Source organism: Sciurus carolinensis, chromosome X (assembly GCF_902686445.1).
Source record: "Sciurus carolinensis chromosome X, mSciCar1.2, whole genome shotgun sequence".
NCBI lineage: Eukaryota > Metazoa > Chordata > Mammalia > Rodentia > Sciuridae > Sciurus > Sciurus carolinensis.
The window spans coordinates 100,088,070-100,157,629 of NC_062232.1; the positions used below are offsets into that span (position 1 = coordinate 100,088,070).

The window sequence follows — 69,560 nt, forward strand, 5'->3', positions numbered from 1 at the left end:
GGGTGCCAGCACTGGGTTGAAAACACTTAGATCTTTTTTTTTTTTAACTCTTTCTGTTGATGTCCTTTTATCCTTGCACACCAGAGGCAGTGCCTTTTGGCTCCTGACTGTTCAGATTCCTTATTATGCAACTGAAAAAATGTATATACAGAATTACTTTCATATATTTTACCCCTGACAGACCAACTTTAACTGTAAAATTGTATAATTATCCAGAAAACCATTTAAAGGCCAGATAATGAGTGATACATGTTTCTCTGAAACAGGCCCTTACCTATAGGTCTCCCATTCAGCCAAGATTTTTTTAAGAGACTACTAGTAAGATCAGTATAATATGACCCATATTCTAAAGGTCCAGTAACAGATATGAAAAACAGACAAACAAGAAAGAACTATCCAAACCAGGGCTGATAGACTCTTCAGAACCTTTAAAATGGAAAAACTTACATATATAAATTTGTCCTTAGCTTGGACAGTGAAGGACACAGGGCGGGTGGAGGAGTGGGAGCCTCTGCAGCTGGCTCAGACTCTTTTTTTTTTTTTTTCCTCCTTATTGCTGGCATCATTCCCAGAATCAGAAGTTCGGGAGTGTTGGCCTTGAGGGGGCCAAAAGCTTGAGTCAGAATACTGAAGCATTTTGGGGACCAAATGAAACAACAGTATTTTATCATCCTTTGAGGTTTTTTTTTTTTTCAATCTCCCCTTTTTAAAAAATTCTATGTAGAACATACATGAAAGTAGAATTTCAACCCTTAATCATCTTGCTTTTAGTGAAAACCAGAAACAAAAGAATCTTAAACTTTCCATTGACCAAGAGTTTTTAAAAAAACAACATATTTATGATATTTATCACATTTATGTTTAATTTGATTTACCTATTTTTTTTAACTTGGGTTACTCATGAAAACCAAGTTTAGTTATCCTTGTTTTGAAGGAAAATTCTAGAACCAATGGACATTAATTATATTTTAAACAATTTATGCAAAAGAACACCCCTCATCGTCTGATGAACTGGGGAAAAAACATGTGGATCAGTGATTTTAGAGACGTCTTTATTTTTATCTCTAATCATTTCAAGTCACATGAACTTAATTTTTTTAGTGTATTTGAGAGTTAACCCTTGAACAATTGGCCTCTGAATAAAGACAGCAGAAAAAAAAGCAGAGGGCAATAAATTTCAGTTAGACAAAACTAATTGGTTCAGGAAAAAAGATAAATTCATCATAAAAATAAAACATTTGAGCTCATAAAAAGATAAAGACTAAAAAATGACATGGCTGTAATTACATATGGAACAACTTCCACAAGTATTTTCACACTCACACACACACTCTGGAATTTTGAAACACTGTCTCCCCGCTTTCAGACCAACACAGACACTTAAGAGTTAAAGCATTTCCTCCCCCACCTTTTCCTTCGAGGTTCCCTACACTGTTGGTGCCCTCACAGGTGGCTGCAGGAGGTGATCAGTCTCCCCTTCTGCCCTTATGGGCAGGCCTGTCTATGGTCCTGTGTCCCTGGACCTTACCATTTCCTGTAGACTACACAGGGGTTTTGTCCTACTCTTCAGTGAGTCCAGGGTGCCAAAAGCCACTTGGGAGGCGTAGGCCCAACAGGTGAAGGAATTCCCAGGTGGCACCGTCCCGTTCTGTCTGAGGGGCACTGCAGACTCTGGTGTGGACACCAGCTACACCGGTAGCCCAAATCCAGTACAGTTGTTGCTTCTCGGCCAGTGCACGAAAATGTTGTGGAAACGACAAGACGGAACTCAGAAAGTAGAAGAAACCAAACTTTATTTTATGACAGTGGGCCCAGAGGAGATTAGCACTCCAAAATTCTGAGCCCTGATCCACAGTGTCTCACAATATTTATAGGTTATTTGATGTCATCTTAGACCCATCCCATCATTGGGGCTTTTTCTTCTTTTTTTAAAAAAAATCCTAATCTATGCAGCTGAAGGCCTGCACAGGTCTCTAACATGAAGCATGCTCACAGAACAGATAAGAAGAAACAACTCTTTTCACAGACATCCATTACATTTCAGGAGGGGAGTAGTCAGACTCTTAGGAAGGTTATTGACAATGCAAGAGGTAGGGACCCGTGGTTAACTAGGCTTCCTGGAGAAAGACTGAGAGAGGGAAGGGGAACTGACCCCTTCCCCAGGCACTGGACTCTTACCATAAGGTTTTTGTAATTTCATTTCACAACCAGGTCTGGTTTTGCCATCACACTTAAGATATAATGTTCTTTGTCTTCTATATAAGCAGTCTTTTAGGATTTTTTTGGCCAAGAACTACCTTAAAATATCATCTATGGGGCTGGGGATATAGCTCATTTGGTAGAGTGCTTGCCTCGCATGCATAAGGCCCTGGGTTCAATCCCAAGCACCATAAAAAAAAAGTTAACTATGCTTAATTTCCATGAAAAATCTAAATATAACTATTAAAAATCAGTAAATTAAATAAATATATAGCATAAGCATTTATAAAAAATTCATTCCATTTTTAAAAAAACCTTTGTTTTGCTATCAAAGTCCTTTAATAAAGGCTTTCTAAAGGGAATTAATGGTTACCAAATATGTTTATTTGGCATAATGCCAACAGTCTATAATTAAAAACTGAAAGATCTCACATGCTCCTTTGTACAAGGTGAGCTACTGCCATTTTTCCTGTCTTTTGCCCAGGATTGGTTTCTTTAAAATGAAACCTTTTAAGCCAGCCATCATTGCATACCTGTAATCCCAGCAACCCAGGAGATTGAGGCAAGAGGATCACAAGTTCAAGGACAGTGTGGGCAATTTCCTGAGGTCCTCAGCAATTTACCAAAACTCTGACTCAGAGTTTAAAAATTTTAAAAAAAAGGACTTGGGGTGTAGCTCGGTGGTAAAGTACCCCTAGGTTTGTTAGGTAATAGTAATGAACTGTGGAATGCATACTGAGGTCAAAGGTTTACTTTAATCTACTCTTAAAGTTTTCTTTTTTACTGACAAGGCAGATGAGTAAATAACTTATAGCAGATAACCAGAAGAAAAACATTGGTACACAGACCTTGAGGGTAAGCAAATAGAAACAAAAAGAGCCAATTGTGGGCTAGTAGATGAAATGTATCAAGAAAGGATTAATTCTTGACAAGGATTAATTCGAGAATTTAAGAATTCTTGGCAGGGTTCACTGAGGTCAGGATAAAACTCAGTTATGGTGCCAAGTATCTCCTATCTCAGAAGGGGGAATTGTTTAGTAGCACAGACACCCTAAGGTAAATTCTGACCTACTGCTGACCCCAGTGCTCAAATTAACATAGAATTGACTTATAGATGGAGCCCTCCTGAATTGAATGACCACCATGACAGTTCTGGAGAGGACCAACTAAGGTCAAAACTCCACCGCAGGACACTGAAGGAGGAATTGAGCACTTGGTTGGCAAAGAGTGCAGAAGATGGTCTCCAGTTCTCAAACATCATCCTTTGATGTTCTCTGCCCAGATGGCAGTCCCACTGTCTCCCTTGAGAGTGCTCTCTGCTTGAGCCTTACTTTCACCCTACTCTAACTTCACTTCCATTTCACCTTCACTTATAATAAAGTTCTCTTGTATGACATTCAGTGTCTGACTTGAAATTTTCTTTCATCAGAATATAGAACCAAGATTTAGAGCTTCAGCTCCCTACTCTCCTGTGACAGGTTCAATCCCTAGTACCTCCACCAAATGTAGCTTTTTATTTTTTATTTTTTGGTACTAGGGATTAAACCCAGGGACGCTTAGCCACTGAGCCACATCCCCACCCCTTTTATATCTTACTGAGAGACAGGGTCTACATGAGTTGCTTAGGGGATCCTTAAGTTGCTGAGGCTGGGTTTGAACTCCTGATCATCCTGCCTCAGCCTCCCTAATTTAAATCATTTTTACAAGGAAACCTTAATCCAGAGCTAGAAATCTTAGGCTTTTCACATCTTAAAAATGTTGTGTTTTCTTTTGATAAATATGTAATGCTATTACATTCATGGTTTGTCTAAAATATTGTTTGATAGATTTCAAAATTTTCAAGTAAGACTATACACTAAAATGGCTAGACTGAGTTTAAATTAGTTCTAAATTTTCCTAGTGGAGTGTTATTTAAAACATATTGTTAGAATTCTTAAACTTAAGAAATTCAATTCTATTTGGTATTTCTTTCCTTGATTCAGGCCAGAAGTAAGCCAAAGGAAATAATAGGTGATTTAAAATGCTGATAACCTATGTGTACTTTCTGTTTATTTTGACCAGACGTCTCCATAAACAGATACAATTGCCACAAGGCATTTATCCTTCTTGGCCATGAGATAAAACATCAACTATAAACAAATTTCTATTAGAACTTACTTGACTATGACCTATCTCAAAGTGCCTCAAAGTTCTCTAAAAGGTTTTTGTGTCCTTGCTACTTAGCATAATAATGAAGTAATAATAACAAATTTTAAGTTCTTAAGTACACCTATATAACTTGAGATCTTAGGAATGTTGTATTTGTTTTAATTTTTTTTTTAGTTGTAGATGGACACAATACATTTATTTATTTATTTATTTATTTATTTTATGTGGTGCTGAGGATTGAACCCAGTGCCAGGCAAACAAGCCCTCTACCACTGAGCCACAACCCCAGCCCCATTAGGGATGTTCTTTCAAGGATTTTCTTCATAAAGGATTTCTTTTCTTGGGGTCTAATTTTTTAAAAGTATATTCCACTGAAAATTACATAAATATGAGGCCACATTCAGGATGGCTTTTGAATACTGCAATTCATGTTTGTTTTCTGTTAAGTTCACGTACTCAAACCTCTGTCTGTGCCTTAGACTGGCATGTGCTGAAATTCTTTTCTGTCATTTACACCAAGAATGCCACTGGTCATGAGTCAAATTTCTCCTCCTCTGTGGGAACTCCTTGGACCCTTCTTTGGAGACATCTCTGGTAACAGGACCTTGAGGCACCACTGAGACGGAGCTGTTGATTAAGAAAAGATTTCTTTTCTTTTTTTCTCTCTCTCTTCTTCTTTTTTCTTTTTTCTTTTTTGTGCTCAGGGGTGCTTTACACTGAGCTACATTCCCAACCCTTTTCGTTTTTTTATTTTGAAGCAGAATCTCGTGATTTTTCTTAAGAGTCTCACTAAGTTGCTAAGGCTGGCCTCCAAATTGTGATCTTCCTGCCTCTCAACCTCCCAAGTTGTTGGGATTACAGGTAACCGGGATTATGTGCACCACCCTGCCCACCTTGATGGACTGATTTCTAAGTATTTTCTTAAACTCCTGTCCCTCTGCTCACGTCTGCTACCTAACAATTCAATAACCTAAATATTAAATAAAGTTCTAAATTTTTGACTGTTGTATTCTTTATATTGGATATGAGAAAATTCGATTTTCAGTAAGTTTTTAGATAATAGCTTTTAAAACTAGTTTACCTCTTTTAAATTTATTTTCACAACTGTCTTGTTAAAAAAGGTTCATGTTGATATACAGGCTCTAAATTTGTGATTGTTAAAAATAAAGCTAATTAGCTTTCAGTAAAAATAGATTAAAAGCCTATTTACAATTCTCTATAAACTAACATCAGTCCCTAATGAGTTTAATTTACACCTGTAATCCCAGCAGCTCAGGAGGCTGAGGCATGAGGATTCCAAGTTCGAAGTCAGCCTCAGCAATTTAGTGAGGCCCTGAGTAACTTAGAGAGACCCTGTGTTAAAATAAAATGTGCTGGGATATGGCCCAGTGGTTAAATGCCCTGGGTTCAATCCCTGGTAACAATCAAACAAAAAATGTTTATATGGTGTTACTTATAGAATAACTTAGGTAATTTCCACTTACTGGTTTATTATTTTCTATACAAACTGCCTGGGTTTTATTAATAGCAAGGTGCTTCATTCCTTCTTGAGCTGTTAAATGAATTTTGTACTATGTCTGATGTCAAAAGTCTAGTAATGCTTAAATTCTAAAGAAAACAAAAGTAACTTTTAAAATATATTTGTAAGTAGGATCCAGTTTGACAATGACTGATCTGCTCTTAGTAAAGTTGACAGAGAACTGGCTTAAAGGACAAAGATTTTTATGTTTTAAAATCTATATCCCCTGGGCTGGGGATATAGCTCAGTTGGTAAAGTGCTTGCCTAGCATGCACAAGGCCCTGGGTTCAATCCCCAGCACCACCAAAAAAAAAAAAAAAAAAAAAAACTTCTCCATTCTAAAGACAATTTCCTGTATTTTCTGCTGATTTAATTTATTTATTTTTGTACCAGGGATTGAGCCCAGGGGCACTTTACCACTGAGTCCCACCCCCAGCCCTTTTAAATATTTTATTTAGAGTCAGGGTCTCACTGAGTTGCTGAGGCTGGATTTGAACTTGTGATCCTCTTGCTTCAACTTCCTGAGGTACTGGGATTACAGGTGTGTACCTCCATGGCCTGGCTCTACTATATCTTTTTGTACCCACGTGCCTCAGTCAGTAAGCTTTTGTTGGTTGCAGCGTGTAAAAGGGCAGCACATCAAGCAATGTAGGGAGGGCCATGATGGCTGACCTGCCCCCTGTGCTATAGAGTCTCAAAATCTGGGGAGGCAGATCAGTCCACCCAGGAGTAAAATGCTGCCCAGTATGGTGGAAGACAGCCTCCAACCACCACTTATTTACTCTGACCCAGGGCAAGTTAGTTGAGATCATGCCTCAGGAACCACGCCTGTAGCATGAGAATCACAATGGTGCTTGAACTGCATTGTTCTGATGTTTAAATAAAGTAATACAAGACCTATGCTGACGGTTCAGACAATTCAAGCCGATGCTGGAGTTAAGGGGTTAAGACTGAGTGGAGTCCGCCTGAGTGTGGGTTTGTACTTGATTGATGATGAGCATAGCCTCTGCTCCTCAATGGTTGAGAGAGTCTGTGGAGTGGTACATAGCTATGCTTGCTTTTGATGGTGACATCATGTGGGTGCTCACAGTGGAGCAGGGTCTGGCTTATCCATCCACAACCATCCTCTGAGGAGAGGCCATCATTCTCTTTAGTTTCTAAGAAAATAGAGACTCCGAGAGGTTCGATAACTTTTCCAAGGTCACAGAGCCCAAAAGAAGAGACTGTTCTTAGCAGTCCATGGAAGAAGCAGTTTTGTTTTCTGTTTCTGTTTTTTGGTAGTGAAATTTCCCTCATAGATCACAAGATAGGTCTGATTTTGTAAAACAAGCAGGCTGTGCATGGCATCCCAGTTAAAAGGTGATAGTATGAATAACCCCATGACCAAATAAAATGCTTGCCTTGGGGAACCCCTACACAGCCAGCATGGCTAGGACAGTGAATGCATGTAAGTGTGACCTTGAGAGGAAACTGGACAGGGAATCTGAAGAGAATTCTATAATGGGTTGGAAGTATAGTTTAAAAGTTAGTTTGGGGACTGGGGTTGTGGCTCAGTGGTAGAGCACTTACCTAGCACATGTGAGGCATTGGGTTTGATTCTCAGCACCACATAAAAATAAATAAATAAATAAATGAATGAATAAAGTTTAAAAAAAAAGCAGGCTATAAGCTCACAAAATTTGTGTGATCTATAAAACGAGAAGCATCCTGTTTTTTTTTTTAAGTTAGGTTAGAGTGAATTCATGAAGGAATTAGAATGTCAGCATTCGGAATTATGGGAAACTAATGGTTTTGGATAGAGAGTGACTTAATGAAAGCAGTACCTTAGAATGTGGAGTAGAGGGGGAGAGTCTATAGGCCAGATCTTGGCTCAGTTCATTGCGGTTACTTGAGGAGGGCACATGGTTCAGACCTGGAGTCTTTTACTTGGGGGCCAAGGATAATTATGAGTCTTTTTGAGAGCATAAAGTTCTAGGTATATACTATCATGAGGGTATACAACCATCATTAGATAATTGAAGCTGTCTGCAATGATCACCCTCCTTCCCCACTCCAACAAAATAGTGAAGACCAAGGATTCCAATAAAAAAGCCAGGCTGTGGAGTTAGAACACTTGAATCTGATTTCAGGGAAAAGCCTTGTTCTGCTTTCCTCCTCAGAGAAAGAGCTTGAGCCCATTTTCTCTCCAGGTTACACTGAACAAACCTCATCTTCTTTATGAGCCTCAGTTTCTCCCAATGGTAAAATGTGGTAACAACTATTATTAGTATTTGTTAAAACAATCATTTTATAGAATTATTGTGATGCTTGAATCAGATAAGATAGATATATTGTGAACTTTAAAAAATATATAAGGGTGGAGAGCTATGGGATGTAGAAAAGTTGGTAAAGCACTTGCCTAGGATGAGCAAGGCCCTGGGTTAAATCTCCAGCACCACAGTATATATAAAATTTGTGTTATGGGTTTGACTTTTTTCCTTTCAAAAATATCCTTCACCAGGAAAACTTTCACAGAAGGAGCAAAAATAGTGTAATGAACCTATAAAACCCATTATCCAGATTCAAGAGTGTGTTAGTTTCTCATTGCTGTGACCAAAAAATATGACAAGAACAACTTAGAGGAGGAAAAGTTTTATTTTGGACTCACGGTTTCGGAGACCTCTATGCATAGTCAGACTACTCCATTGCTCTGGACCCAAGATGAGGTAGAACATCATGGCAGAGGAAAGCTGCTGAGCTCATGGCAGTCAGGAAGGAGAGAGAGAGAGAGAGAGAGAGAGAGAGAGAGAAAACAAAAGATACAATCCAGGGGCACTCCTCTAGTGACCTATTTCCTCCAGCCACACCCCACCTGCCTACAGTTAGCACCCAGTAGACCATTCAAATTATGAATTCATCAAATACCTTAACCCAATGAAGAGATTACAGCCCCCAAGATCTAATCATTGCCTAAAAGCCCCATGTCTGAACCTTGCTGTATTGGGGACCATGCATGAGTTTTTTGGGGGACACCAAAAGTCCAAATCATAACAGTTTCCAGGACTTTGCATGACTCTTAATCAACCTTTCTTCCAATGCACTTTGCTCTTATTGAGGTAATTAAAAAGAAACCAAAGGTAACATGCCTTTTATGGCCTAGATCAAGTATGTGTACTTTCTAAAATCGATAGACATACATACAAGGCGTACATACAACAATAATTCTCTGGGATCCTCACCCTGCCACCTGTATTCAGACTTGGCTCTGATTACCTCAAAAATGTCTTTTTAGCATACTACAGTGATGCAACCACATCAATGTTCATAGCTGCTCAATTCACAATAGCCAGATTGTGGAACCAACCTAGATGTCCTTCAATTGATGAATGGATAAAGAAACTGTGAGATATATATATATATATATATATATATACATATATATATATATATATATATATACACAATGGAATATTACTCCACCATAAAGAATAATAAAATTATGGCATTTGCAGACAAATGAATGAAATTGGAGAATCTCATGCTAGGTAAGATAAGCCAATCTCAAAAAACCAAAGGCCAAATGATCTCGCTGATAAGTGGATGATGATACATAATGGGGGGTGGGAGGGGGGTAAGAATGGAGGAAGGAGGAACTGTATAGAGGGAAAAGAGGGGTGGGGGAGGAGTGGGGGGAAGAAAAAAACAACAGAATGAATCAAACACCATTACCCTATGTAAATGTATAAGAGTTCTTGAATAAAACTTGGGAACCAAAAAAAAACAAAATGTCTTTTTACTGTTGATTTTTTTTGAAAATGTTTTTCTATGTCTACACTGACAAAATGAGAGGAAAACTCATGGTGTCCATCTGCATATCTCATACTAGGTAAAAAGGATAGAAGAGAGGGAAAGATAACCCCAAGATATCTATTGCTCCTGGGGATTTTATGCAGAAACAAAAGCAATTCATTTTTGTATTCACCACCCTGTCTTATAACATTATAGCCCCTACAAGATTACTTCATGTACACATTAAATCCCAATTTAGAGTTTGGGACAATGCATCAAGGGTAAAATTCTGTAATTTACAATTCTTCATTAGTGTGTGTGTGGTGCTGAGGATTCAACCCAGGTCTTCTTCACACATACTAAGCTACACCTCCAACTCTATTCTTTATATTTTGCGTAAGTTCTTTGGCCATTAATATCAGAAGCTTTAGAATCAGTGCTGTTTGTGACTACGTGCAGTGATGCAGGAATCAGACACCACCTCTAAGGATAGCTTAAAGATAGCTCTAAGGGTACTCTGGTCTCAAGCCTCAAAATGCCTGTTTCCTGTATCTACATTCTCTATAGCAATCCTTCAGAGGGAAACTTTACATGACCTTCTTGATCCTTGATATGATCAGGAAGAGTCATTTGTTTTAGTCCACTTGATGGTGAAATAAAAATACAATGTTCTAATTATTGTTGACTTTTTTGGGGTGGGGTTACTGGAGATTGAACCCAGGGGTGCTTTACCACTGAGCTACATCCCCAGACCTATTTATTTTGAGACAGGGTCTTGCTGAGTTGCTGAGGTTGGCCTCAAACTTACAATGCTACCTCAGCCTCCCCAGTTGCTGGGCTTCTAGGAGTGTGTCATAACACCTGGCTACAAAACACTTCTTAAAGGAAGAAATTTAGAGCCCTTAATCTGTCCTGGATCTCTTTATACGGCAATAAATAAAATGTATTCCTAAGCAAGAGTTCAGAAAGATATTTCTAGAAAAAAGGAGGAGTAGTGGGAAAGGGGAGGATACAGGAAACTGGATCACAGCATCAGCTCAGGACAGGGGACAAATGTACTTCCATAGAGGATCGGTAGCAAGAAACACTGAGGTTGTATTTTCCACAATGATTAGGGGAAAATAAAAGACTCCCTCCAGTTTAGATAATCTGGGATGCTCTAAACGCTGCAATTTTCTACTCTTGCATTCTGACATAGATACGTTACTAAACGTCTAGAGGCTGTGGACTTTCTTCAGGGTCATTTTTTTCAAGTGTATAGATAGGAGCTGTTGGCCGCTCTGGAAAACCTGGCCCCAAGCTTTGGTTCCTGGAGACCTGGGAAACATGGCAGGCTTTGACTTCAACCTCTGCAAACATGTGGAGCCATGGCCTTCTAGATAATCCTAGATAATCTTGCATGTAGTCACGAACAGTAGTGACTCTATAAACTTCTGGTATTAATGGCTCCTGGATGTGGAGGGTTAGGCCAAGACATATTCTCCAAACATTTCTCCAAGGCCTCTGGAGCTAGTGTCATATCTTTCTCTTCCCTGCAAATTCGTTTGCACAATTCAGCACAGCCCCTTCCTAGGAAAGATACCTCAGAAAGGTGGAATTAAACAGGTAAGCTGCGATTTGGAGGCCCGAATTCTGCACTCACATAGGCCCACCTAAGCGTCCTTCTGGCAAGTATGTCCTGCTCATTCCAACTCCAAGCCCCCAGTGGCTTCTACACCACAGCACCACATCACAGGTGATGAGGAACAGCACTGTCTGTGACTGGTTACACTGTAACCAGATCTTGGCGCCAAAAGAGAACCCTTGCAGCCTCGGGTCACAGCTCTAGTTTTGCTCAGGCAAACGCAGGGGGCATCAGCTCAGAATCTTCATTAGCCCACAGCTTCATCCACAGTACCCAGAGTATGGATCCTCCTCAGGGCTGCAGCCATGATGCCAGTGGCTTGCTCAGCCCAGTTGTTGAGGAGGATGGGGAAGAACAGCTTGGTCTGTTCCTGGATGGGATGAGTGCTTTAGTGATCTCGGGGAAGCAAACATTTCCTGGGAAAGGCGAGTGGATGGATTTGGTCCCCCAACCCACACCCCACCCCGCCCTCTTATTGCACCTCGTCTTCCCAAATACCCTGGGCCTCAACACCTTGATCTTTCACTTTTTCTTTGTTTCTTCCTTTCCAGGTAGGGAGCCAGTGGCAACCATCATTGCTGTAGAGGAAAGAGAAGAGGAAGAAGGTGTACAGAGTGAGCCTGAGCCAGAAGCAGAAGCAGGAGAGGAAGGAGAAGAGGAGGAAGGAGAGGATGAAGATGAAGAAGATGATGATGAAGAGGAGGAGGAGGAAGGAGAAGAAGAAGAGGAAGGAGAAGAACAGGAAGGAGAAGAACAGGAAGGACAAGAGGAAGGAGAAGAACAGGAAGGAGAAGAGGAGGAAGGAGAAGAACAGGAAGGAGAAGAAGAGGAGGGAGAAGAGGAGGAAGGAGAAGAACAGGAAGAAGAAGAAGAGGAAGGAGTAGAGGAAGGAGAAGAACAGGAAGGAGAAGAGGAAGGAGAAGAAGAGCAAGAAGAAGAACAGGAAGGAGAAGAAGAGGAAGGAGAAGAAGGCCACATTGACATCGGTGCTCAGGGCCCAATAGACGACTGGAACCTTGAGGGTGATGGTGCCTGCGGTGGTGGCGAGGAGTACCAGCAGCAGCAGGAGGGAACCCCTGAGGGTGACGGGAGTGTAGTGCCTGAAGACAGGCAGCCACCCCCAAATCACATCCGGTTCACTCAGGGGCAGTTGCAGGAATTAGAGAGCATTTTCCAGTGCAATCAATACCCCACCGGCCCAGCACGGTAAGCAGATTGTCCTGCTGGGTGCCATTTGCTGGGAGCACGTTCTTTGGCTCTCTCCTGGGTCCCTCTCTTCTCTTCCTGAAATAAAAGCCCTCTCCTTGCTGTCCAACCCTTTCTCCTGCATTTGGGTTCTAGGGTGGGAGTGTGGTTATGCCAACTGGGAATATTTTCACGCAGTATTTAAATGAATCAAGCTGGATTCATTTAAACACTGGCAGCACCAGTGTTTAGAAATAAGGTTGTATTAGAACCAGTGTGAAGTATCTGAGGCATATTTGAACAAGTTCAGGATGGAATCTTGCTTTTATTTAAAAATTTGTTAATCTGTTTATTGTGGATTTTTTGGCATTAATTTTTATATTTTTAAATACATTGGAACATTATTTCTCATGATTACTGTTTTTTTGGCCTCCTGGTAAAGTTTGCATCTGAGAGAAGACTGTCCCTAAAGCAAGCCTCAGGGTGGATATTACAGAATAGCACACATGGGGTGGGGGGAGGTTTGATGGGACAAACATTTAAAAACGAACATGAAATGTACTTTGCATATTTTTTTCATCCACTTTGCCAGATGTTTAATATTTGCAATGTTTTCTCCTCAGAAAGGAGATTGCAAGACAGATGGGTGTGACTGAAGCCAGAGTACAGGTCAGTAAATGTGAAAAAAGCAGTTTGGGCCTGCACCGAGGCCCAAGCCTATAATCCCAGTGACTGAGAGAATCACAAGTTCTGGGTCAGCCTCAGCAATGTAGGAAGACCCTGTCTCTAAATAAAAAATAAAAAGGGCTGGGGATGTGACTCACTGGTAAAAAGCACTCCTGGGTCCAGTCCTCAGTACCAATAAATAAATAAATTGGCATGTAGCTTCATGGTAGAGTGCTTCTCTCGAATGTGTGAGGTCTTGGGGATCCCCAGCACTGTAAAACAAAACAAAACAAAAAACCCCAGCAGTTTGACAGAGTAGCCATCAAGAACAACCTGCTTCAGAGTTTGAACACATTGGTCGTGAACAGTGTCATGTTGGTGTATTTTGTTACCTCCTCTATGTTTGGGAAATGAGGTTTGAACTTTGGGGATTTTCTGGGTGGAAAATGAAATAAGAAAGCACCAGCATAAGGAAATTTCCATCTCCAGAGGGAACATGACTTCCTAAAGGAAAAAAAAGTACTGAAGTATTTTTTTGTTCCTTACATACATATATCTTAGTATAAATTATAAATGCATTCTAAATTAGAAGCATACTTATATAGTATATGTACATAAAATATAAATCATACATATGTACATAATAAAGTTCAATTCCTTCTAACACTGATTTCCTTTATGTAGCACTTCTGAATGGAATCATATTGAGGTTAATTCTGACATGTGACTTATTCCAGTTAGTGTACCAAGGAACTCCATGATATCAAATTGTTTAAAACCAAGCATAGGCTTTTTGCTTAAGGAGTAAATTTATAAATATTTAGACACTGGAGTAAGGGAATAATTCACAGCCAGAACACAGCAGATGAGTAACTAATGTGTGTTTAGATAAACCGAGACTGATAGGAACTGGGAGAGCATAAAGTCCAAATGCCTGGTCCTCCTCCTGTTTTCTTTTAATGGTTATTATTGGTGCACTACAATTATTTGTAATAGCAGGTATTCATTGTGGCATTTGAGCAATCTCATTCCCTAGTACCTCCCCTTTCCCTTTCCTCCTCCCTCCCGGGGTCCCCTTCCTCTAGCTCTACTCTACTTTCTCCTGTCCAGCATTTTTTTAAGTGGATTCCATGTGGTGTATATAGACATAGCCTAATTGGGTCGATTTTGTTCCTTAGTACCTCCTCTTGCCTTCCTCTCCACATCTCTACTGAACTCCCTCTGCTTTTGTAAAATCCCTTCTTTGTTCCTTCTCTTTTCTCCCTAGCTTCTGCATTTGAGAGAAAATATTTGACCTTTGACTTTCTGAGTCTGGCTGATTTCACTTAATAGTTTCCAGTTCCATCCATTTTCCTGTAAAAGCCATAATTTCATTTTTTCTTTATGGCTGAGTAATATTCCATTGTGTATATATGCCACATTTTCTTTTTCTTTCTTTTTTTTTTTTTTGGTACTGGGGATCGAACTCAGGGCCTTGTGCTTGCAAGGCAAGCACTCTACCAGCTGAGCTATCTTCCCAACCCGCCACATTTTCTTTATCCACTCATTTGTTGATGGACACCTAAGCTGGCTCCATAACTTGGCTATTGTGAATTGTGCTGCTATAAACATTGGTATGCATGTATCCCTGTAGTATGCTGATTTTAGCCCTTTTGGATAAATACCAAAGAGTGGGATATCTGGGTCATAAGGTAGTTCTGTTCCTAGTCTTTTGCAGAATCTCCATACTGATTTCCATTGTGGTTGTACTAATTTGTAGTTCCACCAACAATGTATGAGTGTACCTTTTCTACCACATCCTGGTCCACCACATCCTCATCAGCATTATTTGGTATTTGTATTCTTGATGATCAGCATTCTTATTGGAGTGAGATGAAGTCTCAGTGGAGGGAGGTTGCTTTTTAAAAAAAATTATTTGCACCTGGATGGAATGTAGTTTTGACTTGCCTTTCCCTGATTTCTAAGGAGGTTGAACATTTCCTTATCTATTTGCTGACCATTTGTAGTTCTTTCGAGAAATGTCTGTTTAGTTCATTTGCCCGTTTACTGATTGGTCCTGCTGCTGTTTTTAAGTACTTGGTAAAATCATACAGAGAGTGGCAGCCCTACATTTTAATTTTCTGGAATATTTTGATGTGTCAGTCTGAAAACATTACTAACATAGTAGGTTGTGTGTTAAGGTAAAGATGGGAAGATGTACAATCTTTGGAAATGTGTCCAAACAACAGACAAACAACTAAATAAAAGAATAATTTTGGACAAATTTCCACTGACCTAAGAAAGGTAGAAGTGCTAGACAACTATTAGAAACAGATGTATGCCTTGGAGAAACTGCACATTCAACTTTTTTTTTGAACCTACCAAATACATTAGTGACTCTTTTTTTTTCTTTTTTTTTTTTTTGCGGTGCTGAGGATTGAACCCAGGGCCTTGTGCTTGTGAGGCAAGCACTCTACCAACTGAGCCATCTCCCCAGCCCCACGAGTAACTCTTGTTGAGCAATTTCTAACACCTATATTTTTTCCTTCCTTTTTGTGGTACTATTATGAAGAAATTTGTTGATAGTGGGGACTGGTTGTCAGTTCAGGCTAGATTCTTACCTGTGATAACATGAAATACTTTCTCATTTGCTCAGACAGTGACAACTAATTTGCATGTCACTGGATTGAAAGGTGATGATTTGGAGGCCATAGAAAACTGTAAGTTGTCTCAAAGGAATATTGGGAAAAGAGAAAAAGAAAGAAAGAAAGATCAGGATGGTATTATGAGCTTTGCTCATGAGAGTATGTGTGGTGATGGGAAGGCGTTGCATCTCAGGTGTGTAGAAAAGCAGCCCCACAAAGCAGGCCACTGAGCACCGGCATCCTAATGCCACAGGCCAGGCTCACAGTCTGGCCTGATTCTGGTTAGAGGACAAGACCTCTACTTTCTCAGTCATGTAACACAAGCTGGGGGAAAAGAAAAAGTGAAGATTTGGTGAGCCGCCTTCCCCTTCTCTGAGTTTACTTAGTGTTCTCTCGATGGGGTTTTGAAGGCATAATAACCCACATGCCACAAATAAGGAAAAAGACAATGCTCTCATCTATTGTCACCCCTTTTGACATGAATATTTCCAAAAAGCTCTTAATAGACATTTTGTAAAGATAGTAAGAGCTGTTTTATGAAGCCAACATTGGGAATAGGGACCTAAATGTGAGCCCATACCATATTTAGCCCACTTTTGGCACTGGTTATGTTTATGAACCTTTGGCCACTGGTGCATTCGAATCTCCCCAAACAAGCACTATTTTATTAGATTTTTCAATGTGTATATTCAAAAGGAGAACTCCAGAGAGGAAGATGGGAGGGGCAAATGAAGCATCAAACAGGAAGAAGAGGTTGTTTTTTCTGTTGTTGTTGTTTTGATACTGGGGATTAAACTCAGAGCTCCATTCCCAGCCCTTTTTATTTTTTATTTTGAGACAGAGCCTCGCTGAGTTGCTGAGGCTAGCCTCAAACTTGCTATCCTCCTGCCTGAGCCTCCTGAGTCACTGAGTTTACAGGCATGTACCACCACACCCAGCAAGAAGATATCCTTTCTCTCATAAGATTGTAGCTTGGGGACTTCCAAAAGGAAAATAAAATGGAAACCTCATTAACTAGGATACTGAGAGGATAGTGCAGTTTAATTGACAGATTTTGCTTTTGGTCTTTAAATAGTTAGCAGGTAATCTTTTTTTGATACCTTCCCTACATTATCATTGACTATCTTCAAAAATGCCTATTTGGATTTTTCTGCTTTAAGATTGAGGATAAGATTAGAAGATCCTACATGAGTAGTAGGGCTAGTTGACTGAAGGTGTCTAACCATGCTGAGCAAACATGTCTGCCATCTCAGAACAGGAGAATCTAGGGAGCTCAGAATCACCAGATCCCAGAAGAGTCTGGAGGGTAGGATGGGTATTAACAGTGTCTCTTCTACAAACTCTTGGCTGGGCAAAGGGTGAATTTGGACTGACTTAGTCTAAATATTCATTACTCCTAAAGTTTAGAATATCAAAACAGAGTCTAGGGCCTCTCCCATCCCAGCAAGGCAGGCTATACATTTCCTGGGGCCATAAGACCAGGCTTCTCTCAGTATCATCTTTTTGATTTTCAAGAAGTTTCATAGAATGAATGACCCCATAGTCGCCCTAGGACACCTTTTGTTTAAAAATCCTACTGAGGTGGGTGCGTTGGCACATGTCTGTAATCCTGGCAACTTGGGAGGCTGAGGCAGGAGGATTACAATTTTGAGGCCTGACTCAGCAACTTAGACCCTGTCTCAAAAAATATTTTTAAGGGGCTAGAGATGCAGCTTAATGGTACTGGGTTCCATGTCCTGTATCCCCCCAAATCCTATTGATTATTTCTTTACACGGAAGATGTGCTTTTCCTCAAAGTGGGGGTCATTACCCCTGGTATGACTCTAAAAGGCACACCCTTTTCATCAAGTGCAGCTCAGCTTCTCTACAACCAGGGTGACACTTAACTAGTGAGTAGGGGTGGTGGCAGCTGGATAGTGGATGGTTAACCATCAGGGAACAGATAGAGCAATCATAGCAATAGCTGCAGGGACCAAGTCCAATTCATCAGCTATAAGTGCACAGTATTAAAGGAAGGAGGAGAGAGTCAAAGCAATAAGCCAAGCCAGAGCTTGGCATGTAGTTGGAGCTCACTAGGAGAGAGTTGTGGTGTTAACTTTCCTAAGATATTTAGCCATAAGGAAGTAGCTTCTGATGCAGTTGAAAATGATAAGGACATATGGAGTCAAGTGTTGTGTCGTTTTGCCTATGATGACATTAAGTGCTCGTTATACTAAATCAATCCTTTTCTCTCTCTCTCTCTCTTTCTCTCTCTCTCTCTCTCTCTCTCTCTCTCTCTCTCTCTCTCTCTCTCTCTCTCTCTTTTTCTCGTTTAAGGTTTGGTTCAAGAACAGGAGAGCCAGGTGGAGGAGACGTCATAGGACACCAAGATTCAGAAATGTGCCCTTCATATGCCCAGGCCACCCTGTCACTGTAATCACCAGTGGCCCCTATAATACCATGTTTGTTCTGAAGCCTGATGGGACGTGGGTTCGTCTGGAGCCACTGCCGCTCTGGCCACCTCTGTTTCCCCTGCCACCCTTGATGCCTGTGCCGCCCATGATGCACCTGCCTCCTCTTATTCACCTGCCACATCTGATTCACCTGCCACCGCCCATGCCACCCTATCCTCATCTGTTCTTGCCTCCTGTGCCTTTGTTTGTTCCGCCTTTGCCTCCCTTTGGCCTGGCTTCATTTAACTTGGTCTCTGTTGTCTTTGCCAACAATTCATTTGTAGTCCCCATTTACTAAGGGGATCTATGTGACCTGTATTTTCCAAAGCACTTTGTGACCAGATACAAATTTTTCATAGCATGCCATCAAGAACAATTTGCCAAATGCCTGTCAGATGTGTTAAATAAGTTTAAATTCATTGACCCATTTAGCACATGTTTTTGCATTTCAATAAAGATATGAGACTATGTTTGTTTGTTTTGTGTGTCACTTGGGATTAGATGGAAAGTGTCATTCAAACCAAAGGTGAGGAGGCTTCTGTTCACATGCAGTGGGATCACCATTGGACTGTGCAACCATACAAGCTTCCCAAGTGTCCTTGGAAGGTTTACAAAGACACACACATCTTCTTCCATTACCCTCCACCACTCCATACTCACCCCATCCTACCCCATGGAGGCCACATGCATGTATAAGATGTGGGGAGCATGGGTCCCTCAAGAAGAATAGGATTTCAGGGCAGAGCCAAGATCCATTCATGCTGATGAGCTCAGGCCCAACAGACTCTAGGGGAAGCTGTCTAGGGGCTACTCCTGGGGCTTTAGAGCCAGGCACTTACCCTGTGCCCTCCAAATTCTATTCACTGCTCTCCTCTTTTTGTGGAGGAGACATGGGAATTGAATCCATGCTTGCAGGAGGGTCCTGCCTCTTTAAAGGAAACAAAAGGATACTTCATCCAGGTAAGGTTGGGGCTTTTTTCTCTTTCCTGTCCATTACCCCCAAGACAGGAAGCACTTAATATTACACCTTACCCAACTCAGAAGTTGACTATAACACCTTCAAATGCTTTCTCTCACTTTAAACATCTTTTCAAGAACCCTAGTTCTAGCTAATTAAACCCTGAAAGGGGACCTCTTGGTTCAGTGCTGTTGGAAGTAAGGAGATGGTCCCTGGGAAATGATGGAATAATCCTTTCACTTAAATGAAGCATCTAGACCTTGGCTTTGTTTATGCTATCTTCATGCAAAACTGCCAAGGTGGAAAACAACCAAAACAAAATGAAAGTATTGAGAAGGAAACCAATCCCACTTTTGAAAATCATTAAGTTCTCTTTAGCAATGCCAGGCTTCGTAAAGATAGTTTTCCATTCAAAGTGCAAATGGAATTTATGACACTGAATTATGCACTTTATAATGGTTGTAATAGCAAAACTTGTTAATTATGTTTTACCACAGCAAAAGAAAAGAAAAACATACCACTAAAATTTAAAAAGAAATTAATTGGGAACACTATGGCCATAGTGTAAAGTGATTGCCATGTCTTCAGATAAGGAGCCATGGATCTTCCAGAATTTACTCTCATGGGAATTAATCATAGGCCATTTTCACAATGCTTATGTTTCCAGTCTGAAGGAAAGTTCTGGTGGGAATGCACGTATTTTTTGCTTACCTGTCACTGTTCTTCATTGCTTTTTTTTCTCCTACCTTTATAATTGTGGGCATCAAGAGTCAGCAAAGCAATTGCTTATAATGTGCAACATTTGCAGATAGGAATTCATTACTAGACCAGAGGCCTCAGATCCTGGGGATTAGTGAGGAACGTCCATGAATGCACTTTGTATTCATGTGTTTTTTTAGTCAAGAGGAGACTGTTGTTGCTTTTTCTTTTGTTGTTGTTTTGCTATTTTTCCCATTGTATTGTGCTTTGTCAGAATACCCTTTCACTTAAAAAACGTAGTAAATAAATTGAAAGGGAACTTGAACCACATATCATTGAGGTAGTATAGTATTTGATGGAACTTGTTCAAGGTGTTGGGTAGGGAACAGGTTACAATTTCCATATGCTAGGGCATATTGGTAGAGTTAGTTCTCCATCTTTTTATTAGTAGTTTGCATCTGTTACATTCTTTACTCTGTGGCAAGCAATTAAATGATTTTCTTGGATGATTTTATTTGATGGTCACACACTATTAGGATTTCCTAATAATGAGGTACTAGTATCTCCATTTAAAGAAGAGGAAATGTGGGCTGGGGAGATAGCACAGTTGGTAAAGTGCTTGCCTTACAAGCACAGGGTCCTGGGTTTGATCCCCAGCACTACAAAAAAAAAAAAAAAAAAGAGGAAATGTTTGCCCACTGTCTCCAAGTTAATAAGAGGACCAGGATTGGAAGTCAAGTCTGTCTGCTTTGTGAAACTGAATACAGTGGTCATGCACTGGGTTTGTCAAGTTAGAGCAGCCTGACTTCCTATCCTAGTTCTGTCACTTCCCAGATTTCATTCTGGGACTACTTACCTAATCTCTATGATTTCATCATCCTTCCCTATAAGATGAGAATATTATGTCATCGAATTGATGAGAAGAAAAAATGACATAATATACATAAGTGGCCTTCCACAATGCCCAGTCACAGAGCAAGCATAAATACATTTTCTACTATTGTTCCATATTTTCTCCTATGGTCATATTATAACCTTTTGTTGTGGGGGGTCTCTCGGCCACATCCTGCGTGGATGAGAAAAGGGTTAACTGCCAGAGGATGTTGTTGGCTATAAATCAATCAATTACCCATAAACTTATCTAATCAATAAACACATGAGAACCAATACTCCTTTTAAATGAGAGGGAGTGTGACAAGTCTGGCCATACCAGCTCTGGCCTCTAACAACATGGAGTAGCCCAACTCTCCTTTATTTTATAGTCACACAGGTAAAAGGGCCTGGAACAGAAGGGGCTCCTCCTGTGATGAACAGGATAGGGTGGAGTTAGGGGAGCCATTTTCTTAGGGGGACTATTCCAGAAGGAGACAGGGAACCATTCCCACAGCACCACATACTCCCCAGTAGTCTGGGTCAGACTTCCCTATCTGCCAGTTCGGGGAAGTCAGGCCTCTGTGTCATGAGGTTTGACCTAGTCTGATTCTGCTAAATAAGAATAGTTGTTATTTGGAATGGAGGTCCCACTGAGGGTGAGGACAGCGATGTCTCCCAATAAACACAGACATTGGAGACCTGGCTCGGAAGGCACAGATCTAATTTTACTTATGATTATACAAGACATATATAGGCACATTATCCAATCAGATTAAGATGCTTGTTAAAACATAACAGAACCAATCTATAGGTAAGCTATATGTCGTACTAATGTAAACAAACCAAGTATCTCTAAGTGATTCTGTCCAGCAACAAGTCTGAGAAAAAGGACTGGGGGATGGCAAGCTCCAGCACACAGCATGAGGCGAGGCAGCAGGGCAAACTCACATCACAGCTTGTTGGGATGCCTGCTAAGTGAGGCTTTCCCTCAGCTCGTAGCTCAGCCTCAGTAACTGCAAAGGCCTACAATCCATGGCGAGTCTTCACCATTTCCTCAGTTTCTCCATTCAGGCTGTTAGGTTTATTTAAACCATGGTGTCAGTAACTGCTATCAAATAAGCTTGAGGAATGTTCCCTACAAAGGATGGCTCCCCACATCTCCCAATTATTTATTTTTTTTAAATGCAAATGATGGGCAGTTATTTTGCTCCAGATCTTGGTTCTGAGAGCTGCTCTGAGGTCCCAGTTCTTGGTTCTGAGGGTATGGTAACCTATTATCATGATACAAAAAGAATTAGTAGCAAACATATCATTCCAACATTATACCACCCAATTTAGGAAGTATTTGATTTACCAGAAATGCAGAGTCCATGAGACCAATTTTACCTTTTGAATATCCTGAATGTGGTGATACGATTTTATAAGATCCAGACTATTATTACTGCTATGTCAAATGTCCATTAGATGATTCTAAATGATCTCTTAGTCCCATTGGGAAGTGTGATATTAATTGTATCAATTCAGACATGCTTATAGTCATTATGGCATTTAAGCCTTTGTTTAAATTGGAGAGCAAAAGGCTCATTACTGATATTTGTAACAGTAGTTGTTAAAGCATTTGATTTGATCTCATCCTATTAATACTTAACTTTCAAGAACCATAGCATCTTAAGAGAAAGAATCATGCCCCTAGATATAATGAATGTGGGAACAGATAGAAACCTAGAAGAATACATTAAAATATATAGGAACTAAATTATCATCAAAGAAATAACAAAATATAAATGTGAATTATTCATCTTTCTATTGTAATATCAATCAGTTTTTGGATTCTAATTTGGTCTTTATTACATGGTTATTAGCAGTACAAAGTAATATCCAAATAATATGGAATAGTCCAAATTACATGGAGTTTCAAAAATCAGAATGATTATATATCTAATCTTATTTTGTATTCTGAAAATAGTTTTAAACTACTCAATTATTTGCCTAGTTCCTTAATCTTTCATTGTATTAAAAATTCAGATTAAATATGGTTGCTTGTAAATTCTGTTTAAGAAGTAAAAGTGAAACATATTTACTGGCAATGTTGCCATGTTAGGCCTTTCTGGCTTTAAATCTTCTAGAGGAAGGTATTTTGATATAACTCTTTTATCAACATTTGAAGATCAATCCAAAAACATATCCATCACCTTTAGAGATAACATGTAGCATTGGCAAGACATTTGTATACTTTATCCATTTAGGAAAGGTGCCAGATTCTATTGCAGAACAATTAAGGCAGTAAGACATTGGTTGATATTTTACAGAAATGACTGACATTTTATGAGAAAGTTCCATTCTAATAACAACATAAATCCTAAGTTCCAAGGGCCAGTATAATTGACTGGCCTAGGTATTTCTTATGCTGTCTTTTTCTTAAAGGTTACCTCTAGACAGCCAGAGAGCCTATCATGGGACCAGCATATAGATAAGTTTCCATTGCAGCCAGTACAGTCAAATCCAGTCACATGGATGGGTGTAATGTATCTTGTAAAACCTCCCATCATATGAATATCATCTGTAAATACTGGGATTGATTCTCCAGTCCACATCATTGGGTGTATTAAAGGTGGATCTGGGAAACGGGTCCAACAGATTTCCCATATATTTCACTTGCCTGAGAGCTCAATAGAGCTAGCATATAAATATTGTGGTTGGAGATTTAAGATCTCCTTATTGTAAAATCTGGTGCATTCTATTGTTCCATGTGTCACTTAATATCATATTTTTAGAAAATATTTTTTGAAATTAAGTGGGTTTACATAGGGATCTATTTCCCCCTTTTTATTTTTGTTTTTTTTTTAAATTGTAGAAGAAGATTGCTATAAACTGGAGCATTATTAACCTCAAATTGTAGAAAATGTCCTAGCATTGTACAAATATTTAAACCATAATAAGTGACTTAATAAATATTTCTATTTGGCCAGGAAGATTAAAGTTATTAAAGTCAATGTTGTTAAGTTGAAAAAGGCATTATAATAAAAGAAAAAGGGCCCAGTTTCCACCAAATATACTGTTGGGGTCTTAAGCCCCTTGCTCTTCTCGACCAGCGACAAGGAAAGGGGACACTCCCCAACAAGGTCAGACCGGGAAAGGTCGGGCCGACTGACCACCCACTCCCAGCCCTCCAGGCGGAGGACAATCAGACGTGTCAGGGAGACCAGTCACAGCAGGAACTCTTTTATTGAGGAAGTCACACAGCTTTTATGTAGGGTGGAGGCTAGGCGGGAACCAATCAGCTTAAAGGTCAGCAAGGCATGGGGGTCACGTAGGTGAGAGTCCCACAGGACTACATGGCAAGCAGGAGCTGATCACGTTCGCGGAACTGTTGTTAACCAATCCCTGACGGTGGTCCAATTTATCGTCATTAACTATTGAAACCGCCTTTGAGGCCTTGTTCTTGCTCACTCACCAGGGAGTAAGGAGTAAGCCTGAGTTAGTTAACGTGTCATTAGTCCCAACGATATACAATTTGATTTTGTCTCTAGTAGTGGACTGAGTTATATAACTATAAAATGGAGTCAGCAGACATTGAAAATTAGTCTCATGACATGTTTGTTCTATTGGTAATGGCCTTATTATTCTAAATTAACTTAAACTAATAGAATAGCATTGGTAGTATCTGTCAGGGTAGTGATTCAATAAATTATTTAAAAAGTCTTAGAATTTATGTCATTGATCTAGGAATTATATTTTAAGGGGTCTATGTAAAGATAATCCTTATGTACAAAGATATAGTTGTATGAATATCTTTAATAACCTTGTTTTTAAAGTAGTAAAAATAATCCAAATGTCCAACATAGGGTTTTGGATAAATGAACTATATGACAAAAATCTGGCATTAAAAGTAATGTAAAAGAATACCAATAATGTGCAATCTAAAATAATGTTATAAACTTTGAAATTAACAATATAATTGTGTATGTAAAAAATATGTATATCTCTGAGCTTATGTGTGGAAAGCAGTTTAGAAGATTATTCAGTAAATGTTAATAATAGTTGTTAGAACCTCAAAAAAAATTTTTATTTGTACTTAATTTTTCCTAAGTGGGTCTCTTGACAAAATCTGGGGAACATACCCTAATCTTGAAACCATCTTTAACCTCTTTGTCTGAATATTATTTCATAAAACCTTCATATATAATTCTTTGGATTAATATAAATGAAGTAGCATAATCTAATATCACATCTGAAACATGAAACATGAAGCCAGAACTGGGGACAGGCAGTTAGTGTAGAAATAGGGGATTGGGTCAGATAGAGGAAATGGAGGCCATGAAAGCCATCTGCCTCTGGAAGCTGGAGACTGCCCTGGGAGAATGGAAAGTCAAGGACCTGCAGAGCCTATTGATAACCAAATTTACCTGCCCTTGTCGGGGACTGCAAGCAAGGAGCTGCTAATCAATGCCCCCTGGGCCCTTGCCTGGCTGAATCACTTTTGCCTCCCCCTGCCCCATCAGCTTCTCACTTTTTACATCTCACCTGCAAAACCAGGCCTAGTCACATAGGCAGGAAGGACAGAGATAAGGGGGAAAGAACGGGAGAATAAAACCTATAAAAAGGACAAGATTTGCTCAATCTGGTGGATTCCACCCGGGAGAAGTCTGCTTTTACTTTTTTTTTAATAAAGTTTCTTACTTTCTACTCCACACTTGCTTGGCGTGCTTCTCTGGCATTATACTTCAACACCTGAGGAAGCAGGACTCGTCACTAGTAAACGGCGGTATCAAACAGACAAGCCAAGAGCTTCTATCCCCTCTTGGGAGAAGGTCTCAAAATACTTCTAAATCCCATATTGTTAGCCTTTAAATAAGGCCAGTATCTCCTGAATGTCCTATAAAAATATAGCTAAGTTTACTTCTTAGTGTAGAGAGTAACATAAAAAGTGTATAACATATTTATTTAATTTTAAAATATTAAGTTATATAATTAATTTATTAATTAATTTATCATTATATGTTTGTAAGAGATCCTTGTTGAAAAAGCTTTAGTTTGGAGAGCATCAGCTTAGTAAAATGTCCCTTTAAATCTTACATTTTAAAAATTTCTTTATCTGGAAATCGAGGATATAATTAACATAACAAATCAGTACTAATCACCACAGTTAATTAAAATATAACTATTGATGTTTTTATATTAATCAAATTTGATTTTTAAAGAGAAATTTGAAATTTGGAATGGAAGGTGGTATTTTAAAATAACAATTATTGTTTAACCAAATTGTATAAACCATAATGTCTTTGAAATTAGCTTTTTTTTAAATAATAGAAATTCAACAGGCATAAGAAACTATTTTATTAGAATGAGAAATTAATGTTTTAAGTATTTTCTTTTTCTTCTGTCCTTTAGGTAGAAGGTCCAATTAATAGGGGTTTGTGAAAAGACCGTATCTATATTTGTAACTACCCTTTATGAGAGAAACCTAGTAGATTTTAAAGAATAAAAAACTTTAAATAACCTTAGCTGATTGTGTTAATTATATATAGCCAATTTCATTAATATATATAGCCAATTATACATAACCAATTTAATCACATGTAAATCTTTTGAAAATTATTTTGTACAAATTTTGTTTTAATTTACTCAAGTTATAGTCTTCTATTTTGTCAGGTGAAAAAAGAATTTTTTAGACACTTATACATCACACTTGATAGTTTAGCATCTTGGTTCTCAATGAGAACATACAGAATAAAGGAACTTTAGACCTTCTTTATATTAACCAAATTACAAATATGTCTAATGCTTAAATATATTTTAGTTAAAGAGTACCTGACGTTTTCATATTTAGTAGATGATGTTCCAATCAATGATCTTTTAGCATCCCATCCTTGTAAAGCAATTATCTCCTGTAATAAAAGCTTAGATAATTAATTTCATTTACCTCAAATTAGATTGACTTATTCTTAACTGTAAAGGTTAAGACATGAAATGAACATAGATAAGAACATTAATTATTTCTTTCCTGTTGAAGAAAACCATTAGAAACAAGGGATATAGATCTTAAATATTATAGAATTTGTTAGGGTAACTGGCGCAAATATCCACGAGAGACGCGGCTCTGAGTTCAAGCAAAGGTTTATTGACAGAGTCTGCCAGGCTGCCCCTCTGCAAGGAGCAGCAACCTGCAGGAAAAACTTCTAAACTACATAGTCATGTACAATGGAGTAGTTAGAAAATATGAATCCATATGTTGTGCAAACATAAATAATCATGTCATGAATTGTTTTCTACAGTTTGGAAGGTGCTATTTGTGTTTCCACTCCCCACTCCACATTCCCAGAGCTGTGCTTCCCAGGGAAAATGAGTGACAGAGAAAGTAAATGAGATGAAGTAAATAAAAATGAGAGGATTTAAAAAATTTTTTTTTAGTTGTTGAATGACCTTTATTTTATTTACTTATATGTGGTGCTGAGGATGGAACCCAGTGCCTCACACATGCTAGGCAATCGCTCTACCCCTGAGCCACAACCCTGGCCCCCATTGAGAGGAATTTTAAAAGTGATCAGTGTGGCTATTCCACTGTAGTAAAGATTCGTCTGTGTTTTAGCAGTGATAGTGATGATGGGGCTATGGGAATAAAAAAGTTCTATAATTTAAATATATACACTGAGATATTTAGTGATGAAATGATGCAGTGTCTTTATTTGCGTCAACATAATCCCATGTTGGGTGGGGAGAATTGAATGTGATTGATGACTACTTGATGGTTCATCTAATAATTCTCTCTCCTTTTGTATACATTGAAAGTTTTCCATAATTTTTTTTTTTTTAAAAAAGATTAATGGTTGAAAACTGAGATGCTGAAAGAGCCATACAGGTAACATACTGATGAAAATAAGTGGGGACTGTGGCAAACTGGGAAAGGATTTGTCTTCTCCAAAGGTGACTTGTCAATACTTGGCTCCAACTCAGTTTTGCTGGGCAGGAATGTGGGACCCAGAGATGGCATATTTTCCAGTTTATGGAGAATGGCCAATAAAGCAAATGTTTATATGAGCCAGGCACAGTGGTGTACTGTGTTCTGTAATCCCAGCAACTAAGGAGGCTGAGGCAGGAGGATCTCAAATTTGAGGCCAGCCTCAGCAATTTAATGAGACCCTAAACAACTTAGTAAGACTCTGCCTCAAAATTAAATTTTAAAAGGGCTGGGGATATCGCTCAGTGGTAAAGTGCCCCTGGGTTCAATTCCCAGTACCAAAAATAAGTATGTACATAAAACCCTCTATTTCTTAAATCTGAGGAATCAATTCAAATATGTTTTATTGAAAAGTGTGCTAGTCATCCAAAATAGGTCTGCAGACCAGATACAAGATGCAGCTGCCAATATTCAACCTCTGCCTGAGAAGATAATTTTAGGCAATTGTGAAAACTCTGGAGCAGTAGAATATAATTGCAAGCAATTCTAAATCCAGTGGTCTTAGAATGCTGTCATGCTGCTCTTGTTTCCTCATTATGTGTTCTACTCCCATACATGCTTCATTCTCTGTTCTTAACCCTGCCTGTGGATTTCTCTAGCTTTATCCTTCACTCTTTTTAAAAATATTTTTAGTTGTAGATGGACACAATACCTTTATATTATTTATTTATTTGTTTTTACGTGGTGCTGAGAATCGAACCCAGTACCTCACACTTGCTAGGTAAGTGCTCAACCACTGAGCCACAACCCCAGCCCCAGTCTTCATTCTTATTACCTAATAATCATCCCAAATCCCTGAACTCTGAGAACCAGGGCATTAAAACTGTCTAAGACAGACAATCTCCTGATCACAAATCAGGCTTTAGGCATCACCTAGCTCAGACTTTCTTTTTTGGACATTTTGTAGATCATCTTAATAATAAACAGGTTGCTTGAAAGAAACTTAAGAAACATTATGTCTCACCTGGTAAGGTAAAAGACTGGGAAGAGCCTTTTCCTAAGAAGGAAAAGGGGATTTTATGGAGCTAAAATCTCTTTTGGTTAAGAAACATTTTTTTGTTCTTGAAATTCAGTAGTTCTTTCAATCTTTTAAATATCTATATCTATACATCTTTCTCTCTATATATAAATATATGTATATATATAAAAGATTAATGGTTGAAAACTGAGATGCTGACAAAGCCATACAGGTAACACATCTATTTTTAGTTGTACAACCCCAGTGCTCAATCTAATACTTTTTATGTTGTAAAAGCATATGTAATATGATCTGATTTCATTAAATCCTCTTTGTATACAGGCATCCATTAATCTTTCTTCACCTTTGTTTACATCCAGATGTCTGTGAGAATATTGACCAATGCCAACCTCGATTATTTCTTTTTCTTTTTTTTTTTTTTTTTTTTTTTTGTGATGCTGGGGATTGGACCCAGGGCCTTGTGCATGTGAGGCAAGCACTCTACCAACTGAGCTATAGTCCCAGCCCACTCCATTATTTCTTGATTGTCAACTATGGGTAGATTTGTTCTTTTTTGGACTTCTATGAATCGTTCAGATTTTTATAATGACCAATTATGCTTTTTTGACTACAGTGAAGTATTACCTTTAAAAGCTAAGGGACAAGGGAGTAGGGATCATAAACTGAAGTTGAATTCAATGTATGTATGAGTTTGTTGGGATGAACTCACCTACTATGCCTAACTATAAAGCTCTAATAAAACAACAACAAAAAGTCAATCCATCAACTTTTTTATTTCATTGATTTCAAATAATGCCAAATAAACTTGAACTGCCAGATAAAATACAGGACTGACAGATAAAGAATGATTAATATTTTTATAATTCCCTTGCAAATATTGGTTTGGATAACCTTATTCCAAAATGCATTTTTTTCTGCAATACAAATTTAATGCGGGCTATGTATTTTTGTTTTATTTGCTAAATCTTGCAACTGTAAAATAATGATATTGTCAGCTACTTAGGGAATTTTAAAATAATTTGTTCTTTTTCTTGGTGACTAATTGTGACTTTAATTCAGGAAAAAATCAGACAATATACGTGCTGTCAAATTGGGTCTTGGGGGTGTGCATGCACACACACACACACACACACACACTCAGCATCCAAGTTTTATACATCTCAGAATTCTTCCTGCTGTTACCAAAAAACTCAGTCCTTATCCCCAGTGAGGATATGGTTTTGAGAAAAAAGAAAAAGAAACTTCATTGCTTTGCTAGCAAAGGAGAAACACGGGACAGTGGCCCCAGAGGTTGTGATTCTGCCCTTCCAGGGGAACCAAGGGTTTTTAAAGAGGTGATTCAAATGTTACATTCTAGGTGGGTCCTGAGGTTGGGGTGTGTGTTCATAATTCACTTGTTAATTTGGAAGATAGCCATTTCTCAGATCTTCTGGGTCATCCCTAAAGTCTGAATTGCTGTGTTCCTTTGGTGGGTGTGTGCTCAAGGGGCCTAGGATAGGGTAGAAGGGAGGGGGAGAGGGGGAAGAGAAAAAAATAAAACATTCATTTTGAAACGAGCCTCAGTAGTAGAGCAGTAACTATATTCAAAATGAGAAGTGGATCAGTTACACTTAGTATTTCCATACAGTGAACCACACTGTGCTCCTTGGAAATTACTTCCCACTTGGTCATGCCGCATTACAGCTGAGCCCAATCTCTCCCCACACTGCAAGACCCCATTGGGGCAACCTGCATAGCTATCTGTTTTCTCGCCCACACCACTCCACTGGACCCTGGGAGCTTACTGCTTCTGGACCCACGGGGTGGCTCTGCTGCAGCCTCTGCCCATTCCTGACTCTGGGCTCCTCCTCTCTCCCTATACCTATCTTGTTATTTACCCTTGATTAAACCCTTCCTTACCATCTGTAACAAATGCAAATTTTAAAAATTTTAACAGGTGCCACGACTTGGGTAGAATCAGACTGATCATTAGATTCCTGGACCTCTCACCCAGGACCCTGAGGGTGCACATTTGAAGACTTTTCCTCCATTGCTGGAGGTGTGGGATCCGGTGATGCATCAGAGTCCTGAATCATTGCTCCAGACAAGCTTGTGTTAAAGTCGGAAAGGAGAGATTTGATGACCAAGATTTTGAGTACTTTCTGAAGCTGGGTTAGAGTTCCAGGCTTCTTTTGAAAGGCACCTCTTGGGCTAGAAGGCCTCTTGTTAGCTGTCTTGAGTGGGGAAATTCCTTGAGCTGGAAAATATCTTCCTTTGGTTTTTGTGAGGCCTCTGTTCTCTTTGATCCTGTTTCTCCCATAGGAACGTCTCAGCTAACTTAAACCTCCTTGTTGAATCCCTACTGACTATATATTCTGCCAATTCTGTCCACTTCCTTTTTAAGTCATGATTTTGCTGTGGAAAATTTGGATTATCATTGGGCTCTTGGAGACCTCTCCCTTCACACTGGTTTTATTCCTCCTTCCTCCTCCTACTTGGCCTCCATGGGATTGATTTTTGTTTCTTTGGAAGTAGCAAGACCTCTGGCCAGTTACTTCTAGTGGCCATGTGCACCACAAAAATGGAGGGCAGTGGGCTGAGTTTCGAACTAAGGACACAAGTGTTCAGTTACCACCTTCCCATAAATCCTGCGAGTTGCCCTTTAGGGAGTTTCTCTCAAGAGTCCAGGATTCACAGTGAACTCAACCAGTGTGGCTGGAACTCAGCCCTGTGTGAAGACACACTGTTCTCTTGCTAGAGACCTGGCTTGCCCCTCCTTGCACATGTTGGAAGTCCCAAAGGGACAGAGTGGAGGTGGGCATGGCAAGATGGGGGAGGGAACACAGCTGAATGTATGGGTCAGTGTGAACCCCCCATGGAACTTGGGAGAAGGTGAAGTGCAGGTCCTACTGATGGTGACCCATGCATGTCACCTCATTAAGGCAGAGTTCCTTGTTATTATGCTGAAATGTCCCTTCTGGAAAAAATTACATCACATTTTACATACCCCAGCATGCACATGAAAAATATACACTGATAATTAACTTGTTTATTACTAATACTACTGCAGAGAAGGTAAGTATGTCTTGGGCATCAACAGTGGCCCATGTATCAGTTGCAACAGGCAGACCCATCCCCAATCCGGCTCTTGAATGGCATTCTAGGGTTTGTTCCTGTTTGCCAGGAACATGTGGTCCTGGGAACCAGATGGCGCATCTCCAAGCATTAATTTCCTCTGATGTTTCCTATATTTGGCTCTCCTGTTGTTAAACCAAACCTGCAATCAGAGGGGAAAAGGGTTTAGTATATTGAACAGTAAATGTCACAATGGGAAAAAAACACATGCTGCGTTACAGGCCACTTAGATTTTAAACTGTACAGTAGAAACTATTCCTGCCCACCTGCAGGGATGGAACTCCAGGTCTCACATATGCTAGGGAAGTGCTCTGCATTATGCTATAACCCCATCTCCAGTAGCTCTTTCGTTATTGTTCAAATATCTTCTAAGCATAGGACTTTAGCTCAGTAGGGAAGCACTTGCCTTGAGTTCCTGAGGCCCTGGGTTCCATCTACAGCACCAAAAACAACCAACCAACCTTAGGAAAAAAATATTCCCTACCCCTTCCTTTAGTGCACCCTTAGTGTGCACCAGATCTGTGCTCTGCTCTGGAAGATGCTGAGTACTTTGGCTCTCTCCTCTATTTTATTTTATTTTTCAATAGTGGGGATTGAACCCAGTGGTGTTTTGCCATTAAAATACATCCCTGGCCCTTTTAAAAAATTTGAGATATGGCATTGCTAAGTTGCTGAGTTTATCAAGGAATTTGCTATCCTCTTGAGTCACTGGGATTACAAGCCTGCACCACTGCACCCAGCTCTGCTCCCAATTTTAATGTTCTTTATTGGTTTCTTGCAGGTGTTCAATGCAGGTCTAGCTTGTGAGTTCCTCCAGGTCCATGACGCTAACTGCATGCCTTTTAATCAGATAAAGCACATTCTGCAGCCTGACAGCTATTGGCTGTCCATCTGTCCTCCTCACTAGGGATAGTTTCATCCTGTGTGTGGGGACATTAAGACATGACAACATGAGGATCCTGTTTAAAGTAGGATGGAGGGGAATGGCTCCCTGTTTGAAAAGCCCATGTTCAGTGTATGGTACATTTCCCAAATAAACCTATCAGTACTTTCACTGACACGTGTTGAAATTCTTTCCCAATGAGTACGTGAAGAACCCTGCTGATCCTCAGTCAAGTTCTCCCGTCTCTCTGGGAACTCCTCGGGCACTTTAATGGAGACATGTCTTCTCCTGTAAAGTACCACAGGTCAAGCCTCCATAAAAATCAAAGCCCACAGTGTGCTTTAGGAAACCAAGGTCGGTTTCCTCAAAGAGAAGTGGAAACTATGTACTGCGTTTCCATGGGAAAGTCATGGTACAGAATTTGGAAATAGATAATATTTAGACTTTCCCCTCATTTGTGTCCTGTGGCTCCCTTTAGAACTCCACAGAGACAAGTGACCCAGGGAAGGCAAACAACCCACCATACTTTCAGATTTTCTTTTCCTCTGACTTTGCCTGACCACCTAAGAAATGCTCCAAGCTGCTTCCCGACTTCTCCCACCTGGGCCAGGCCTGACACTGGAGCCTGGCATGTGGCATTAGTACACCAGGGCTCAGGGGCTTGCTTTGTGGGGCTGCTTTTCTGGGCACCCACCATCATACTCACAGCCTGTTTCCATCACTGCACTCACACGTGCATGCTGCAGCAAAGCTAATAATAATAGTAAGGTCAACCTGAAGTTTCTTTTTTTGCATTTATCACTTTGGTTTTTGTTCTTGTGCAGTGACTGGTCCCATGATCTGCCTACATATGAGTCATTACTGTCTGAAGGAATGAAAAATATCTGTAATTAATACAGATACCCTGAAATGAGGGCCAGACCCCCAAACCTATTCCACAAAACCCAAGTCTTTAAAATACAACCACAAAAAATAGAAAAATCAACCTTTTCCATGCTAGAAAATATTCAAGAGAAGACTTACGTATGTATTTCAAACCAGGACAGGAATAAATTTACACTAAACTGAGGACTATGTTTGGGAAAAGATATTCTACACAACCCACCTCTTCAAAATACTCCCACCAAAATAGAAACACACATCTTTCCATGTTAGAAAATACTTGACAGAAGGCTACTTACACATTTATTGTGGAAGCTACAAGATTTATTTTGACCATATGCAATTTTTGTCCTTGAACATTTTTGTCCTTCTTAGCTAAAGTGAAATTAATTCAATATTCTTTTTGTTGGATCACTGGACAAATTTCCCAAACTTTGGCAAACCTTTGACCTATTGCAACTATAACATTACCATTTTGGCAATGTTTTCAGGTAGATAAGTCACAGTTTGCAGGAAAATTAAAATGGAGGGCCGCCCCTTTCTGTCACCGTAATGATAGGTACAAACACAAGCAGGAGGACTAGGCACTTGTGCTTTTCAGGTATCTTCCCACGAGTCTCAGCTTAACCTATGCTACTTACACATAGAGTGTGTACTTTCAATGAATTACTCTTTCATCACACATTTATAAATTCATTCGGCTAACTCAGTGCTTACACTTGGTTTAAACAAATATTACTCAGCCATAAAGAATGATAAAATTATGGCATTTGCAGGCAAATGGATGAAATTGGAGAATATCATGCTAAGTGAGATAAGCCAATCTCAAAAATCCAAAGGAAGAATGATCTTGCTGATAAGCAGATGATGACACATAATGGGGGGTGGGAGGGGTTAGTGTTAGGGTTAGGGTTAGGGAGGGGGGCAAGAATGGAGGAAGGACTGTATAGAGGGAAAAGAGGGGTGGGAGGGGTGGGGGGGAAGGGAAAAAAGAATGAATCAAACAACATTACCCTATGTAAATTTATGATTACACAAATGGTATGCCTTGACTCCATGTACAGAGAAACAACATGTATCCCATTTGTTTACAATAAAAAAATAAAATAAAATAAAGTTAAAGAAAAAACAAGTTAGTACAAATCAACTCTCTCTTAAGTCTACTCCTTTCTCCATAAATGTGAAATACTTCCAAGGTCAGACCAGGCCCATCCTTACTCCTCATAGAAGTGCCCCTAGATACCTGAGGTAGAAGCTGAACTTCAATTTTTAATATGCTCATACATATTTACTACATATGCAATTATATACATATATTTTATTTATATACACATTTAATTTTGTACACAGAAATGCAGTAGTTTTTGGTCTTGTTGTTTCCTTTAGGAAATAATATTCCCTCTGGTAATGGGAAAGAACAACAAGATCACATTTTTTTTGGTACCAGGGATTGAAACCAGGGGTGCTTAACAACTGAGTTACATCCCCAGCCCTTTTTTGTATTTTATTTACAGACAGGGTCTCACTGAGTTGCTTAGGGTTTCACTAAGTTGCTGAGGCAGGGTTTGAACTCATGATCCTCCTGCCTCAGCCTCCCAAGCTAGGATTATAGGTGTGCACCAACGCAACTGGCACAAGCTTATATATATGATCCTATTTTCCATCCATTCAAACTCCAAAACTCAAAATTACACTACTTCAACAAGACAATTAAAATAACACCAATTTAAAATATCTGTATGTTTGATTATGTCAAAATGAACCCCACTAATATGTGTAATTATAATCCACTAACAAAAATATTGTTAAAATTTAAAAAAATGTCTAGGTCAAAGCCATGCACATCCTGAGGCAGGTTTTAGAATGACTGCCCTAAAAAATTGTTTTTTTCAGGTTTACTGACCTGCACTCTGGTTTCAGTCACATTGATGCATCTTGCAAGTCCCTTTCTGTGGAGAGAAAACAAAGGATGTGCAGTATTCAGTGTTGTGGATGAAATACAATACAGTATGTCCATTCTGGGCTGGTTTTAAAATTATAATCTCCCTTCACAACTCCCCAAGTATATTTTTCTCTAATTCCCTGGAAATTTTTCACATTAGAAATGCGTTTACCTTATCACAAAATTTAAGGTGACAGTAACAGCTAAGTGGTCAAGACACATAATTTTAACCCACTGTGTTACAGAATAAAAATGACTACCAAATCTATAATTAACGTAGAGGGAAGGAAGAGCGGAGGTAAAGAGAAATTACCCAGGACTTAAATGAAGCAAATTAAATGTCATTCATGTATGATTATGTCAAAATCAACCCAACTATTAGGTATCATTATGATGCATTCATAAAAGCATAAAAACATTAAACAGAATTTTCATAGGATCTAGTGAATCCATTTATGGGTATACACGCAAAAGAAATGAAAAACTGGAGTTGGATATTTGTCCACCTATGTTCATAGCAGCTCTATTCACAGAGCCACATGCAAAATCATCCCATTTCTCTCTCCATATAAAGGCTTAAATGAAATATATCCATATAATGGAATATTACTCGGTCATAAAAGGAAGAAAATTCTGATATATGCTACAACATCAGGACATTAAGGACATTACACAAAAAGATATAAGGCAATAACTAAGAGGTAAATACTACACTATTTCACTTATATGAGGTACCCAGAGTAAACAAATTCATAGAATAAAAAAGAAAGGTAGTCATAGGATGCGGGGCCGGGGGTTGTTTAATGGGTATAGAGTTTCATTTTGGCCACATGAAGAAGTTTCTGGAGTTCTGTCCCACAGCAATGTGCAAATACTTAATACAACTGAAGTCCACACTTCAAAACTGGTTTAAATACTCTTTGTTTTTGTATTTTACAGCAATTTGAAAACAAAAACCAGAACAAGCAACCACCAACCTATTTCCAGACCTAACTCATGACAATACTGCACGAAAATGTTGACGCGATTCCCACAAGGCAACCCCCACATAGCAGAAAGGCAGGCGAAGACCCTACGGGCTTCTGCTCAAGACAGGCGGGGCAGAGGGGGGGATCGCGAGAGGGAAAAGTGACCCCAAAAGAACCTGAACCCCTGGAGCCCGAGTGCCTCCCAGAGCCGGCCACTTACCTGGTGCTCACATCAGGGTACTGAGTTTCTTGGAAAACACTTTCCAGTTCCTGCAACTGCCACTTCGAGAACTTGTATTGGGTTCGTGGACGGCTGCGCTGGGGCAGTGGAGCCACAGCGGCCACATTTGCAGGCTGCCCGGGCTCTTGCTCCTGCCCGGGCTGCTGCGGCTGCTGCACAGGCCCCTGGTTACCGCCACTGGCCTCGTGGTACACGACACCTTCCTGGTTCACAGCGCCCTCGTGGTTGAGGTAACCCTCTTGAATCACGTCTTCCATGAGGCCTACAGATCCTTCTCGAAAGTGGCCGCCTGCAGCAGCTACTGTTGCTTCTTCCACAGCTGCCGCTGCTACACCTTGTTCTGCTCCTGCTGCTATCTCCATATTATATACCCCCAAACCACAATAGTTGGGGTCACGGTATTGGTACCAATGTGCCATGGCTGCGACGCACCAGACGCCAGGTGGCCTCTACAAGCGTAGCTTCACTGGCAATAGAATAGAGTCGTGATTCAGGGTGGAGCTAGTCCTAGAGGTATTGGCTACGGATTTACTTACGGCACGTTCTACGTACACACGCTACGCTTTCGAGGATTGCTATTGGCTATCTGTTGGGCGCCAGTTGCGAGGGGTGGAGCTAGTTAGGCGCGCAAGTGATGGGGCGGGGCCAAAAGTGGTGGCAGTGTCGGGGGTTGTGCCAACAGGGGCATGCGTGGAATGGGGGCGGGGTTTGCCCTTAGCTGACCACCCCGTATCTGAACTACCTATGGCTTCCAGAAGGGACTGTGTAGAAGGGGAGGGGTGAGAACTCACACTGACCACAGGCCCCCGCGTGAACATTCGGAGAATACCTCAGGACCCGCCATCCATAATTGACAACCTGCACGTGGCACGAGAGAGGAATTCACATGACCTGACCCCCTAGGAGGTTACTCGCTCACAGTTCCTGCAAGGAAACTGAAAGCAAGGCCAAGCTCCCATAAATGTCCCAGGGGCATCTTGGGCCTGGTCCACAAAGCGTTCTGCGTCGTGAGAGGCACTCTGCAGGAAACCCAGTGAGTCCCTTGAGGAAGTCTCCGCGCTCCCCATTTTCAGTCCTGAATCCACCTCAGAGTCGGAGTGTACAATCTGAGCAGTGCTGATCACTTGCAAGAACGCTTAGGCTGTGCCTCGCGTGGGGTGCACGCCTGTAATCTGAGTAGCTTGGGAGACTTAGACAGCCTCGCCAGTTTAGCGAGGACCTGAGTGACTTAGTGAGACCCTTACTCAAAATAAAATATAAATGAAAAAGTAAGTGCTGGAAATGTGCCCCTGGGTTCTGGGTTCAATCCCTGCTACCAAAAAAAAAAAAAAAAAAAAAAAAAAAAAAAACCACCTAAAAAGTAATGCTGGCTGGTGTTGCTTACACTGGATTGCTTATGCAGCATGTGTCATAGTGAAGATATATTAGTTAATATTCAGAAAATACCTAGAACAATACCTGTGCCTTGGGAGGCTGTGGCAGGAAGATTCCAAATTCAAGGCCAGCCTTAGCAATTTAGCAAGATCCTGTCTCAAAGTGAAAAATAAAAAAAGCATTGGGAATGTAGCTGAGTTCTAAATACCCCTGGGTTCAATCCCCAGCAACCCCACCAAAAAAACCCAATTTTTTTTCTTTAAGCCAAGCATGGCAATATGTGCCTATTGTCTCAGCTATTTCAGAGGCTGAGGTGGGAGTATCACTTCATTACAGGAGTTTGTGACCAGCCTGGTCAATATAGTAAGATCCCATCTTGTAAAAGAAAAATTCAGCCAGGTACAGTGGCACACACGGGTAATCTCAGCAACTTGGGAGGCAGAGGCAACAGGATCGTTCAAAGCCAGCCTCAACAATTTAGTAAGTGCCTCACAATTGAGCAAGACCCTGTCTCAAAATTTAAAAAAAATAAATAAAAAACAAAAGGGTTGGGGATATAGCCCAGTAGTAAAGCCCCCCCCCCAGGTTCAACCCCAGTACCAATAATAATGATAGTAATAATACTAACAACAACAACAACAGAACAGGCAAAGAAACCTTTGTGCTTTGAGGAAGGAAACTATTATAAGCTTGAGAAGCTTATTTTGAGAATAGACTACTAGAACCCTGGACTTAGAACCCAGCTTGGATGACTCCTGTAAGAATATTCTTGTGCTCATAGCTCATCTTACAGATGTGAGCACAGATGTCCAGAAAAATAGAGGACTTGTCTGATGCTCAGAGCTACTTACTGAGTATCTCAGGCCTTCTGAGGTTCTGAAAGACTATCTTTGAGTAAGCACAATGATGGAGTTCTTTAAATAAGTAGAAGAACTTTGGGTGAAAATAAGTACTGGACTTAATCTGCTAGTTGAAGATCATGTTGCTGAAAGCTTGACCCTTGTCCCTGGTGCAACAATGAGGATGAGGTTTTGACAAAAAGAAGAAAGAAGTCTTAGTGATTTGCTAGTAAATGAGGAGAATAGCAGACTAGTCTCAAGAGCTACTGTCCCCTTAACCAGGGGAAACAAAGGTTTTTTAAAGGAAATTACGGGACTAGGCTCTGGGTATGACTGTCTGCAGATACGATTCCCATGCCTTGAAACAGTGGTTGCTCAGACCTGCAGATACCAGTTCCCAGGTCAGCACATCCTACTGATACAGCTTCTTTCAATCTTGTGGCCACTGAGCTGAAGGACATGAATTTTACAGCATGGGACTTGATGAAAATTAATCTTGCTTTCCCCGAGGTTATGGAGGCAGACAAGGAGAGAAAAGAAGGGGAAAAACCTACGTCAGTTTTGAAATAAGCAACCAGCGGTCAAGCAGCAAGCTTCGTACTCAAATCATGGAGTGACCACCATTACTACTGACTATGTCTGACTAGGGAAAAGAGGCCTGTGTCATGGGAAATGCAGTGCTGTTAGGACAAGCAAAGCGGGCTTCAAGCACAGGATTGACCCTGGAGGAAAAAGTCCAGGGGGCTGGTAAAGGAGAGTCCCAGTAAGCAGTATCTACCTGTAAGGAGCAAAGTTAAATGTGTGACATTCTGTGTGCTGTGTAAGTTACAAAAAACAACTTGTTTACTCTGCGCTGTGTAACTTGCAAAAAGTAACTTGAGTGCTCTGTGCTGTAATGAGGTAATGATGTGGTGTTGCCCCAAGATAAGATTGACATTGCCCCAAGTTGGAGACATGTGCAACTGACCCCGAGTAAGATAACTAACTTCCCTCGGACCAAGACCGGCTGGCAGGTTCTGATAAAAAGGATTTAAAAGGACTCAGGATGAGCCTAGCTCCAGTCCCCATTTTACACCAATGACGCCAGTGCTACACCAAGCCTGAAGGGGACTCACTGACTTGCTTGTTGCTTGATGAACCATTCATCATCCTGACTGTGACCAAGACATTTCTGTGGAAGTGACAGTGGAGCTGCCCGAGTGCATCCTGCCTGAGACGTCTCTGCCTGCCTGCCTGTCGTGACCTCGCCACCCTCCTTCACCTTCCGACTGTCCTCACCAATTGGGACTCCGGCCAGAGGGAGTTCCCCAGCGAGATCTCCTGAGCTGTCTTCCTGACTGACCTCTGGGAGTCGCTGCCCTTTGACTCAAGACACATCACACAGGAGTGGACCTTAGGAAAGGGTCTCAGTGAGGAGTGAGTCTTGTTTATTTGGGGCTTATAATAATTTAGTGATTAAGTTATGTGTGATATTGGGGTGACTAAAAGTTAGAATAACTTTAAATAATTGTGTGATCAGCATCAAATAGAAGCCAAATTGATTTTGGACCAAATTTATTCTCATTGACTCCTCCTTGCCGCTCATGACACTACCAAAAACCACCAATGAGGACTCAGCATATGTATGGATATGAATCTTACTGGAGTTGGGGTACCTTCTCCACCATGCCTGATAACTTGAGAGACTCTCCTAGCCCTGACCCTGATTACTGACAACTTCAATGGCCAAGAAAACCCCTAAAGAGTCTGTCATAAGGAGGAATATAGAGATTTTTCTGAAGGTAGAAAACTGGTACAGCCTTTATTTTGCTGAAGTGGTATTATGTTCTATTTAAATATATATGTACCTAAAAAATGGATATTTGATTTTTATAAAAAGTTTTGGCAGGATATAGAAAGAGGCAGACTCTTGGAGTCTATAGCTCACTGAGAGAGATGTAGAGGGGTGGAGGCAGCCAGGGCAAGGTGTGAGTGAGGAGGCGAGACCAAAGGAGCAGGGAGAGGGTCCTCCAATGAGGTTAACTTTCTGGTTGACCAAAGAAAAGTGGTTGTCCAATCAGACAGACTCTTCCTTACTTGTGCTCCTAAGCGGGGGCTCCAACAGAAAAATGAAAATAAAGACACTTGGACACAGGAGTGGGTGGGTGAGGGGGTGACATGGGGAGGCACCAATGAGCAATAGTGAGGAGACTGTGAACAGGGGTGGAGATATGGTAATGCTCAGTGGAAAAGTTTTTGCCAAGTGTAGTGTGAGGTCTCCTCATCCTCACTCCCATGCCCACAGCCAAATTGACCAGAGAAAAAGAGCAAAGCCCCCTTTGTCAGCTCAGGCTTCCCACTAAGCTGAGTGTAGCCAGCTGCTGCAACACCGCCTCTCTTCTGCAGGCACGATCCAGCCTCCCTCCCCACTATCACCACGCTACCAGCTCTGGGCTCCCAGCTCTGCTTGTCAGCCCCTTCCCAAAGTAGGATCCTATTTTATGGCTGCACCATTAAACATGTGGACACCAGCATTTGGCATGCCCTGTCACTGATGAAAAGAGACAACCAACAGCTGGTGGTTAAGAATTAGTACCTTGGGCTATGGTTGTGGCTCAGTGGTAGAGCGCTTGCCTAGCACATGTGAAGCACTGGGTTTGATCCTCAGCACCACATAAATAAATAAATAAAATAAAGGTATTGTGTCCCTCTACAACTAAAAATATTTTAAAAATAGAATTAGTACCTTGTCTTTGAACTTGAAGCTGGAGTATTTTCCCAGGTTAACAGGTACCACAAGATGATCAGATCTGGCTGCTGAGTATATCTCCTGTCTTTCCTAAGGATCCTTGTGGATCATAACCCTTGATCACAACATCCAGGACTTTTTTTTCCTTGTTTGTCATAGCCCTTGACCACAGCATCCAGGATTTTTTTGTTTGTTTTTTAGTTTGGGAAGTTTCTATTGACATTCCTTGAATCTCAACGATACGTTCTGGGCTGTGTCCTTTCTACAAAAGGAACTTAGAATCTGATAACAGAAAGAGTTTGAAAATTTCCAAATATCTAGATATGAAACAGCATACTTCTGAATAACACATAGGTCAACTAAGTCTAGGGGGATCTGAATATTTTCAACCACATGGAAATGGAACTTATCAAAATTTATGTCATGTTATCAGAATAAGTGATCAGTAGGAAACACTGTAAGTATTATGATACTGTTTGTAGATAATATGATTGTCCATGTAGAAAATTCCAAAGAATCCAAACTAAGAAGTGTAGTATAGCAAAGTTGCAGAATAGAGGGTGAATATACAAAGGTCAGTTGCTTCCCTATATACCATCAAGAAACAATGGGACGGGCTGGGGTTGTTGCTCAGTGGTAGAGCACTTACCTCACATGTGTGAAGCACTGGGTTCCATACTCAGCACCACATAAAACAACATAGTAAAGGTATTGTGTCCATCTACAACTAAAAATACTTTTAAAAAAGAAACAATGAATTTGATATTTTTAGAAAATCAGCTTTTACATTAACACACACACACACACAGACACACACACACACACACACACACACATATCACTTCATACTACCAGCAATGCGGAGGATTTCAATTTCTCCACAATCTTGTCAACATTAATTTTCCTCTTTTTAATTTTAACCATCTTAGTGTTTGTACAGTGGTGCCCATTGTGGTTTTGATTTGCATTTCCCTAATGCCTAATGATGTTGAACATTTTTTATGTGTTTTTTGGCTATTTGTTCACATTTTTGGAAAAATGACCTTTCAAGAAATTTGCCCTTTTAAAAAACTGGATTGTTTGGTCAATCACAGTGGACACCCATAATCCCACCAACTCAGGAATCTGAGGCAGGAGGATTCCAACTTTGAGGTCAGCCACAGCAACTTAATGAGGCCTTAATCAACTTACTAAGATCCTTTCTCTAAATAAATAAATAAATAAATAAATAAATAAATAAGGGCTGGGGGTGTGACTCAGTGGCAAAGTGCCTCTGGGTTCAATCCCTAGTACCAGAAAGGCAGGGGTGAGGGTGGAGGGGCAGATGGTTTCTTTTTAAGTGTTGATTTATAAGAGTTATTATACTGGATGTTAGAACCTTAACAGATACATGATTTATAGATCATTTCTCCTATTGTGGGGGTTTTCTTTTTACTTTCTTCATGATATCCTTTGATGTAAAAAGTTTTAAATTCTGATAAAATAAAATTGATCTGCTTTTTTTCATGTTTTTGTGTCATTTTTAAGAATACATCCCCAAACTCAAGCTCATGAAGATTTCTGTTTTATTCCAAATAATTAAGGTTTTAACTTAGTTATGCTTAGGTCATAGATCTACTTTGAATTCTTTTACATGTGCATATGCAGTTGTCTCAGCACAATTTGTTAAAAGGATTATTTCCTCATTGAATGTTTTTTGGCATCCTTGTAGACAATTAAAATGGGCCATAGATATGTATGGGTTTATTTCTGGACTGTCAATTATATCCCATATTTCTATTTTTTTTTCAGTGCTGGGGATTGAACCCAGGGCCTTGTGCATGCAAGGTATGCACTCTACCAACTAAGTTATATCCTGAGCCCTCTATTTGTTTTCATATGCCAATGCCATATGAAATTGTGAAGTGTAATTTTTTTGTTGTTATTGTTGGGCTTTTTGTTGTTGTTGTTGTTGTTACTGGAGATTAAACCCAGGGGCACTTAGCCACTGAGCCACATCCCTAGCCTTTTTCATTTTTTAAATTTTGAGTCAGGGTCTCGCTAAGTTGCTTAGGGCCTTGCTAAGTTGTTGAGGCTGGCTTCGAACTTGCAGTCCTTCTGCCTAAGCCTCCTGGGTTGCTGGAATTGTAGGCATGAGCCACCATGCCCCACAGGAAGTATAAGTTCTTTTTCAGCATTGCTTTAGCTATTTGGGGTTCTTTACAATTGCATGTGAATTTGAGGATCAACTCTTTCGTTTCTGAAAAAAATGCCTTTGAAATTTTGATAGTGATTGCATTTAAACTAAATTATAGTTGAGTAGTTTCTCCATCTTAATAAGAATTCTTCCAATGTATTAACACAACTTGCCTTCCCATTTATTATCTTTTAATTTCCTTAAGAAATGTTTTATAGTTTTCTGTGTATAAACTTTCACCTTGTTGTTTAAATTTATTGATAGAAATTTTATTCTTTTGGATGCTATTATAAATAAAATTGTTTTAATTTAATTTTCTCATTGTTTATTGGTATTTAGAAATAAAACTGATTTTATCATGCTGCTTGTGTACCCTGCAATTCTGATGAATGTGTTTTTTAGCTCTAATAAGTTTTGAGGTTTTCTTCTCTGTGGGTTGGGATTTTCCATAACATGTCATCTGTGATTCCAGATAGTTTGATCTCTTCCTTCCCAATATTGCTCAGTTTTATTATTTTTTGACTAATTGGGCTAGACCCTCCAGCACAATATTGAACAGCAGAATGAAATCCTTTTTGTATTCCTCATCTCAATGGGGAAGCAGTCTTTCTGTCCTTTCACCATTCCATATGTTTTAAATGTGGATTTTTAATACATGCCCTTTATCGTGCAGAAAATGTTTCCTTCTATTTCTACTTTTCTTTATATATATATATATATATACATATATATATATTTTTTAAAAATATATATTTTTTAAAATATATTTTTTTAAAAAATAGTTTTTAGATGTTGATGGACATTTATTTTATTCATTTATTTTTCTGTGGTGGTGAGAATTGAACCCAGTGCCTCACACATGCTAGGCAAGCACTCTACCACTGAGCCACAAAACCAGCCCCTCTTTCTACTTTTCTAAGTGTGTTAGCATGAAAGGGTGTTGGATTTTGCAAAATGATTTTTCTGTATATATTGAAGTGATCACATGATTTTTTTTCAAACGCTTTGGTTTTTAGTATTTTTTTAGTTGTAGATGGACACAATACCTTTATTTTATTTATTCATTTATTTTGTTTTTATGTGGTGCTGAGGATCAAACCCAGTGCCTCACACATGCTAGGCAAGCACTGAGCTACAAGTCCAGCACTCTGTTCTTTTAATGTACTGTGTTTCATTGATTTATGCTCTTATATTGAATCACCCTAACATTTCTGGCATAAATCCTAATTTGTCAGGGTGTACAATACTTTCAATATTGTGTTGGATTTGGTTTGCCCATATTTTGTTTTATAAGGACTATCAGTGAGTAGTTTTTCTTGTGGTGTCTTTATCTGACTTTAGTGTCATTGAAATACTAGCCTCATAGAATGATTTAGGAAATATTCACTCCTCTAATACTTTTTGGAAGAGTTTGAGAATGAATAATGATAACTAGTTTTTAAATGTTTTGTACAATTCACTAGTGAAACCATCTGCTATTTGGCTTTTCTTTGTTGGCAAGTTGTTCTTATTACTGATTCAATCTTATTACTTGTTTCAAGTACATGGATATTTTCTATTGCTTTCTGTACCAATGTGGGCAATTTGTGTGTTTGTATAAAATACTTACATTTTATCTAGGTTTTAAAATTTATTGGCATTCAATTGTTAACAGTATTCTCTTATGATCATTTTTATTTCTCTAAGGTTTTTAATAATGTACCCACTTTCATCTTTTTATTTTAGTTGTTTCTTCTATTTTCTTTGTCAGTTTATCTAAAGAGTTATCAGTTTTTTGATATTTAAAAAAACAACTTTTGCTTTCCTGATTCCTTATATTGTTTTTCTATTTTTGTCACACTTTTTTATCTATTTCAGTCTTTATGACTTTCTTCTTTCTGCTAGCTTTGGGTTGTTTGCTTTTTTTCTGGTTATGTGGTATGTTCCACTAGGTTATTGATTTGAGATTTTTCTTCTGTTTTAGGTAAGTGTCTACATCTATAAATTTACCTTTGAGCACTGCTTTTGTTACACCCCATTTGTTTTAAAAATTTTTTTTGTTAGTTGTTGATGGATCTTTTATTTTATTTACTTATTTGTATGTGGTGCTGAGGATCGAACCCAGCACCTCACACATTAGGCAAGTGCTCTATCACTGAGCCACATCCCCAGCCCTCTCATTCATTTTTGTATATCATATTTTCCATATCATTTATCTTTAAATGTTCTCTCATTTCTCATTGATTTATTTTTTGACTCATTGGTTGTTTAATAATATGTGGTTAAATTCACCTGTGAATTTTCTAGTTTTCCTTATTCATTTCCAGCTTTATTCCATTGTGGTTGCAGAAGGTACTTTGTATGATTGCAATCTTGTTAGATTTATTAAAACCTGTTTTGTCACTTAACATATGATCTATACTGGAAAATATTCCAAATTTGCATGAGAAAAATGTGTATTCTGTTTTTGTTGGGTGGGGCTCTAGATATGCCTATCCATTAGGCCTAGTTCGTTTATGGTGTTCATCTTACCTTCTTCCTTATTGACTTTCCATATAGATGTTCTATTTCTTATTAAAGTGGGAATTTGAAGCCTCCAACTATTATCATAAAACTATTTTCCCTTCAATCATGTCAATAAGTATTACTTGTGATTTGTTAATGTGTTGTTTGCTGTATATGTGTGTATTTATGTATATTCTTTTCTATGTAACTTTTTTATTTTTAGTGCATTATAGTTATACATAATACTGGGGTTAATTTTTACATGTTCATAAATACATATAACATGGTTTTCTCCATTTCATTCTCCAGTGATACCCCTTCCCTCCCCTCCTACCTTTCCAGATCCTCTTCCTCTATTCAACTGGTCTCCCTTCAATTTATTCATTTTTTTAATTAATGCATTATAGTTATATATAAAATTGGAATGCATAGTGGCATATTCATGCATCCACCGATTATAACGTGGTTAACTTCATTCCCCAGTTCTTCCCCTTTCCTGCCCTTCTTCTCTTCCCTTAATCCCCTACTTCCACTCTACTTATTTTCCTTCTATTTTTGTGAGATCCCCTATTTTATTCTTTTTTTTTCTCTTTAGCTTCTGCATATGAGAGAAAACACTTGACACTTTACTGAGTTTGACTTATTTCACTTAGCATGGTATTCTCTGGTTCCATCCATTTACCATAAATGACATAATTTCAATATTCTTTATGGCTGAGTAAAACTCCATTGTGCATATACACAATATTTTCTTTATCCATTTGTCTCTTGATGGACATCGAATCAGGTCCCCTAACTTGGCTATTGTGTATCGTGTTGCTATAAACATTGGTATGCATGTATTACTATACTATGCTGATATTTGTTCTTTGAATAAGTACCAAGGAGTCGTATAGCTGGGTTGTATGGCGATTCCATTCCTAATCTTTTGAGGAATCTCCATACAGATTCCCATAGTGGTATTTGTAATATAAAGCTGATACTCTGCCTCCCCACCACCTGTCAATCTGCACTCTGCCCACCTCTTATGTTACAGGAATTTCCGGCTTACACTGCCACCATTTTCCTGCTTCCCACGTTACGTCCTAACATGCTAGATTGCTATTGGTTCATCAGTCAGCTTGCAAGTATTCTCCTTTGCTACTGGTTCCTTCCAGCCCGCAAGATTCCAATATCTGGGAGAAGCTACACACCATCTTTCTCTTTTTTCCTTTCTTTTCACCCTGGAGTGGACGTGTTAGTCGTCCACATAATAAAGTCTCTTGCGTGAGACCTCGTGTCCGTGGTGCATTTTTCTGGGAGCTATTGGCGAGCCGCAACTGAGACGAGTGAGCAGGTGGCAGTTCAGTGGGAGCGCAGCGGTGGCTAGAATCGCCGCGGGTCCCTAGCTGCCTTACATCTGGTGCCAAAACCCGGGATGGGTCCTTCTGCTAACTAAGCAAGCAGAATCCCATCCAAATGCCCCAGTGCCCACGGATACAGGTTCACCTTCCATTTACCTGGATGCCCAGTTTTCTAAATGCAACACCGGACTCCAAATTGGTGAGTTCCTCTTAGGCAGGTCCCCTAGACCACTTAAATACACTTCTGCTGACCTGAGAAGCAACTGTTGAGTATCCAGGACTCTCAAGGCTGCTGAGGTGTGGGAGTACCCCCAGCCACAACTTTCACAGTTATGGTTGGTCCCTATAGTGGTCTTATTTGCCGGGTGGATTCCTGATTTTATGGTGCTGAGATTCTCTCAGGGTTTGAGGTTTATTTTCTCGTTGCGCTCGAAATCCTGGCCAGGTCCTCAAACTCTCTCGGCTATTGCCTGGTAGATACTGGTACTGTGTGACGACCAGACCTGTGTACTACTTTCTCATTGCCTAACACGTGGTCGTGGGATGCCTGATCACTAACTTAGGTGTTTCTCAGTCTTTGTCATGGAATCTAGGACTTCCACCCTGGCAAACTCGCCCCTGAGATGTTTATTAAACAATCTCAAACACCTTCAGCTGTTCCCTGAATTAGAGCCAAACTGTCCTTTAGATAGTAAATCAGAATGGTCTATTTATGACACCCTAAATTCTAGCATTATACTAGGTATAATTATATGCATAATTATACTAGTTATAATTAAGTACATATGTGGGTGACCTGGTGAATGGAAAGAGACTCTTCCCCTTCATGTTTTTCCTTTCTTTCATGCTAAACCTAATCTCTGCTCTCCTCAAAAACCTGAACACGTTCTCTTGGCTTCTCCTCCCCCTTTTAACCCTTTTTTCTCTTCTGAGTTTGATTCAGCTGATGAATCATCTCCTTACAGGCCTCTTACTGCAGAAGCCCCTGTTCATTCCTCTCCTTTGCCTCATTCTGTTTCTCCTTCCGCTCCTCCACTCAGCCCACCAAGTCCTCCCACCACGCGGTCTCGTGCACATGTCCTAGCTCCTTTACGGGAGGTGGCTGGCGCGGAGGGAGTAATCAGAGTCCATGTTCCCTTTTCACTGTCTGATCTGTCTCAAATAGAGAAGCGGCTAGGCTCCTTCACCACCAACCCTGCAACCTTCATTAAGGAATTTCAGTACCTTACCCAGTCTTATAACCTTACCTGGCATGACATTTACATGATCATGTCCAACACCCTAACCCCTGAGGAGCACAGGAGAGTTTGGGAACAGGTGTGCAATTATGCAGATGAGATTCATCAATTGACCCCAACCCACTCCATTGGGGTTGAAGCGGTACTGGATAGGGAGCCCCTATGGAACTATAATACCGAGGCTGGGTGTCTACAGAGCGATAGGTTTCAAACCTGGGTCCTTGCAGGTCTACGAAAGGCTGCTATTAAACCCATTGACTATGACAAACTTCAGGAAGTAATACAGGACAGAGATGAAAACCCGTCAGCATTTCTAAGTCGCCTCACAGAGGCCATGCTCAGGTACACTAACCAGGATCCTGAAACCCCAGAGGGACGGCAGCTACTTATGACCTATTACTTTTCCCAAAGTTACCCTGACATAAAGGTTAAATTGAGGCAGTTGGATAGGGGGCCCCTTGCCCCACAGCCACAGGTTCTAGCAGTGGCATTCAAGGTTTATAACGGAAGGGAAGAAAAAAAACAAAAATTAAAATACCAAATGCTGGTCAAAGCCTTTCAGCCAGCTAGATCTGCCCAACTGTCCACTGCTAGGGGCACCCAAGCTCCCAGAAGACCTCCAAGCCCATGCCTCAAGTGCGGGCAAGAGGGCCACTGGGCACAAGCCTGCCCCAACCCCCGGCAACCCCCAAGTCCTTGTTCAAAATGCCACCAACTGGGACATTGGGCAATGGATTGCCCTGGTGCTCAGAGAAGTACCAGGTCATCCTTGGACCCTACTTCCAGCGACTTGCTGGGATTGGCAATGGATGAATGAAGGGGCCCGGGACTTCTGCACCCGATGACCATCACGACTCAGGAGCCCCGGGTGACCCTTACAGTGGCAGGCAGGCAGATCCCTTTCCTTAAAGACACTGGAGCCACCTTCTCAGTGCTGCGGGAGTTTTGGGGACCCACTTCCCCTACCAAATCCTCTATTGTCAGGGTAGAGGGAAAACCATATAACCCCTTACAAACCCCTCCAATAAGCTGCCATATAGGACAAATTGGCTTTACTCATTACCTTTTGATAATTCCTTCATGTCCCATTCCCCTTCTGGGAAGGGACATCCTAACCAAATTGGGTGCCTCTATTTCCTTCCCACCTACCATGCGCCTCAGCCAAGACTCCTCTGCTATTCCTCTCCTTACAGCTCAAACAGAAGCCCAATATCCCCTTCCCCAAAGGAGCCTTATAGGACTTCAACCAATCATCCAGGATTTAAGGCAGAAAGGTTTCCTGCGCCCTGCCAACTCACCTTATAACACTCCCATCCTGGCTGTTAGGAAACCTAATGGATCTTACCATCTAGTGCAAGACCTCCGCATCATTAACTCAGCAGTGGTCCCCATCTTTCCCATTGTGTCCAATCCTTACACCCTGCTTTCCTCTATCCCTTCTTCCAACACATACTTTTCAGTGCTAAATCTCTTTGCTTTTACTTGGACTCACCCTTTCACTTGAGTTTCTTCTTAGATAATCTGGACAGTTCTCCCACAGGGATTCCAAGACAGCCCTCATCTCTGGTCAAATGCTAACCCCTCTCCAGGTCCTAATCCACAGGCTTCTTCCAACCGATACTCAGCCACTCCTGTGGGACCCCTTCGTCTCAGACTGAAGATCATGAAGCCCTCCACCCTTTCTCCCATTCCAGAAATTGGGAACCGGACAACTGAAACACAGACAACCATGCCCAGCCATGAGGACTGGATTCCTGTTTGTAATTTTCCTAACCACTGAATTTTTTTCCAATAGAATGCCAGCTGAAAAAGGGGAGCCCCCTATCTTTTACTTCCATGTCAACTAATCAGCTTGTATTATAGAAATATCAGGATCTTACAGAAATCGGAGCCCGGTTACAGGTGTGCCCTCAGAGGAACTATCAAGTCCCCAACTCTTCCTGCCATGATGATCTCTCCCCTGAATCAGCTCTACGTCCACACTCAGCAGGAAGTAATTACAGAAGACTGACCTTCATCCATGTACCCCAAAAGATTTTTTTTATAAAATCAAAAATGGGGGAATGTAATATAAAGCTGATACTCCGCCTCCCCACCACCTGTCAATCTGCGCTCTGCCTGCCTCTTACATTACAGGAATTTCCGTCTTACACTGCCTCCATTTTCCTGCTTCCCACGTTATGTCCTGACATGCTAGCTAGCTATTGGTCATCAGTCAGCTTGCAAGTATTCTCCTCCGCTATTGGTTCCTTCCAGCCCGTGAGATTCCAATATCTGGGAGAAGCTACACGCCATCTCTTTTTTCCTTTCTTTTCACCCTGGAGCGGACGCGTTAGTCGTCCGCATAATAAAGTCTCTTGCGTGAGACCTCATGTCCGCGGTGCATTTTTCTGGGAGCTATTGGCGAGCCCCAACTGAGACGAGCGAGTGGGCGGCAGTTCAGCGGGAGCGCAGTGGTGGCTAGAATCGCTGCAGGTCCCAAGCTGCCTTACAGTTTTCCTATTTTGCAGATCTGCTTACAATGTAGAAGTGTATTTTTTCCCTCAAGTCTTCACCAGCAATTATCATTATTTGTATTCTTGATTGGCAGTCTGACTTGAGAGAGATGAAATCTCAGTGTAGTTTTAAATCGCATTTCCCTGATTGCTAAGAATGTTGAACATTTGTCATATATTTGTTGCTCACTTGTATTTCTTCTTTTGAGAAATGTCTCTTTAGATCTTTCACCCCTCTATTGAGCAGATTATTTTTTATTGTTGTTGTTAAGGATTTTGAGTTCTTTATATATTCTGTTATTAATTCCCTGTCAGAAGAGTAGCTGGCAATTATTTTTCCTATACTGTAGGCTCTCTCTTCATGCTCTTCTTTCCTTTACTTTTTAAATTTAATGCTATCCTACCTATTGATTTTTTTTTTTTTTTTTTTTGGCGGTACTGGGGATCGAACTCCGGGCCTTGTGCTTGCAAGGCAAGCACTCTACCAGCTGAGCTATCTCCCCAGCCCCTACCTATTGATTTTTGTTTTATATTTTGAACTTTAGCAGTCTTGTTACGGAAGTTGTTGGTGCCTGCACCAATGTGTTGAAGTGTTGCCTTTGTCTGCTTCTAGCAATTTCACTGTTTCTGATTGAATTCCTAGGTTTTTAATCCTCTTCAAGTTGATTTTTGTGCAGCTTGATAAGGATTGAATTTCACTCTTCTACATATGGATATCCAGTTTCTTCTGCACCCTTTGTTTAAAAGACTATCTTTTCTCCAACATTTATTTTTGGCACCTTTGTCAATAGTCAGATGATTGTACTTATGTTGGTTTGTCTTTATGCTTTCTAGTTTATTCCATTGGTCTTCATTTCTGCTTTTATGCCAATACCATGCAGTTTTTTGTCACTATAGCACTGTAGTATAAATTGAGATCAGGTTTTGTGATATCTCTAGATTCACTTTTGCTGATCAGGATTGCTATGGCTATTGGGTCTTTTTTTCTTCCATATAAATTTTATAAACTGATTTCTAGTTCTGTGAAGAATGTCATTGGTATTTTGATGGGAATTGCATTGAATCTGTAGATTGCTTTTGATAATATGGCCATTTGACTATTTTTTTCTACCTATCCATGAACATGATAGGTCTTTCTATCTTCTAAGATCTTGTTCAGTGTTTTATAATTTTCATTATAGAGGTCTTTCACCTCCTAAGTTAGATTTATTCCTAAGTTTTGGGGTTTTGTTTAGTTTATTGTAAAGGAAATAGCTTTCTTGATTTCTTCCTTGGCAGATTCATTATTAGAATACAAGAAAGCTATATATTTTGTATGTTGATCTTATAACCTGCCACTATGCAGAATTTTTAAATCAGATCTAGAAGTCGTCTGGTGGAGATTTTTTTTTTTGTGGGGGTGGCCCTATAGGTATAGAATCATGTCATCAGCAAACATAGATAATTTGACTTCTTCTTTTCCTAATTTGTATCCCTTTGATTTCCTTCTCTTGTCAGATTGCTCTGGCTAGAGTTTCAAGAGCTATATTGAATAGGAGTGCTGAAAGTGGACATGGTTTTCTCATTCCTGATTTCAGAGTAAATACTTTTAGGTTTTCTCCTTTCTCCTTTGGGTTTGTCACCTATAACCTTTATTATGTTAAGGTAAGTTTCTTCTATCCCTAGTTTCTCTAATGTTTTTTAATATGAATGGATGCCAAATTTTGTCAAAGATATTTCTTCATTTATTGAGGTGATCATGTGATTTTTATCCTTTATTCTACTTGTGTGATGAACTACATTTATTGATTTATATGTATTGAATGAAACTTTCCTCCCTTGGATGAATATTCTCAATGTGGTTTGAATCTGCTTTGCTAATATTTCATTAAGGATTTTTGCATCCAAGTTATTAGGGACATTCTTTCCTTGATGTATCTTTATCTGGTCTTGGTATCAGGGTAATACTGGAGTTGTAGAATGTATTTAGGAGTATTCTTTCCCTACTTCATGGAATAATTTGAGGAAGACTGGTGTTACTTCTTCTTAAAAGGTCTGGTAGAACTCTGCTGAGAATCCATCTGGTCCTGGGATTTTCTTGTTGTAAGGTTTTTTATTGTTGCTTCAATCTCATTACTTTATATTGATCTGTTTAGGTTTCCTATATCCACTTGATTTGAGTTGGGTAGGTCATATGCATCTAAAAATTTGTCAGTATCTTCTAGATTTTATGATTATTAGAATATAAGCTTTCAAAATAGTAACTAATGATCCTTTGAATTTCAGAACTGTCTGTGGTGATATCTCCTTTTTCATCTGTAATTTTGTTGATTTGGGTCTTCTCTCTCATTCTTTTAGTTCAGAGTTTATCAATCTTGTTTGTGCTGAGTATATATGTATATTTAGTTAATTTTCTGCTGCTGTGAACAAAATGCCTGACAAGAACAATCTTAGAGAAGGAAAAGTTCATTTGGGGCTCATGGTTTCAGAGGTGTCAGTGCATAGATGGCTGACTCCATTGCTGTGGGCCCTAGGTGAGGCAGAACATCTTGGCAAAAGAGTGTAGTGGAGGAAAGCAGGTCAGAACATGGTCAAGAGAAGGAGGAAGAGAGAGCTCCACTCACCAGGGACAAAATATAAAATCCAAATGGCACATCCCTAGGGACCTACCTACTCCAGCCACACCCTACCTGCCTATAGTTACCACTCACTTAATCCCTCTCAGGGATTAATGAACTGATTAGGTTAAGTCTTTCCTAACCAATTGTTTCACCTCTAAACTTTCTTGCATTGTCTCACACACGAGTTTTTGGGGGATACTTCATATCCAAATCATAACAATCAATGTATAATACCCTTTGTCTCTTGTGTCTTTTTTTTAACTTATCATCGATTTCATCCAACATTAGAATATTTACTTCAGTTTTCTTTTGATCAATAAGTGCGTGGGATATCTTTTTCATTTTTTTCTGAATATGTTTACATTTTTTAATGTGAATTGAGTCTCTTAGCATATTTTTGAACCATGCTTTTAAAAAATCCATTGTTCCAATATCTGTCTTTTGATTATCTTGCTATTTATTACACACTTGCACAGAGTCCACAGTTTCACCCATGGTGGAATCCTAGGCTACTCTAAGTTATTTCCTGAGCATTTGTCTTGGTTGTAGCATGCACATTACATTCCATTTTTCCTTGTGTACTTGGTGACCCTTGCAAACCCTTATTGTACCCAAGAAACTTTATCCTTAGCTTTCCTTCCCTAGGATTTTGGGTCTGTCTGCTGTTCGTCCCATCTATTCTCTTGCCTGCCATAGGTGAACAGGGGCAGTGTGTATCAGTAAAACCTCTCACTGGATACCACTGTGGCCTAGAAAGTAACACAAACCTGGAGGGAAGGGAATAAAAATCAACCTTTGACCTGTTCTCTCAGTAAATCAGCAGATAGGTGAAAATACATAGCAATAGCATTTAAAAACAAGGTTTGTATTAATTTTCAGCACCAGAAAGTCATACCAAGAACACAGGCCGTACTTCCAGGCTTGGAAACAGAGGTTGTTAGTTTGGTGGAAAGTTTTTACAATGTTCCATTACTGAAATTCAATTGTTCTTTTCTTCATAATGTAACCAAAAGCTCAGTCCTTGTCCCCAATGCCAATTAATGCTGGGAGTCCCTCCGTCCCTCCCTTTCCTTATAGGAATAGTTCCTCTGGTTCACCCAAGGCACGTTTGCCCTCTCTTGTCTCCTAACTTTCCAGCAGTCAGTTCTCAAAAAGTTGCCTTACATCCTCAGCATGGAAGTGTGGTTGCTTGGAGGGCCAGGCCTGCCCAGAAAGCTGGAGCAGGGGCTGCTCTCAGGTCCTCTCTGGGGTACCAATTTGTAACCAAAATCTTGGTCTTTGTTCCCAGTGCCAATTAATGTCAATTTAATAATGAGCACACGGTTTTGAGAAAAAAGAAAAAGAAGTTTTATTACTTTTGCTAGGCAAAGGAGAAACACAGGGGACTCCTGTCCAGAGGCTGTGATTCTGCCCATCAGGGGAAACGGAGGGCTTTGAAAGGAACAATTCAAGGGTTGCATTCCAGGTGTGGTCTTGTAGGGGGTCCCAGGATGCCTGATGGCGTGTCAGGATTCACCTGTTAATTTGGGAGATATTAACTTCCTACATCCTCTGGCAGACATCATCCCTTTCTGTGGATCTCAGATAACTCATGGCAATCTTGTTCCCCACTGCAGGTTAGGGAGGGGCAGAGGGAGAAGAGGAAAATAGCATGTCCTTTAAAAATAAGGCTCAGAGCATATATTCAGAGCTTATATTCAAAAGGTGAAGTGGGTCACTGTTACAATAAGAATTCCAAAAACTGTTGATTCAGTCTTCACCAGTTTTATCATTGTTTCAATGTAGGAACTGATTTTAAGCTTTTTCCACTAGCATTTTTTGTGATATCACTCTAGTATATGTTATATTTTCAAGACATCTCAATTTAGATATAAATTTCCTACAATACGTATTTTTTTTTTTTTTTTTTTGTGGTGCTGGGGATCGAACCCAGGGCCTTGTGCTTGCAAGGCAAGCACTCTACCGACTGAGCTATCTCCCCAGCCCACGTATTTTTTAATAAGTTTTTTTTAGAAATAATCCCAGTGGCTCAGGATGCTGAGGCAGGAGGATCATGAGTTCAAAGCAGTCTCAGTAACTTAGCAAGGCCCTAAGCAACTCAGCAAGACCCTGCCTCAAAAAAAATACGAAATAGGACTGGGGATGAGGCTCAGTGGTTGAGGGCCCCTGAGTTCAGTCCCAGGTACCCCCCACAAAAAAAAAGATTTTGAACTTATAAAAATTTCAAAAATAAAAAATTATTTTTTATTTGAATGACCCTTTATATACCTTCAGTACTGTAAGTATTTTATCCAATTTTGCTTGACATTTGTACCCCTTCACTTTCTTTTTCTCATTAATTATTTATTATTTTTAAATTTTTAAGTTAATTAAAATTATGATTATTTTTTTCAGTGCTGGGAATTGAACCCAGGGCTTCATGCACACTAGGCAAGCACTCTACCACTGAGCTACATTCCTAGTCCTCTTTCTCTCTTTTATTTTTTTCTTTTTTGTGGTGCTGGGGATTGAACCAGGGCCTTGTGCTTGTGAAGCAAGCACTCTACCAACTGAGCTATATCCCCAGCCCCCTCTTTCATTCATTCATTCATTTATTTATTATATGTGGTGCTGAGGATGGAACCCAGTGCCTCACACATGCTAGGCAAGCACTCTACCACTGAGCCACAACCCCAGCCCTGAAAATTAATTTTTGACTGATAAAGAAAAACATAAAATTATACATATTAATGAGGTACTATATGATGTTTTGATACATGTATACATCGTGTAATGTTCAAATCAGGCTAAACATATCTATCTCATGAAACATTTATCATTCTTTATGGTGAACACATTAAAATTCTTTCTTGCTGGGGATATAGCTCAGTTGGTAGCACAGGGCCCTGGGTTCCCCAGCACTGGGAAAAAAAAAGTCTTTCTTCTTCTTTTGAAGTAGACAGTACATTATTGTTATCTATAATCATTCTACTGCAATATTCACCAAAACTTCTTGCTTCTAACTGTAACTTAGTACCCATTTGTCAACCTTTTGCCATCTCTTCCTACCCCTTGCTGTCCCCATTAACCAACATTCTACTCTCAAAGCCTATGGGATCCACTTTTTTTAGATTCTACATGAGTGATATAATGCAATGTTAATTTGCTTAAGACTCAAACCCAGAAGTGGTATGAGACAAGGAATAATAGGAATTGCTATAGTTGTGTGTTATGCAGTATTTGCCTGAACTTGTAAAACTAAAATAAAGGCGCCTGGTGACAAACTTGCTGTGTGGCAGGATGACACTCCTGAACAATGCCGACGTGAACCTTTATCTATGATTTGAGTGGTGGCTCCTAGTCTAGTCGAGTTCTGGTCTTTATCAATGAAGACCAGAGCATGACTGGGCTGGAAATCACTACCTAAACCCCTGGGCTTTTGGAGCAAACTGTCAGCAGCACCGTGACCAGAGGAGCCCATGTCCGCTCTGTCTCTGACTGCCCCAGCGGTTGTCCATGTTAGGTCGGAATTTAGGCGACTGTAGGGGGCAGAGCAGAGCAGCTGAGACAACCGCCAGCCCGCCAAACGGTGACCGATCAAGTGGGCTAGAAAATTCCACTGACCTTAACATCCACCTGTCACTCAGCAGGACCCCCTCCATTCTAGCCTATAAAAACCCTGGGTAGCCGGGGCACTTGTGGAATTTTCTCTGGGTCCCTACTTGAGTTGTACTCTGGGGGTCTGGGAATTTTGCCCGAGAGCCAAATTCCAATAAAGCGTTGCTTCGGCCGCTTTCTACTGTGCCCCCGAACTTACAGTCCACTCCATCACTGATTGCTGATTGACCATTGTCACCGAGGCCGAGATGACTGACCACATCTCCCGCAGCAACGACTGCCACCCAGTCTCTGGCTTATTGGACACCCAAGGACATCCAAAGACATCCGAGTAGCTGAGAGAGGCTAAGCTGAGACGAATCCCTCGGTCTTGCTGACTGACTTCTTGGCTAAGAGACATTGCATTGAGTAAGTCCATGGGGATTGGACTCTAGGTGAACAAGGGAGTGAATCTTCAATGTATTTGTGACTGGCTATTAGGAATGTTAAGTTGAGTGTGCATTGCATGAATAAAATCCACTTGTTGGAACCAACTTGATTCCTCTCTTACTCACTGCTCGCAACAAAGTGTCTAAACTTTTATTAAATTCTGAGATCAGTTTTCTTTTGTGAGCTTCATGGTTTCTTTGAAAGATGTCTTTGAAAACACATCTGGACCATCTTTCAGAGGCAAAAAGTCCTGCACCCCACTGATGGTCTTTTGGGGTACTATTAGGTAGTGGGAACAGTAAATGCTGAAATTGTTAATCAGGCTCCAAATTTATAGGTTTATAACTTTGCTGTTCCTGCTGGTTACTGAAACTAATTAAGACATCTCATTAGGTCAGTTACAACAAAATTGCATTTTTGTTCTTGTTGTTATAGTCATCTTAACTGAGAAATTCTCAGGCACAGAAAATAAAATCACTAATGAGAAAACAAAATTTACCCCAAAGGAAAGTAAAAATGATATTGGGCGCCCTCTTCTGGATTATCCGGGCAGCAGTCTCCCCAAGGAGATCTCCAGGGGATTACTTAATAAAGGGACTTCAAAGGAGGAGATTGAGTTTCCACTGAGGAACTCAAGGCCAGGTACCAGACCATGGGGGACTCAATAAGTAGTCTAGCTAGGTCTGCATGGTGATAGCCTTCCACCTCTCCTGGTGAATTTTGAGATAAATTGGAGAGCCAAACGACTATTTCTCACACCACTTGGATTTCAAATATAAACATGATTATGGACTACACCAAGATCCCTCTTTATCCGTGGGGCCTAGAGACCCTATGCCAAGGTTAGAGGTCAGTGGTAAAGTGGACAGGAATTGCATTTCTTGGGCCTTTGACAACTAGTACACAAGTGACCATGGTCCCCACAACACCTGGCATCATGATAATGGAAAACGGATTATGTTCTCATGATTTTGTGTCCCTACTAACCTACATTGTTATGGCTCCCACTACTGAATTAAATGTTAACATTTATGTGTTGTTTATGTTGCCCCTCAATTACTTTTGCCCCCAACCCTGACAGGAATTACAAGTTATGGCCAGCTTAGTGGGGACACATAGAAGACTATGATTCATCTGATGACCAACATGTATTGGTTTCCCCAAAACAATGTTAGCTTCCTGGTGAATAAAATAATGCCCTTGCTGCTGAGCTTAAGGGTGCCCAAATGCTCCATGAGACTACTTCTCCAATTCCATAGCCCCATTTGGCTAGCCCAAGACCTAGTGCTTGTACAACTTACCATTAATTGAGGACAGCTCAATGCCTAGGTGTCACCATTAGCACCAATAGTACCAGACCTTGGAACTCTTAAAAGAAGCTATTGTTCAAGCTGCAGGAACTTGGTATGAAGAAATCAATATTACAAATGGTGAAGATCCCTTTCCTCTTTATGTGGAATGGGTTAAAATACACCTTTAATTTCCTTCCACAAAGCTTAATTTCTCTTAATTTCGTATCTGAAGCAAAGCTGGCTTCAGATAAGAAAGAAAAAGACTTCCACAAACAAACAAACAAACAAAAAAAACAAAAAACACTGCAGGGGGGAATTCATTACAAGACTTTCCCTGCAAGAATTGCTAAAGGGAATTCTTCAAATTGAAAGAAAAGGACAGAGTACTATGTAACAAGAGACAGCTGAAGGTATAAAATGCACTAGTAAAGTAAGTATGCAGATTACATACATTAATACAGTGATTATGATATATAATCATTTATATTCATAATATGAAAGCTAAAATAGAAAAAAATTTTAAAAACAACAAATTATCAGAGTTAGGCTAAGTAAAAGGAGTGAAATTGTGGCATCAAATTCAAAATGGGAGGATGAAGTTCTAGTGTTGAGTTTTATTCTGTTAGTTTCTTTTCCTTGTGGTCAAGAATAAAGTACTATCTGTTTTAGAACAACTTGTTATAACCATAAGATGATTTTGCAAGCCTCATGGAACCCCGCAGCAAAAAACTTATAATAGACACTCTGAAAATAAAAAGCATGGCGCCCTCTCCCTGGACCACTGCTGCTGCCTCCTTCTCCTGCGGCTCCTGGAGCTGCTTGTGTGCTTGTTCGGTGCGGACCTGGTACCTCTTGTGAAGCGGCAGCTGAGGAGACTCCGGAGCTCGCCAAGGCCGATGAAAAGCCCAAGGAAGGAGTCAAGACTGAGAACAAGGATCATATTAACTTGAAGGTGGCGGGGCAGGATGGTTCTGTGGTGCAGTGTAAGATGAAGAGGCAGACACCACTTAGTAGACTAATGAAAGCCTATTGGGAACGACGGGTTTGTCGATGAGGCAGATCAGATTCCGATTTGATGGGCAGCCAACAAATGAAACAGACACACCTGCACAGCTGGAAATGGAGGATGAAGATACAATGGATGTGTTCCAGCAGCAGACAGGAGTGTCTACTAAAAAGGGAACCTGCTACTTTACTTCAGAACTCTGTTTCCTACAGACCAAGAATACATTCTTCAGTAGAAAACTGCAATTTGGTTCCACCACATCCTGACAACTACAGTATAGTTTTCTCTATTCTTTCATTTTCCCCTTCCCATATTCCTTTATTGTACATAAGTAACTGGTGTATGTGCACAAGCCATATTGCATTGTTTTAAACTAATGGCCAATGATATGTTTTGATTGACAGCAAATGAGATGGGAGGGGGAAAATGCTGGTTCTGTGAAATTATTTCCTTTCTCCATTAGTGGCATGCCCATTCAGCTCTTATCTTTATATTCCAGTAAGTTATTTTGCTCTCACTGCTTTAACAAAAAACAAAAAACAACAACAACAAAAACCTGAACAACATAAAAATCCTTGCCTATGTTGTTCCAATTGGAGAATTTTAATGTCTTCATTTATCATTGTAAAACCAAGGACAATTTTATAACTTTTTGTATGTAGCTGCTACATGTAGGGCAATCTGTCTTTAAGTATGGGTAAATTACTCTTAAAACAAAAAAAGATTCCTAGATAGTTTTCCCTTCAAGTCAAGCGTCTCGTTGTTTAATAAACTTCTTGTTTAAAAATAAATAAAAATAAATAAAAAACATGAAGTCAAAACATATTACCACAGCAAATCACTTATCCATAAAGGAAAACAGTAGAGAAGAAAGAATGAAATATTCTTGCCAAGCGTGGTGGCACACACCTATAATCTCAGCGACTTGGGCAGTTGAGGCAGAAGGGATCACAAATTCAAAAGCCAGCCTCAGCAACTTAGCTAGGCACTGTCTCAAATTAAAAAGGACTGGGGATGCTGCTCAGTGGTTAAACAACCCTAGGTTGGGTTTCAATACCTGGTACCAAGAAAAAAAGAAAAGAATAGAAAAAGAAATTGTAATGCAAAGCAAAATTAGAAAACAAGTAACAAAATGGCAGTAATAAGTCCTTATGTATCATTAATTACCTTGAATGTAAATTGGGAAGCCATTCTATCTAGCAGAATCAGATGTGGGTTGAGCCATGGGACACTGAGGCTGACTCCAGGAACTGACAGCCGTGTGGTACTGTTCCCAGATCACCAGGGAGTATGTGGCCCTGTGTGGAAGTGGCTTACCATCTGGTTCTATGACAGTTTCCCTGAACAAATGGGTCCCCTAACTCTACCCCATCCTGTTCATCACAGAAGAAGCCCCTCCTCATCTTGGCCCCCTTTACTTGTGTGACTTTAAAATAACAGAGTGGTGGGCTACTCCATCTTGTTAGAGGCCAGATCTGGTATGGCTGGATCCATCACACTCTCTCTCATTTAAAAAGAGTATTGGCTCTTATGTGTTTATTGATTAGATAAGTTTAGGAGTAATTAATTGATTTATAGCCAGCATCATCCTCTGGCAGTTAACCCTTCTCTCATCCATACTGGACATGGCTGAAACCCCAATAGAAAATGGATTGAATTCTCCAACTAAGAGTTCTAGAGTCACAGAATGTATTTTAAAAAACCAAGACTTGACTATATACTCCCTATAAGAAACTCACTTCAGCAGTAAGAACATGCACAGACCGAAAGTAAAAGGATAGAAAAAATATTCCATGCAAATTGAAACCAAAAAAAAGAGCAGGAGTAGCTATACTTATGTCAAACAAAATAGAGTTTAACCAAAAATTGTATAAAGAAATAACAAAGACTATATAATGAAAAATGGGTCAATACTGCAAGAGAATTTAACAAACTTAAATATGAATTCACCTAACATGGAACACCTAAATATACAAAGCAAATATTAATGGACCTAAAGGAAGGGATAGCAATACAATAATAATAGGGGGCTACAACACCCAATTTTCAGCAATGGACAGATCATCCAGACAGAAAATCAACTAAGAAATTTTTGAGTTAAACAGTACTCCAGACCAAATGGGCCTAACAGATACTTACAGAACATTCCAATCAACAGTTGAAGCAACACATTCTTCTTAACAGCACGTGGAACATTTTCCATAATAGACCATATTTTGTGCCACAAAAACAAGACTCAACAAAATTTTTAATAATTGTAATCATATCAAATAAGTTTTCTGACCACATTACAATAAAATAGAAATCAATAACAGAAGGAATAGAGGAAACCATATAAATACACGGAAATTAAACAGCAATCTCCTGAACAACCAATGGATCAATGATGAAGTTTAAAAGGAAATTTCAGTTTGATTTTAATTTGCATTTCTCTAATTGCTAGTGATGTTAATGTTTTTTCATATATTTGTTGACCATTTGTATTTCTTCTTCTGTGAAGTGTCTGTTCAGTTCCTTAGCCCATTTATTGACTGTGTTATTTGGGGTTTTCGGTGTTAAGTTTTTTGAGTTCTTTATATATCCTGGAAATTAATGCTCTATCTGAGGTGCATATGGCAAAAATTTTCTCCCATTCCGTAGGCTTTCTCTTCACATTCTTGATTGTTTCCTTTGCTGTGAGGAAGCTTTTAGTTTGATAAAAATCCCATTTATTGATTCTTGATTTTACTTCTTATACTTTAGTAACCTTGTTGAGGAATTTGGTTCCTAAGCTGACAAGATGGAGATTTGGGTCTACCTTTTCTTCTAGTAAGCAAAGTTTCTCTGGTCCAATCCCTAGGTCCTTGATCCACTTTGAGTTGAGTTTTGTGCAGGGTGAGAGATAGAGGTCTAATTTCATTCTGCTATATATGGATTTCCAGTTTTCCCAGCACCATTTGTTGAAGAGGCTATCTTTTCTCCAAAGTATGTTTATGGTACCTTTGTCTAGTATGAGATAAGTATTTTTGTGGGGAATGTCTCTGTGTCTTCTATTCTGTAACACTGGTCTTCATTTCTGCTTTGATGCCAATACCATGCTGTTTTTGTTACTATAGCTCTGTAGTATAATTCATGTCTGGCATTGTGATGCCTCCTGCTTTATTTTTCTTGTTGAGTATTGCTTTGGCTATTCTGGGCCTCTGGATTTTTTGCCCTCTGTTTTTTTCCTACTGTCTTTGTTGGTAGGTCAATTTTTCAAGGGTTAACTCTCAAATACAATGGAAAAAGAAAGATCACCTTTATAGAGTTCTAAGAAGGGAAATATAAAGGGATGATGGTGGAAGTGACTATGGTCCTCATAGAGGAAAAGTGGCCACCTGAACCTTTGATTTCAGTGTTCACCATGGCTTCCAGACTCTACTTCCAATATTGCCAGCTGCACAGGCCCTCCCTATGTCTGTATCATACTGTGAAAAAATCTGTGACCATCTCTGTTTTAATTTCTAAAGCATTCTGATAGACACGGTAATTTCTTTTGTCTCCTACCTGTGGAAATTTAATCCCTGTTATAAAGTAATAAGATCTTTCTTTCCTGTTTTATGTCTGCTTGTGCATACTTGTATATTGTATATAGTGACTATATATGTGCTTGTATCTATTTATAGTTTACATAGTGCCAAAGTTGGCTTATAGATAAATAAGCCCTTATAACTTAAAAAAATCCAAATGCCTTTCAATTCACATGCTTTAAATAAAACTTTAACAAAAAAGTCAATTTAAATTGGTAGGAGTAAAGATGTCTTTGAGGGGCTGGGGATATGGCCTAGTTGGTAAAGTGCTTGCCTCATGTGCATAAGGCCCTGGGTTCGATTCCCAGCACACAAACACACACATACACACACACACACACACACACAAGAGTAAAGATGTCTTTGAAATTGCTAATCCACGTTTTTCTAGGTGGTCAGTCAGTTAAGAAAGTGTTGATTTCTATAAAAATTTTCAATGTCCATAGCTTTTAAGCATTTTTTCTTTGGCAGGAAAACTGATGACTTAAAGTATTAAATAGGCTTGCTTGCTCTCTTGGTTTCATGGTTAAGGTAAAGTTCTTAACTAAATGTTTCTTCACAAATGTTTGTTAGCAGAGACATCTGTTCAATATACAAAGATAAAATACTAAAATATCAACTGTTAGATATAAATCCAAGTACTTTTGGCTTCTTTAATAATTCTATAAGACAACATATTTGGATATATTACATGTGTTTTTATGTCTGAGTTACAAAAGACTTGTGAAAAGTAGATCTCAAAGTTTGTATAAGCAATTAAGTTGACTATAATTAACATTCAGTCAAAGTTATCTAAGGTTTTTTTCTAAGATCAAACTTTAATATACTGATATAGAACAAAGTCTTTAATTCTCTAGGTTTAACAAGGGTTTCTTAAATTGATATGTTTATCTATCAAGATAATTTCTTGTGTCTGTTAGATTTTATTACTTAGGGAAACTAAATGTTAAAAAATTAGGGTTTATACCTATTGTCTTTTAAACAATTTCTTCATAACTGTCTAAGTAAACAACTGTTATTTTGAGTTATTATATCATAGTTGACACCCTACATATATATGGCTAGAGATATGTATACATCTGAGAACTAAATGGTCACGTTTTGTCTAAGTGCTATATAAAGTTTGTAAAATGAAAGCATATGCAAGTCTAATTCAGGCCACCTAACCAATAAGTGCTACCTTTTAGGCATTATATCTGACATTTTATTTTATTTTATTTTTTAATATTTTTTAGTTGTAGGTGGACACAATACCTTTACTTTATTTTTACGTGGTGCTGAGGATTGAACCCAGGGCCTCATGTGTGCTAGGTGAGTGCTCTACCACAGAGCCACAATCCCAGCCCCAACACATGGACATTTTAAAACCTGGCTTACATCTAGTTGCTTTGAGTACATTAAGGTTTTATTATCATATAAATGAGATTATTTATATATCAGATAATAAGTCTATTTCTGATCATTAACATTGTTTCTCTTGTTAATTTTATGTTGTATTTTCCTTGTAAAACTTTGTAAGTGTTGCCTGTTAGTGTTTCAAAGAAGTAAAACTCCAGGACAGATAGGATGTAAGGCCGACTTCCACTACTGATACTGATCCTAATTAAGCATGCGTTAACTAGAATTATAGCCATTAAAGTTAAAACTCATTACTATCACTTTAAGACTGGTGAAACTGGCCTGCTGGATGTTTAAAACCAAAATATGGAGACCAAGTCAAGGCAGTAAAAGGGTTAAGGAAAAAACAGTTAATATTTTGGTCCTTGCCCTCTAAGGTCATCCAGAACCCAGGAAACAACAGGACTCCTCATTGGGCCCTATGATTCCAGTGAGTCATCTGACTTTGGGATCAGAGGGATCATGAGAACCCTAGAGAACAGGAAGCCAATCAGTCAGTGCACATTCTACAAAGAAGAGGGTCATTGGACAGGGACATATCATTGATGCTTCCATGGGAAGCACATGTGGTCATCAAGACTCTGACCATCCTGGCAGATGGCATGACTGGTGGAGAAAAGCTAAAGGAGCCAAGAGACTTCTCACAAGTTTCCAAGAGTGACTCCAACATATCTCAGCTGACTCTTAACAGTAGGTAGGAACAAGGTCAGTTTTTTACCAACTTGTTCTTAAACACCTGGCAGGAGAGTATAACCATGGCACAGTCAAAAATGGATTCTTAGAAAGAAAAGACGATAACCAAGCATGGTGGCACCCACTTATAATCCCAGTGATTTGGGAGGTTGAGGCAGGAGCACTGCAAGTTTGAGATCAGCCTCAGCAACTTAGCAAGGCCGTAAGAAACTTAAGGAGGCCCTGTCTCAAAATAAAAAACAAAAAGGGCTGGGGATGTAACTCAGTGGGTAAGCACCCTGGGTTCAATCCCCAAAAGAAAGAAAAAAAGAGAAAAAATGAAGGAAGGAAGGAAAGAAGGAAGGGAGGAAGGCAGGAAAAAAGAAAGAAAGGAAACTTGAGATGTACACTTGGGTCAGTCTGCCCAAAAGTAAGACTGAGATGTTATAAAGAAAGGACTTTTATACAGGTGTGCCTGACAAATATCAAAAAAGGCTCTGTCAGAGACACAAATTTGTTCTAAGTTAATTCAAGATCTACAAATCTTTCTAACCTCCTACATAGATAAGTACAGTCTGGTTTTCACTGGTATGATTATTTATCCCTGATATTTATTCTTCCAAAATATGTAATGTGGGACCAACTCAGGGATTCTACTGATTCCAGTGACTTAGAAGTGAGGTGGAGGATGAAGATATAATAGAAGATAGACTAATAATGCTCCAAAAGTTACACTCAGCAGCAGTGGTCTGGGGAGGTGGGTCTAGATCTGTTCCCCTCTCTGGAGAGATATTTACATACCACCATGAGACCTATACCCTAGCAGAGCTGATTGAACTAGGGTCCAAGTTCAGGCAGGAAGTGAAAGCAAGCATGCAGGCAAGGCTGCTCCATTTGTGGAACAATGGAATGGATGGGACAATGTTGCATGGTATAGAATTGTCAAAAATGACCTCACTAACTATTTACTCTGCTTTACCTCAGATTTTTTATGCCAGTGTCATTAATGAAAATGTGGGGTCATTACTAGCTTGGCTGCTTCTTTGACACTCATGGTATGTGGCCAAATTCAGAAGATAACCCCATGCCCAGAGACACATGGGTCTCTATGGAAGAACTATAGAACTGTTTGTAGGAACTGTGAATGAAGTATGCTATTTATCTGCAGCCTTTCTCAGGACCAGACTGGATAATTTTTACTCCTGGGAAAGGGATGCAGTGGTACATGCAGCCCTTCTGTCCATTTATGGTGCCCTGGTATCAATATCACCCCCATTAGTAGGGCAGCACCTCCAGCAAGAAGTGCAACTGATAGCAGATCCAGGAGAGTTGGGAAAATTGTGGCAGAAACCCCAGCCCAAACCAGAAGGACCTCTCCAAGTGTCCAGTAGACAGATGTGGGTAGATGTAATAGCAGCAGGGGTAGATGAAAGAAAAATAGATGAATAACTCAATGCCACTCTGGTACACCCTGGAAGCAACTGCCAAAGGACAAGGGGATTAAGTCATTATTTTACAACAAGGACAAAACAGAGGAGACAAAAGTAGAATGGACTCCTACTCCAAAAGGGAACAAAGACAAGCCTCTCCTATTAGGAGATGTAAGGCAAGCAGAGTGCACAGCTCCCCCTGACTTGAGCCCTTGCATATGGGCTGACTAGGGGGGAGGTCAAGGTTCAGTGGTCTGAACCATGTCTCTGGACCAGAGACCATAGTACACTGGTCTTGCAAAAACATTCACAGAGCTACGTGCGATGGTACATACCTGTAATCCCAGTGACTCAAGAGACTGAGGCAGGAAGATTGCAAGTTTGAGGTCAGCCTCAGCAACTTAGCAAGATCTTATCTCAAAATAAAAAGTATAAAGGGATGGGGACGTAGCTCAGTGGTAAGGGAAGCCTGGGTTCAAGGCCCACTCCTGTTAAATAAATAAATAAAATTCAGAGAGTAACATCATTGGTGGACATGGGAGCTGGATGTACATCGATATATGGTAATCTTGACAAGTTCTCAGGAAGGTTAACTGCTATTGATGGATATGGGGAGAAAACAGTGAATCTGAGTCCTAACATTGACACTGTGACTTAGGTGCCTACCACTTACCCTCTACCTGGTGTCCATAACTTCCCTTCCTGAATATATTATAGGTGTCAATATTTATGGGGAAAACACCTACGAATTAATATAGGGGAGTTTCATAGGCATTACCAGGAGATTAAGCATGTGCCAGCTGTAAAGTCAATACTATGGGGGCATGGCAAACACCACCCTGTTGTTTTGTCCATGTCCCATTGGTTCCCTGGTTGCCATCAAGAGATGAGACCATACTCTAATTGGCTAAAGGAAGCATAATTGGTCCAACCTTCAGTCCTTTTAACTCCCCTGTGTGGCCAGTAGGATGGAACTTGGCACATGATAGTGGATTACAGAGAATTAAATAAGTTGGATTCCTTCGCTTATGCAGTCTTTCACAACACAGCCACCATTCTAGGAGAGCTCAGCACCCAGTTGGGAGCATATCATCGTGTATTAGGTCTTGTTAATGCCTTCTTTAGCACAGATATAGCCCCTGAGAGTCAAGATCCATTCACCTTCATGTGAGAAGGACTGCAAAGAACGATTGCCATGTTACCTCAAGGATGTCTCCATAACCCCATCTAGTGTGATGATATGGTAGCACAAACTTTAGAACGTGGTCCTGACTTCTGTTTTTTTTTTTTTTTAATTTTTTTTTCACCAAGCAGGAAGCACTGTTGTATATGTTTATTTATTTATTTGTGGTGCTAAGAATCAAACCCAGGGCTTCATGCATGCCAGGAAGACACACTGCCACTGAGCCATATCCCCAGCCCTGGTCCTGACTTCTATGGGTAAAAAGTTTTTGCATGTTGATGACAGCATTTCTCCTTCTCCTTCTTCTCCTCGTCCTTGTCCTCCTCCTCCTCCCCCTTCCCCTCCTCCTCCCTCTTCTCTTTCTCTTCGTCCTCCCCCCTCCTCCTTCCCTTTCCCCTCCTCCTCCCCCTTCTACTCTTTCCTCCTCCTCCTCCTCCTCCTCTTCCTCCTCCTCCTTCTCCTTCCTTCTACTTCTTTTTTGGTACCAGGTATTGAACCCAGGGGCCCCTAACCACTGAGCAACACCCCCAGCCCTCTTTTGCATTTTATTTAGAGACAGGGTCTCAATGAGTTGCTTAGGGCCTTAATAAATTGCTGAGGCTGACTGAACTTGCAATCCTCCTGCATCAGTTTCCCAAGCCACTGGGACTACAGGCATGTGCCACTGCACCTGGCTCCTTCTCACTTCTGAATCATTTCCAGCACTTGACAAAGTTGCATGTGCACTTTTGACTTATTTGCAAGGGAGAGAATGGGCCATGAACCCCAAGGAAGTGCAGGGTCCTTGGCTTATCAGTGAAATTTGTCATTGTTTTCTGGTCAGGTAAGATAAAATTTATATCTCAGGCTGTAATGGATAAAGTTCAGGTGTTTCCACTTTCCAACACAGTTTGGAGGTTCAAGAATTTGTGGGGCTTCTACATTATTGGAGGGTTTTCATTCCTCATCTGACTCAATTATTATGACCTGTATATAATTTGTGTAGGAGGGGTGCAGTATGGGACTGGACTGACTGGCATACTGAAGCATTAATCAGGTCAAATGAACAACAGAACAGGCACAGTCC

General features: G+C 39.9%; 2 protein-coding genes and 1 pseudogene across 2 annotated transcripts; 2 read left to right on the plus strand and 1 right to left on the minus strand.

The window, feature by feature from the left end:
- Positions 1–12,198: 12,198 nt before the first annotated feature.
- Positions 12,199–18,463, plus strand: LOC124971629 (homeobox protein ESX1-like; the record flags this gene model as incomplete). Its single annotated transcript, XM_047535304.1, has 3 exons — positions 12,199–12,464; positions 13,067–13,112; positions 18,050–18,463. Coding segments are annotated over 3 exons (726 nt in total), but the record flags the coding sequence as incomplete, so codon positions are not given.
- A 13,308-nt stretch (positions 18,464–31,771) lies between these two features.
- LOC124971630 (rhox homeobox family member 1-like) lies at positions 31,772–37,081 on the minus strand. Its single transcript, XM_047535305.1, has 3 exons — positions 36,642–37,081; positions 35,415–35,460; positions 31,772–31,888 (listed from the first exon to the last, which is right to left on the minus strand). Exons 1-3 carry the CDS (start codon positions 37,079–37,081, stop codon positions 31,772–31,774), a joined length of 603 nt encoding a protein of 200 aa, XP_047391261.1.
- LOC124971631 (small ubiquitin-related modifier 2-A-like) lies at positions 37,080–60,529 on the plus strand (annotated as a pseudogene).
- Positions 60,530–69,560: the final 9,031 nt, after the last annotated feature.

What these genes read in the sequence shown, in the direction of transcription:
- LOC124971630 (XM_047535305.1), bottom strand. Translation starts at nt 37,081, where the DNA reads ATGGCACATTGGTACCAATACCGTGACCCCAACTATTGTGGTTTGGGG. An exon ending in TACCCTGATGTGAGCACCAG is followed by an intron (nt 35,461 to 36,641) that starts GTAAGTGGCCGG and finishes TTCTCTCCACAG; the next exon opens with AAAGGGACTTGCAAGATGCA. An exon ending in TGACTGAAACCAGAGTGCAG is followed by an intron (nt 31,889 to 35,414) that starts GTCAGTAAACCT and finishes CTCTGATTGCAG; the next exon opens with GTTTGGTTTAACAACAGGAG.